The sequence below is a fragment of the Corvus hawaiiensis genome, chromosome 25, assembly GCF_020740725.1.
Source record: "Corvus hawaiiensis isolate bCorHaw1 chromosome 25, bCorHaw1.pri.cur, whole genome shotgun sequence".
NCBI lineage: Eukaryota > Metazoa > Chordata > Aves > Passeriformes > Corvidae > Corvus > Corvus hawaiiensis.
In genome coordinates, this window is record NC_063237.1 from 19,094 (window position 1) to 89,057 (window position 69,964).

Below are 69,964 nucleotides of genomic sequence, written 5' to 3' on the forward strand. Positions count from 1 at the left end.
GGGTGACAAAAAACCCCCAAAAAACCCCCAAACTCCCCCCTAAAATACTCACAAAACACGCTAAAACACCCCTAAAAAACCCCCAAAGTAACTCCAAAAGTAACCCCTAAAAAACCCAAAAAACTCCCCCCAATAACATCCCCAAAAAACGCCCAAAAAACCCCCAAAACCTCTAAAAAAACCCCCCAAAATAGCCCAAAAATAACCCCAAAAAAATCCCCCCAAAACCGCCAACCACCCCCACTCAAAAAAAACCCAAAACCCCTGAAAAACCACCCAAAATCACCCAAAAAACACCCCCAAAATGGGCAAAACCAGCCCAAAATGGCGGACGGACACTCGGGGAGGGGCCGGTGACAAAAAAACCCCAAAAAGCCCCCCAAAAACCCCCCCAAAATAACCCCAAAAAACTCCCCCCAAAACCCCCCAAAAATACCACCAAAATAGCACCAAAATACCCCACAAAACCCCCCCCAAAATACCCCCAAGATAACCCCACACCCCCAAAAAAACCCTCAAAAATCCTCAAAAAAACCCCCAAAATGGGCAAAACCCACCCAAAATGGCGGACGGACACTGAGGGAGGGGCCGAGGAGGGGCCGGGTGACAAAACAACCCCAAAAATACCCTAAAAAACCCCCCCAAAACACCAAAAAAGCCCCAAACCCCCAAAATCCCCCCCAAAACCCCCCAAATCCCCGGCGGTGGGCGGGGCCTCACCTGTCTGCAGCAGCCCCGAGCTGCTGTCGCCGATGCCAAAATAATCCTCGACCTGGGGGGGGGCACCCCTGGGGGCGGGGCCAGGGCTGGGCCACGCCCACAGCGCCCCAAGCCCCGCCCATCCGATCACAGGCCACGCCCACGCGTCCCGTTAGCCCCGCCCACCCTGCAGCTAAGCCCCGCCCACGCGTCCATTTGGCCACGCCCACGCCCGTGTAAGCCACGCCCACCCTGCGCCTAAGCCACGCCCACACCGCCCTAAAGCCCCGCCCACACCTGTCTAAGCCAAGGCCATCCTGCCCCAAGCCACGCCCACTCTGGGCCTAAGACACGCCCCGCGTCGCTAAGCCACGCCCACCCCGCCCTAAAGCCACGCCCATGCCCGCCGAAGCCCCGCCTGCACCCCCATAAGCCACGCCCACCCCGACTCAACCACGCCCATATAGTCCAAAGCCACGCCCACCCTGCGCCGAAGCCCCGCCCACAGGCCCCTTTAGCCCCGCCCACCCCGCGTGAAGCCACGCCCGCTCTGCACCTAAGCCACGCCCACAAATGGGCCAAACTAGCCCAGAACTGCTGATGAACACTGGGGGAGGGGCGGGGAGGTTAAAAACACCCCCAAAACACCCAAAACAACCCCAAAATACCCAAAAATCCCCCCCAAAACAACCCAAAAACAACCTCAAAACCCCCAAAAAATACTCCCAGAAAAACCCAGGAAAACCCCCCAAAAAACCCCCAAAAAATCCCCCAAACCCCCACAAATAAAAACCAAAAAAGACCCAAAAGATACCAACAAAATAACCCAAAAATACCCCCCAAAAACCACCCCAAAAACCCCAAAAAAAAGACCCCCAAGACCCCCTCCAAAAACCACCCCCAAAAAAACCCCAAAAAATCCAAAAATACCCCCAAAGAAACCCCAAAAATAACCCAAAACCCCCCAAAAAACACCAAAAAAACCACCCCAAAATAACCTCCCGCAAAAAACACCAAAAAACCCACCAAAAAACCCCCCAAATAAACCCCCCCCAAAAAAAATCCCCCCAAACCCCAAAAATACCCCAAAAAATCACCCAAAAAAACCACCCCAAAAAATGGGCAAAACCTGCCCAAAATGGCGGACGGACACTGGGGGAGGGGCCGGGTGACAAAAAACCCCCAAAAAACCCCCAAACTCCCCCCTAAAATACTCACAAAACACGCTAAAACACCCCTAAAAAACCCCCAAAGTAACTCCAAAAGTAACCCCTAAAAACCCCAAAAAACTCCCCCCAATAACACCCCCAAACAACGCCCAAAACAACCCCCAAAACCTCTAAAAAAACCCCCCAAAATAGCCCAAAAATAACCCCAAAAAAATCCCCCCAAAACTGCCAACCCCCCCACCCAAAAAAAACCCAAAACCCCGGAAAAACCCCGCAAAATCACCCAAAAAAACACCCCCAAAATGGGCAAAACCAGCCCAAAATGGCGGACGGACACTGGGGGAGGGGCCGGGTGACAAAAAACCCCCAAAAAAACCCCCAAACTCCCCCCTAAAATACTCACAAAAACACCCTAAAACACCCCCTAAAAACCCCCAAAGTAACTCCAAAAAAAACCCCAAAAAACTCCCCCCAATAACACCCCCAAAAAACGCCCAAAACAACCCCCAAAACCTCTAAAAAAACCCCCCAAAATAGCCCAAAAATAACCCCAAAAAAATCCCCCCAAAACCGCCAACCCCCCCACCCAAAAAAAACCCCAAAACCCCTGAAAAACCCCCCAAAATCACCAAAAAAAACACCCCAAAAATGGGCAAAACCTGCCCAAAATGGCGGACGGACACTTGGGGAGGGGCCGGGTGACAAAAAAAACCCCCAAAAAAACCCCAACCCCACCCCCAAAATACTCACAAAACGCGCTAAAACACCCCTAAAAAACCCCCAAAGTAACTCCAAAAGTAACCCCTAAAAAACCCAAAAAACTCCCCCCAATAACATCCCCAAAAAACGCCCAAAAAACCCCCAAAACCTCTAAAAAAACCCCCCAAAATAGCCCAAAAATAACCCCAAAAAAATCCCCCCAAAACCGCCAACCACCCCCACTCAAAAAAAACCCAAAACCCCTGAAAAACCACCCAAAATCACCCAAAAAACACCCCCAAAATGGGCAAAACCAGCCCAAAATGGCGGACGGACACTGGGGGAGGGGCTGGTGACAAAAAAACCCCAAAAAGCCTCCCAAAAACCCCCCCAAAATAACCCCAAAAAACTCCCCCCAAAACCCCCCAAAAATACCACCAAAATAGCACCAAAATACCCCACAAAACCCCCCCCAAAATACCCCCAAGATAACCCCACACCCCCAAAAAAACCCTCAAAAATCCTCAAAAAAACCCCCAAAATGGGCAAAACCCACCCAAAATGGCGGACGGACACTGAGGGAGGGGCCGAGGAGGGGCCGGGTGACAAAACAACCCCAAAAATACCCTAAAAAACCCCCCCAAAACACCAAAAAAGCCCCAAACCCCCAAAATCCCCCCCAAAACCCCCCAAATCCCCGGCGGTGGGCGGGGCCTCACCTGTCTGCAGCAGCCCCGAGCTGCTGTCGCCGATGCCAAAATAATCCTCGACCTGGGGGGGGCACCCCTGGGGGCGGGGCCAGGGCTGGGCCACGCCCACAGCGCACCAAGCCCCGCCCATCCGGTCACAGGCCACGCCCACGCGTCCCGTTAGCCCCGCCCACCCCGTCTAAACCCCGCCCACCCCGCAGCTAAGCCCCGCCCACGCGTCCATTTGGCCACGCCCACGCCCGCCTAAGCCACGCCCACCCTGCGCCTAAGCCACGCCCACACCGCCCTAAAGCCCCGCCCACACCTGTCTAAGCCAAGGCCATCCTGCCCCAAGCCACGCCCACTCTGGGCCTAAGACACGCCCCGCGTCGCTAAGCCACGCCCACCCCGCCCTAAAGCCACGCCCATGCCCGCCGAAGCCCCGCCTACACCCCCATAAGCCACGCCCACCCCGACTCAACCACGCCCATATAGTCCAAAGCCACGCCCACCCTGCGCCGAAGCCCCGCCCACAGGCCCCTTTAGCCCCGCCCACCCCGCGTGAAGCCACGCCCGCTCTGCACCTAAGCCACGCCCACAAATGGGCCAAACTAGCCCAGAACTGCTGATGAACACTGGGGGAGGGGCGGGGAGGTTAAAAACACCCCCAAAACACCCAAAACAACCCCAAAATACCCAAAAATCCCCCCCAAAACAACCCAAAAACAACCCCAAAACCCCCAAAAAATACTCCCAGAAAAACCCAGGAAAACCCCCCAAAAAACCCCCAAAAAATCCCCCAAACCCCCACAAATAAAAACCAAAAAAGACCCAAAAGATACCAACAAAATAACCCAAAAATACCCCCCAAAAACCACCCCAAAAACCCCAAAAAAAGACCCCCAAGACCCCCTCCAAAAACCACCCCCAAAAAAACCCCAAAAAATCCAAAAATACCCCCAAAAAAACCCCAAAAATAACCCAAAACCCCCCAAAAAACACCAAAAAAACCACCCCAAAATAACCTCCCGCAAAAAACACCAAAAAACCCACCAAAACCCCCCCAAATAAACCCCCCCCAAAAAAATCCCCCCAAACCCCAAAAATACCCCAAAAAATCACCCAAAAAACCACCCCCAAAATGGGCAAAACCTGCCCAAAATGGCGGACGGACACTGGGGGAGGGGCCGGGTGACAAAAAAAACCCCAAAAAACCCCAAACCCCCCCCCAAAATACTCACAAAACACCCTAAAACACCCCCTAAAAAAACCCCAAAGTAACTCCAAAAAAAAACCCTAAAAAACCCAAAAAACTCCCCCCAATAACACCCCCAAAAAACGCCCAAAAAACCCCCAAAACCTCTAAAAAAACCCCCCAAAATAGCCCAAAAATAACCCCAAAAAAATCCCCCCAAAACCGCCAACCCCGCCCACCTAAAAAAACCCCAAAACCCCTGAAAAACCCCCAAAATCACCCAAAAAAACACCCCCAAAATGGGCAAAACCAGCCCAAAATGGCGGACGGACACTGGGGGAGGGGCTGGGTGACAAAAAACCCCCAAAAAACCCCCCAAACTCCCCCCTAAAATACTCACAAAACACGCTAAAACACCCCTAAAAAACCCCCAAAGTAACTCCAAAAGTAACCCCTAAAAAACCAAAAACACTCCCCCCAATAACACCCCCAAAAAACGCCCAAAAACCCCCCAAAACCTCTAAAAAAACCCCCCAAAATAGCCCAAAAATAACCCCAAAAAAATCCCCCCAAAACCGCCAACCACCCCCACTCAAAAAAACCCCAAAACCCCTGAAAAACCCCCCAAAATCACCCAAAAAACACCCCCAAAATGGGCAAAACCAGCCCAAAATGGCGGACGGACACTCGGGGAGGGGCCGGTGACAAAAAAACCCCAAAAAGCCCCCCAAAAACCCCCCCAAAATAACCCCAAAAAACTCCCCCCAAAACCCCCCAAAAATACCACCAAAATAGCACCAAAATACCCCACAAAACCCCCCCCAAAATACCCCCAAGATAACCCCACACCCCCAAAAAAAACCCTCAAAAATCCTCAAAAAAACCCCCAAAATGGGCAAAACCCACCCAAAATGGCGGACGGACACTGAGGGAGGGGCCGAGGAGGGGCCGGGTGACAAAACAACCCCAAAAATACCCTAAAAAACCCCCCCAAAACACCAAAAAAGCCCCAAACCCCCAAAATCCCCCCCAAAACCCCCCAAATCCCCGGCGGTGGGCGGGGCCTCACCTGTCTGCAGCAGCCCCGAGCTGCTGTCGCCGATGCCAAAATAATCCTCGACCTGGGGGGGGCACCCCTGGGGGCGGGGCCAGGGCTGGGCCACGCCCACAGCGACCCAAGCAGGGCAGGTGCGATGGTTCCCCCGCGGCTGCAGGGGGCGCTCCGGAGCGAGCTCGGGAAACACGCAGCACCGGTGCCCTGGGATCCCGGGAAGGGATGGAACAAAGGCTTCACAAATCCCTGGGCAGCCGATCCCGGACTCTCAGGAACAGCAGGCTGGAACGGCAGGCTGGAACGGCAGGCTGGAACGGCAGGGACGAGCACAAATCCCGGGTGGCAGGCGAGATGTATCCAGATGGGAGAACCCCACGGAGGCCCAGGCAGGCAGGGCGAGCAGGGCTACAGCGTAGCGAAAGCTCGAAGCAGCAGCGGGGCAGGGCAGCCACAGCCCGGTCTCCAGCAGGGCAGGGAAAGCGGCTTTTGGGGTCCCGGCGTTGCTTTCCAGCAGGAAGAAAGAACGGCCAAAAAGAAAGAAGCAGCAGCTCCTTTCTCTGCAGCTTCTCTCTCCGGACGCTCAGAGCAAACTGCACCCACACCCAGGTGTAGACAAAGGAGTAGCCAGGCCCGCCCCACCCCCCTTTTTGTCTTTCTTAAGTACAGCTATTTGTCCCCTAGCAACATGCATATGGGAAAAAATTCCTTTAACAGGAAAAAAACTAAGACTAAACTGAAACCCCAACACCATCCACCCCGAATTTTTCCCATACTAACATGTTGCATGAAACTTAACTTTTTTTAACCATATAAATCTATGCATCACCCAGATTATATACAAATATACATGCTGATACTGATACAAGTACAGAGCCATGGGTAGTTCACCCTAAAACAAGGTCCCCTTGAGGTAAGCATCAGGTCTCTCCATCCTTTTGCATCACCCACCAGGTGCAACCTGGTCCCTGAGCAAAAACGACCCCACGGATGGGTTTGTCTTTGCTCAAGGCAGACTTTACCCAAACAGTTTTTCCAAGCATACCTCTCATGTGCACCACTGGAACCTTATCCCCGTCTGTTGTTTGTAGGGGTTCGGATTGGGCAGGGCCTGCTCGGCTGGTGGAGCCTCGGGTGTTAACTAACCAGGTGGCTCTTGCTAAATGCATCTCCCAGTTTTTGAAAGTCCCCCCACCCAGTGCCTTCAAGGTGGTTTTAAGTAGTCCATTACACCGCTCAACCTTCCCAGCTGCTGGTGCATGGTAAGGGATGTGGGACACCCACTCTATGCCATGTTCTCTAGCCCAGGTGTTTATAAGGCTGTTCTTGAAATGAGTCCCATTGTCAGACTCGATTCTCTCAGGGGTGCCATGCCTCCAAAGGACTTGCTTTTCCAGGCCCAGGATGGTGTTCCGGGCAGTAGCGTGAGGCACAGGGTAGGTCTCCAGCCACCCAGTGGTGGCTTCTACCATTGTGAGCACATAGCGCTTGCCTTGGCGGGTTTGAGGCAGTGTGATGTAATCAATCTGCCAGGCCTCCCCATACTTGTATTTGGACCATCGCCCACCATACCACAGAGGCCTCACCCTCTTGGCCTGCTTGATCGCAGTGCATGTCTCACAATCATGGATAACCTGGGAGATACTGTCCATGGTTAGATCCACCCCTCGGTCTTGTGCCCACTTATAGGTGGCATCTCTGCCCTGATGACCTGAGGCATCATGGGCCCATCAAGCTAGGAACAGCTCTCCTTTATGTTGCCAATCCAAGTCTATCTGGGACACCTCTATTTTCGCAGCCTTATCTACCTCTTTGTTGTTATGATGTTCTTCATTAGCCCGGCTCTTGGGGATGTGAGCATCTACATGACGGACCTTCACGGATAGCTTCTCTACCCGAGTGGCAATGTCTTTCCACTCCTCAGCAGCCCAGATTGGTTTTCCTCTGCGCTGCCAGTTTGCCTTATTCCACCTTTCCAGCCAACCCCACAGAGCATTGGCTACCATCCATGAATCAGTGTAGAGGTAGAGCTTTGGCCACTTTTCTCTTTCAGCTACGTCCAGAGCTAATTGGACAGCTTTGAGCTCAGCAAATTGGCTTGATCCACCTTCTCCTTCAGTAGCCTGTGCAACTTGTCGTGTGGGGCTCCATACAGCGGCTTTCCATTTCCGGCTAGTGCCTACAATTCGGCAGGAACCATCAGTGAAGAGGGCATATTGTCTTTCACTCTCTGGTAGCTCGTTATACGGTGGGGCTTCTTCGGCACGTGTCACCTGCTCCTCTTCTTCTTCAGAAGATAACCCAAAAGTCTTACCTTCCGGCCAGTTTGTAATTATTTCCAAGATCCCAGGGCGACTTGGGTTTCCAATTCGGGCGCGCTGCGTGATGAGGGCGATCCATTTGCTCCAAGTAGCGTCGGTGGCGTGATGGGTGGAAGGAACCTTTCCTTTGAACATCCACCCCAGCACTAGTAGTCGGGGTGCCAGGAGGAGTTGTGCCTCAGTGCCGATTACTTCTGAGGCAGCCTGGACTCCTTCGTAAGCTGCCAAGATTTCCTTCTCTGTGGGAGTGCAGTTGGCTTCAGATCCTCTGTAGCTTCGGCTCCAGAATCCCAGTGGTCGGCCCCGAGTCTCACCAGGCACCTTCTGCCAGAGGCTCCAGGACAGACCATTGTTCCCGGCTGCAGAGTAGAGCACGTTCTTCACCTCTGGTCCTGTCCTGACTGGGCCAAGGGCTACGGCGTGAGCAATTTCCTGTTTGATCTGGGCGAAGGCTTGCTGCTGTTCAGGGCCCCAGTGGAAATCATTCTTCTTGTGGGTAACCAGGTAGGGAGGACTCACGATCTGGCTGTACTCAGGAATGTGCATCCTCCAGAAACCTATAGCACCTAGGAAAGCTTGTGTTTCCTTCTTGTTGGTCGGTGGAGACATTGCTGTGATCTTATTGATGACCTCAGTGGGAATCTGACGTCGTCCATCTTGCCACTTTACTCCCAGGAACTGGATCTCTTGGGCAGGTCCCTTGACTTTGCTCTTCTTGATGGCAAAACCAGCTTGCAGGAGAATTTGAATTATTCTCTCTCCTTTCTCAAACACTTCGGTTGCGGTGTTCCCCCACACAATGATGTCATCAATGTACTGCAGATGTTCTGGAGCCTCACCCTTTTCTAGTGCAGTCTGAATCAGTCCATGACAGATGGTGGGACTGTGCTTCCACCCCTGGGGCAGTCGGTTCCAGGTGTACTGCACGCCCCTCCAGGTGAAGACAAACTGGGGCCTGCACTCTGCTGCCAGAGGAATGGAGAAAAATGCATTGGCAATGTCAATAGTGGCGTACCACTTCGCTGCTTTGGACTCCAGCTCGTACTGGAGCTCCAACATGTCCAGCACGGCAGCGCTCAGCGGTGGAGTCACTTCATTCAGGGCACGATAGTCCACAGTCAATCTCCATTCCCCATCAGACTTGCGCACAGGCCAGATGGGGCTGTTGAAGGGTGAGTGGGTCTTGCTCACCACCTCTTGACTCTCCAGCTCGCGGATCATCTTGTGGATGGGGATCACAGCATCTCGATTTGTCCGATACTGCCGGCGGTGCACTGTCGAGGTGGCAATTGGCACTCGTTGCTCTTCCACTTTCAGGAGCCCAACTGCAGAAGGATTCTCAGATAGTCCAGGCAGGGTATTCAATTGCCTAATGCCCTCTCCCTCCACAGCAGCAATCCCAAATGCCCACCTGAGTCCTTTTGGGTCTTTGTAATAGCCATTCCGGAGGAAGTCTATGCCCAGAATACAGGGGGCCTCTGGACCGGTCACAATTGGATGCTTTTGCCACTCCTTCCCAGTCAGGCTCACCTCAGCTTCCAAAAGGGTCAACTGCTGTGATCCCCCGGTCACCCCAGCGATGGATACAGGTTCTGCCCCCACATGTCCCGATGGCATTAAAGTACACTGTGCCCCAGTATCAACCAATGCATCATATTTTTGTGGCTCTGATGTGCCAGGCCATTGGATCCACACCGTCCAGAAAACTCGGTTTTCCCGTGCCTCTTCCTGGCTAGAGGCAGGGCCCCTCTAGCCCTGGTTATCATTCTTTCCCTCGGCGTACATGCTCGAGGTACCTTTAAGGGGATCCGACATATCATCCTCCCTTCTGTAATACCTGGCAGCTCGGTCACGGGAGGCTGAGGCTACCTTCACCTTAGCGGAACCCCCTCGGTTAGTGCCTCCCTCCTTGAGTTCACGCACCCGCGCTGCCAGGGCAGAGGTGGGTTTCCCATCCCACTTTCTCATGTCTTCCCCATGCTCACACAGGAAAAACCACAACTCAGCTCATGGGATGTACCCTCTCTCTCTAGCAGGGGGACGACGGGCTCTGACTTGGGGGCCTGTGACTCGCACTGGTGCCACACTGACCCTCCTCATCTCCTCCCTCATCTCCTCCCTCATCTCCTTCATCTCCTCTTTGAGGTCCTGGACCACAGCAGAGACATGAGCTTTCAGCGGGCCATTGATCATGCTGTCATAATTCCTGAGCTTGTTGGCAACAGAGCCCACTGTTTCTCGGGTATTGTCAGCATCAATCGTTGCAATGAAGGTGGTGTATTGCGATGGCCCTAGCCTTGCCAGGTTCCACATCATCTGTCCTGTGCACCTGACCTTATCGGGGTCATTATCATGCTGTCCATCCTTCCCAAAGAGTACCTCTAATATTGCCACCTCTCTTAGCTGTTGGATCCCTTGCTCGAGTGTCTTCCACTGCATTCTGTGATGATACTCCTGCATTCTTTCTTTGTGAATGAACCTTTCTCTCACACTCGTTAAGAGCCGCTCCCAGAGAGAGAGGGGCCCTGGCTCCCTCACAAATATCTGGTCCACACCTGGGTCCTGGGTCAACGATCCCAAATACCTTGCCTCACCACTACCCAGTTGCACACTTGTGCCCATAAGGTCCCAAACCCGAAGCAGCCAGGTGATATAAGGCTCACACCCCCTTCGCGCAATGTCGTTTCGCATAGCGCGGAGACTGTCGTACGACAGGGACTCAGTGATGATTTCTGGCTCTGGCTCTCCTGCTGGTTGTGAGGGCCCTGGTTGCCCATCATCATTAACTGATTTGGTCTTACACTTCCTCCTTTGCACAGGGGCGACTGCTGCTGGCTGTGGTTGTCCTTGTGGTTCAGCTGAAGCCTGGACGGTTGTAACATCCGTGGGTTCCACTGCTGCACCATCGGACTCACCCTCTTTGGGGCAGGGAGAGGGTTTTTCACTAGCTGAGGAGGTGTATTCCCTTAGCAATTGGCATATCTCCTGGCGCACCTGGCCCATCTCCTGGCATATCTCCTGGCGCACCTGGCCCATCTCCTGGCACATCTCCTGGCGCACCTGGCCCATCTCTTGGCACATCTCCTGCATCCCTTTTGCCAGTACCCCCACCCAGTTTGGGTAGTCCATTTCTGAGGTGGACTGTTGGGCAGTATCAGTCTGTGGGGCGGCATCTCTAGTGTCTGGGCCTGTGTCAGGCTCTGGGGTAGGATCTCTAGTGTCTGGGGCCGTGTCAGGTTCTGGGGCAGGATAGGGCTCTGGGGTAGGATCTCTAGTGTCTGGGGCCGTGTCAGGTTCTGGGGCAGGATCAGGCTCTGGGGTAGGAACTCTACTCTCTGGGGCCATGTCAGGTTCTGGGGCAGGATCTCTAGTCTCTGGGGCTGGTGTCCGGGTAGATATCCAAGCCAATCTCAACTTATCCTTGAGTGCTAAATAGAGTAGGCCTACCAGCAGCAGATGGTTAGTATTCCGAGGGAATTTAAACCCTTCGAAAATTGATGGGGTGGGCCCAAAGAACTGGTTGAGGGGTTGGGGGAAAACTTCCCCTGGTGTCATTTCCTCACAGAAGGTACCATTGTTAACATAACCCCAGAAACATGTGCTCAGTGTGCGATAGCCGTTTATCCATGTGCCCACATTCCGGAGGAAGTTAAAAACCCATGAATTCCTCATCTTCTCGACCCATAACGCAAGCTGGATAACAGCAATGGTAGCCTTAGTCAGAGGACCCATATTCAAGTAAGGAGCTGCAAAGGGGAAGAATATAGCCACGGCCACATGCCACCCGAACCAGGGTAAACTAGACCACATAGTGCTGCCTAGCAAGGTTCCTATATCTGGCACACAAAATAAAGTTATCCAGGAACTGTTATTCCTTTTTCACCTCTCTCTCTTAATGCCCTCGAGCCCCACATTGGGCGCCAAGATCTGTCTCGGTTTTGAAAGACAAGTGTCTGCTAAGGAAGGCAGAAGCCCCCCCTTGAAGTGGCAGATATAACCCCTTTTCCCTCTAAGTTATTATATTTTGAAATCAAGGGCCTTTAGGCAAAGATGTGGGAAATAGGAATAACAGTTCTTTACTATATGTATATATATATATGTATATAACCAGTCAAACAAAACAACAACAACTATGGCAGTAACAGCAATCACAAACCCAGTCCCAGCCTTCTCGGCTGTCAGGCTATTTCCCCTCGGGTGCAGTTCCGCTTGCAGCCGGCAGGGGCGCTGGCGGCTCCCGGTGAGCAGGGCAGGTGCGATGGTTCCCCCGCGGCTGCAGGGGGCGCTCCGGAGCGAGCTCGGGGAGCATGTGGCATTGGTGCCCTGGGATCCCGGGAGGGATGGAACAAAGGCTTCACAAACCCCTGGGCAGCCGATCCCGGACTCTCAGGAACAGCAGGCTGGAACGGCAGGCTGGAATGGCAGGCTGGAACGGCAGGGACGAGCACAAATCCCGGGTGGCAGGCGAGATGTATCCAGATGGGAGAACCCCACGGAGGCCCAGGCAGGCAGGGCGAGCAGGGCTACAGCGTAGCGAAAGCTCGAAGCAGCAGCGGGGCAGGGCAGCCACAGCCCGGTCTCCAGCAGGGCAGGGAAAGCGGCTTTTGGGGTCCCGGCGTTGTTTCCAGCAGGAAGAAAGAACGGCCGAAAGAAAGAAGCAGCAGCTCCTTTTTCTGCAGCTTCTCTCTCCAGACACTCAGAGCGAACTGCCCCCACACCCAGGTGTAGACAAAGGAGTAGCCAGGCCCCCCCCAACCCCCTTTTTGTCTTTCTTAAGTACAGCTATTTGTCCCCTAGCAACATGCATATGGGAGAAAATTCCTTTAACAGGAAAAAAAACTAAGACTAAACTGAAACCCCAACAACCAGACAACACAGCACAAGCGCAACGTGGATGTAAATGACTTTTGGGTTCATTGTAATACGAAGCGAGGCTGGGCGGAGCCAGGCAATGAATATGTACAGGTGTATTGGGAAACTTAATGAATATGGAACTTGTAACCCAATAAATGCCAAGCTGAATGCAGCTGTCGGCGTGCATGGCTTTGGAGGAGCTATTGCCCATGTGTCCCAGCACTGGAATAAACACACCTACTTTGCTACTTATTCTGGTAGTGGAGTCTTTTCCGCTCATCAGGTGGCTGGTTGGTTGGGTTGGGGTTGGGGTTTTTTGGGGTACCGGTGAGGGGGTTGTTTTTTGTAAGATGTGCTACGGGGTTTGAAGGTGCTGTGGGTGCCCGCAGCGCTGGCACAGCCCCGGCACGGGCAGGGCGGCCCCGGCCAGGCTGAGGGAACCGGGAGCGGCTGCCCGAGGCTGGAGCGGGGGCGCAGGAGCCGAAGGGCCGCTCTTCAGGAGGAGCGGCCGCGCTGCCCCGGAGCCGAGCTGGGCACAGCGATGGCCTCGGGGCGCTGTCAAGTGCAGCGATTCCCGATGCTGCCACAGCGCTTGGCGGGCGGCTTCCAGGAGTATTCCCGGGGAGTGCCGGGCTGTGGTAAGAGTGTGGCTGCCTCGGGGCTCGGGGGCTGCGAGGGCTCTGCCGGGCGGGCAGGGGTGTGGAGCGGGGCCGGGCGGGCTGGACGGGCTGGGGCCGCGGCCGAGCGCCGCCACCTTTGGCCGGGAGCCTCCCGGGCAGAGCTCTGTGCTCGCTGCCGAGGCCCGGGCGGCCCGGGGAGAGCTCGGCGGCCCCTGGGCTCTGGCGCAGGGGGGTCCGTGTGGCTGGGCCGGCGCCGTGTCCCCAGCGCGGCCCGAGGGGAACGGCCCTTTTAGGCCTGGGGCTGCTCGGCGGGATGGGCTGAGCTGGGCTCAGCGGGAAGTGGCTGAGGGAGAGTGGCTGAAGCCTTCTCACAGCTCCAGTGGGAAACTCTTTACAGCACCATGTGCTGTATGGTGTGTTACAGACGGTGTCCAGTAGAAGGGGAATTCCTTCAAGACACTTGAATTAAGAGTTGATTTAAACTTTTTGTGGGCCTGTAGAAAGCTTTTGTTGCAGTGCAGCTCCCAGACAGCCCCTGGTGCCCGGCTGGGCTGTGTCTCTGGGGCACAAACACCTGCGGAAGGAGCTGGGCCCTCGGGGCTGCTGGTGCTGCTCGCGGAGCCTCCTTGCAAAGGGGATCCAGGGACATCCACAGGCAGAGGCACCTCAGCTCCACACTGTGGCTCTCTGGGGCTTGTTCTGGATAAATGACCTTCTGGGAACTCAGAGTTCACTGTAACTAGTGGAAGGGATTAACTACTGCAGCATTGTAAGGCTTCTTGCCTCCAATTAAGAGGATTTGTTGAAGTTTTCTAAAGGCTGTGTTGTGACTCTATGATCTGTGGAGAGCGTCTTTGTGCATTAGTGCACGTCTGCCCATCACAGATGATCATTGCCACTGGGTGTCACAAAACCTCTCCTGATAAAACCAACTCCATGGCAAAAGAAGTTTCCAAAGAGCATGTTTAAGGATGTTTAAACATGCATGTCCTGCATGTTTAAGGAGCTCAGATTTTCGCAAAAAGGTTTCTTTCTACTTCTTGAACAATGAACAAAGGAGCACCAAGAGTTTTGCCAGTTCTTTCTTAGTTTTCCAAACTCTTTTCTAAGAGCCTGCCAAAATGGTATCTGGCAGCTGAGAATCTGTGGGATAGAGACCCTTGTCTGTGATAAAAGATGATGGGAATTAAGTGCCTCAATACCTTTGAGGCCCTGGACTTTTCATTCCGTCCTTGGCCTGGGGCTGGATTTTCCCTTTCTTTCAGTCTTTTTGTTTTAAACTTCCCCTTGAATCAGAAAATGCCGTGACCTGATGTGGTTTCTGTAAGGATGAGTGAGGTTCTTCCCTTGCAAAGCAAAGGCAGTGGCCAGAAGGCAGCTGAGGCTCAGCAGGGACCGCGCCCATGAGCTGGAGCCGCCGGTGGAGCATCAGCTGCTCGGGTGGTCTCTGGGGAGAAGCAGGGCTGTCCTCTGCTCCCGCTGACAGCTCCGGCGGCTCTGGGAACCTGCGTGCCCGGGCAGCCCCAGCGGTGCCAGATGTGCCCCCGGGACAGGCGCTGCCGAGGGAGGGCGAGACGTGGGGCTGAGCCCTGAGCCCGAGAGGGGCTCTGGAGGAGGCAGGGGCAGCTCCGCTCCTCCCTGCAGGGTTTGTGCCCTGCTCGGAACCAGTTCCCATCCAGTGGGGGAAAATACCGCCCCTGGGGCACGCAGGAGAACAAAGGGCTTCCCACCCTTAATCCCGGCCCAGCAGCTGGGCTCCGTTTCGCTTTCGCCCGTTGCCCTGCTGTTGTGTTTCTGCCCTCGCAGCTTCCGCCGCCTCCAGGGCCCGGCTGCCGCTTTTCCCCTTGGGAGCGTCCCGGCGGCTGCAGGGAAGGCAAGGGAGGCTCCGTTCGCCCGGCTGAGGGTGCGGGATCCCTGTGTCCAGAGCTGCTCGGGCAGGATGTGACAGAGCTTGGACACAGGATACGCTCAGAGCAGAAGGTTGGTGTTGCTTACAATGTTAGAGTAAATACAGTGTAGTAAAATTGACCACAACTGAATGGAATTTAAATTGAAATTCCTACAACTCACATTTTATACCATAAAGTACAATTTAATACAACTGACATTTAAACAAATACAGCTTAAAAGTTTGCAACGTTAAATACAATTGAAATTGAAATTCATACAACTTTAATACAAGTAAATCCAATTTAATGCAATGTAAACCTTATTTCATATCTAACAGTTAATGCAAGTAAATACTATTTAACGTCATTTAAATTTAAACTGATACAACTTAGTTTTATGCAACGGATAAATAAATAATTTAGTACAATTTAAATTCATACAACTAAAGTTAATGCAAGTAAATACTATTTGATACCATTTAAATTAGTATAACTTAAATTTATGCACCTAAATACAGTTAAATACAAGTTTAGATTCATACAATTTGAATACAAGTAAATACAAATGAATGCAATCTGAATTTAAATTCATACAACTTAATGCAAGGAAATACTATTTAATACCACTTACATTTAAACTAATACAACTTAAATTTATACAGTTAAATACAGTTTAATACAATATGTTTAAATTCATACAACTTAAAATTAATAAAAGTAAATACAAATGAATGCAATCTGAATTTAATACAACTTCAAGTCAATGCAAGTAAATACTACTTAATACCACTTTAATTTAAATTAATACAAGTTCAATTTATATAGTTAAATACAATTGAATATAATTTAAATTAATAATAATTGAATATATATAATATATAAAATATAATATGTCATATGTAATATATAATATATAATACATATATAATAAATAATAAATATAATTTAAATTAATACAACTTCAACGGTTTTTCAAGTTAATATAATTTAAAATAAGATTAACATCTATCAAATTGATATCAATAGCTACAAAATACCTACAAAATCAACTTTTTGCAAAAGCTATGCGTCTTTTTTTTGGCCCTGTGGCCAAGCTTCGTGGGTTGGGAATGAACATGTTTGTATTTTTCAGTCTCAAATATCCCTGTCCCCTTGGAGTCCAGTTCATGTTTTCCATTCCAGGTATTTGCATGTGTGGGGTCCTTAAGTAATGCTCTTCTCCTTCCCTCAAGTACTCTTCAATTAGTGCCACCTGCAATTAGAAAGAAGTGGTGTCACAAGCAACTCCATTCGCCTCTATAAAAACTTTAAAAGCTTCTGCAATTAGTTTATTTCAAAACTAATAGTCATTAGAAACAGAAACACATGAAGCCTCCTCTTGGGCAACTGGCTGCAGCAGTGGTACCTGACTTTGTCATTATTTTTGTTTTCTCCATTTCTGTTTGGATTCAGTTACTTCATTGCTGTGGAATAGACTCCCTTCACACGGAGCTCCACTCAAGATGCAAACCCTGCATCATGGGAGAATCTAAAGAATCAATCTGCCCATTGCATTTTAAGCTGAAATAATTAAAAAAAAAACAAAACAAACTCCTGCTCGGCCGTGCTGACAGGCATCCAGTGCAGTGTGCCTTCTTCAGGCACAGCACAGAAGAACGGACTGGGAATTAATCCAAGCATGGCTTCCTCTTGTATTGATCCGTGTCCTGAGCTGTCCCTAAAGTGCTCCTCAGCCCTGGCCTTGGATTGGAGCTGTGCCACACGCTCTGGCCATGGTTTGGTTTGGGTCGGTGAGGGTCGGTGTTTTTGAGAGAGGCAAGCAGGAAAGTTGATGCACAATTCCATCTGCCGCCCTGGGGTGCTGAGGGCACAGGGAGTCTGGCAGAGAAGCTCTGCCTCCTCCTCATGCCCACAGGGCTGGCAAAGGGGACCTGTTCAGGGGATGGGCTGCACATAGCACCGTGCATGATGCCATGGAAAAGAGTTTTCTGCAGTGCTGCTGAAGCTTGATGGGCACTCGTGCCTGGGCTGTGGCTCCTTTGCTGCCAAGAGATCCATGGCCACAGGTGCACAGGAAGCTTTGGGCTCTCCAAAGAACCTCAGGGATTGCCTTTGCTGTCATGTGCTTGGCATAAAAACATGCAGAGGATCAGAGAGAGGATTCCTGGTGCCAGCCTCATTTTGAACAAGTGGAAGTAAAAGCCTAGGAAATCGTGCACTGGCCAAAAGCATATGGGAAGTCTGGGGAAGACTGATCCCGTAATAGAAAGGTCCAGTGCAGGGCTTGGCGCTATTAACCATAACCACTGAGCCCCCAGGACTCTTCAGCCAGAGACCAAATTAAAATGTCTGCGCAACATTCCTCTGCCTGTTCTATTTTGGGGGTAGTGTTGGTGTCTGGGTGAGCACAAAGGGCAGAAAGAGGAAGGAAAACGTGTCCCAGGCGATGGGTGGGGTGTGGAGTGAGGGCAAAGGGGACACTGGAACAGCAGCAGGATTTACAGCAGCTCCTTTAGGACCATCCAGCAGTGTCTGCCCTGCTGGGGATGCCACCCGGAAGCAGCAGAGGAATGATGTTCCTACCTGGAACTGTGGTTTGGCATGGTCTGCCTGTGCTTTTCATATTTATAGAATAGGTGTTGGCTCCAGCCCCCCAAATAAGAACTAATCTGGCACATCAGTTGCTGACATCAGTGCCTGACACTGCACTGACACCAGTGCCTGGTGCAGCTGAACAGCTGGGATGCTGTTTGCACAGCAGGGATGCACTCAGACCCTCGCTGACTCCCAAGCCTGAGCATGGACAGAGGTCAAGGCACGGGATCAGGTTTCACCCGGCACATCCTCTCTTTTCTGCCTTTTGAACAGACCAGAGTTAGGGACATTTCCTGCCCAAGAAACAATCTGCTCTCCTGCACTTTGCTGCAGGCTGTTACCTTCTGTATTTTAGTCCACACACGCTCTCCAGTTCTTCCTGCGAGGATGTCCACAGCATCTGCCATCAGTGACTGCAGCTGTGGCACCGAGATACAAACAATTGGTGTGGAATTCACAGAGAAATCATTTCTCTGCATACACAAATTATATCCCAATTAAAATCATTTGCACGCTGATGATTTTGTGACTCATCTTTCACACAGTGAGCACAGCCAACTCATCTTTGCTTCAGCCCTTGCACTGCGTCCTTGTGGATCTAAAATACTCCCCACAGTCCCCTTCCAGGGTAGTCCTGGCATTGCCTCACCCTGCAGCCTTCCCAACTCCTGGAAGATGGTTCAGATACTCTTAATTCAGACACAGAGAGGCAAGGATTGGATCCAGGGAGTCCTGCCCTTAGCATCAGTGTTTAGGAACAAACTGGGAAAAGCTGGTACTTGAGACCTGTGCTATTGCTGCACTCTTTTAAAAAATTCTCTTCCAAAATGTTGAGTTAGTTAAAGTGAATCCAAACAAAAGGTTTTGGAGTCTCTTCCCAAGCATTTTACTCATGACAAGGAATTAAGATCTACTGGGACTATGTCTGTAGATATCAACATTCCCGGGTGTGCTCCAACACAGTTGGAGGCACAAGGCTTCCCCAAAGGCGTCCCTTTGGGGGAGGAAGAGAGACACCATCTGCCACTGATGCAGAGCAAGAAGGAGATGTTCCCCCCCCTCTTTTTTCCCCAACCCCCTTGGATACCATCACTTTTGGCCTCGTTGGCTCCAGCCATCACCCCACTGCTGACCCTTGCTGGAGCTGGGTTGGCTCAGCCAAGGGCCCAGTCCATGTTTCTCATGCGTTCTTCACTGTCTTGGGGCACCTCTGCAGCAAGTCTGACAAGTTACCATGAGCAGGCAGACAGGTTTGTTCTGAGACAGGGAGTATGTGGTGCATGGACCCAGCACAGAAAATCAATTTTCCCTCCTTTCCCCCTCTCCTTCTCAGCTCTAGCCGGATTCAGGCTGTTTTGCTGCAGGTGCCTTCTGAGGTCAGAGATGTCAAGGCAGCATGATCTGAATCATTGCAATCATTTTTCCAGACTGATCTGGGGAGGTTCTGGGGGCAGAGAAGGGATTTTCCATAGATACTGACAGGTGAGTCCTGGTGGCTCTATCAATCACCCTTGCAGGTGATCAGCACCTCCTCTGTCAAAGCACTGAAGGAGGATTTGAGAACTCTTTCAGGTCCCCACATTGGACAAACGACTTCCAGAGCACAGGGTGGAAATACAGAACTCTGCCCTGGCCCTTCCTGCTCTGTCTCCCAGCTCGCAGAGGCCAAAACAAGTGTTGGAAATCCAAACCTACCAGCTTGTCATCCTCCTGAGAGACTCTCTGCAGGTAGGGAGCAGTCGCCAGCTCAGCCATTGCCTGGGTCATCACCTGGGCCTGTTCCTCCCGTCTCTGCAGGCGGCTGAGCAGGCTGGCGTGGTGGAACTGCTCGATGGCCCGTGCACATGGGCCACGCTCATCCTGTTTGCCCGGGAAAAGAGAGGAGGTGAGAGGAGAGGCACAGGGAGCACCCTGATCCTTGGACTCCTGTGCCTCAAGGCTTCTCATCAGTGTTTGTGCTGGTCCTGCTCTCAGCAGTGTGCCATCCAGCACCTTTCAGGCCACGCTGCTGGGACGGGCTTTAGAGAGGGAACAAAAAGACTTTCTTGCTATAACCTCTCTAGTAGGACTAGGAAAACAAAGATGTCATCATGATACATGGGAAGGGGAGACAATAGGTGACAAAGACGAATGCAGTTTTCTCCTTTGGAAAGGGCTTTTCCATCACCCCCTCCACTGAACATCACCTGACTTTCCTGGATGGCTTTTCCAGTCTCAGGAAGGAGGCTGAGGAAAGGGTGCAGGGTGTCAGCTCATGGTTTGGGCACAGACAGGCCAATCTATGGTTTCAAAGACAGACCCTGGAGGAACTAAAACCTACAGAGGTGGTCTCTGACCTCCAGGCAGCCAGGAACATGTCAGGCTTGAAGCATGTTCAGGCTTTCCCTTCACATCTGAGCCAGAGCAGTGTGTGTATAAATGACGTAGTGAACTGAACTCCAGGCTGTGTGGCTGCAAAACCGAGGGAGCAGAATTGACTTCTCTTAACTGTTGCCATGGTTTAATGAGCTTGGCTTTAGCACTGAGATGGTTTGGTCAAAACCAACCTGAGCAGAACAAGAAGTTGGATTGCACGTTTGCATCCGCAAAAGAGGAAGAGGGCGGCAGAAAGAAACGTTTGTTCTGTTAAATCCCAAATATATTATTTTTTCCTCTCCAAGTAAGTTGTAATGCTTGAGTCTGTAGCTGAAGTTTGGCCGTTTTTAATTTAGCTTACGTGTGATGGAAATAAAACAGCATCATGTTTGTAGCTTGAAGACAATTGTGGAATACATTAAAGAAAACAAAAGTGGCCCAGTCTCTGTCAGTGCCATAAAGAGAGATGAGTCCCCAGCAGCAGAGCAGCTCTGGCTTTGTGCCCATCTCTCTTCCCAGGTAGAACTGGCACTGCCATCTGCTCCTTGAGTCAGAGGTTCGGTCTCGCTGGGATCACTGAACGCTCTGTAAACTGAAGGGGAAGGGAATATGTTTCCCCTGATGATGGATGTGGACCTGGCAGCTGTTCCAACTCAGTGACTCTCTCTTCTTTCCTGGGGCTTTCCTCCTCTCCATGGCAGGTCCCACACCGACCTCTGGGACTGGTTATGAACCTGCAGGCCCATGTTTCAGCCCAGTTCCCTGTCCTTCCTGCTGTGGAGGTGGCACCAGGGTAGCCCTTGCCTAAACCACGGGGCTGCTGTGCCAGCCTCCTTGAGAAAAAAAGTCACTTGGCTGCTGCCTTCAGTGGTGCTGGAGTTTTACCCTGGCTTTTCTGGGAATGCACTTGTGTTTCAGCAAGAATATTTAAATGTAAAGGTGTAAAGCTCATAGAAAATACTGGTGTGTGGCAGCAGTGTAAATGCCTACAGTGGGGACTGGCTTGGGCAGTCCTAAGGCAGCACCCTGTTCTCATCTCTGACAGGATGAATTTCTTTTCCCTGTGCCCTGGAAACCAGACCTCACTGCTTATCTCCGCTTGAACTGTGTGTTCCTGTTCCTCCAAATTAATTTACAGAAGAGGGGAGTCATGAGGAGTGCAAAACCTGCCTGATTTCAAAGTTTTTTCTCTTCCTGTTACTCTTTTGAGGCTGCAGTAGTTGCAATAGACAAATCTCAGCTCCAAAAGCAAAGAGAGAAGTGGGGGGTCAAAAAAAAATTTAAAAGCCCCAGTTTTTCTGGGGCTTTCAGAAAGACCAGGATTTTATTGTGTATCCAGTATCCAACCCACACTCTGTTTGTAGTTGTAACTTCTCCAAGTGCATCGAAGGGAATGCCCCCAGCAGGAACAGATCCTCCCCTTTCCCAAAGCTGCCACTTGCATTACTCTGCACATTGGGAACTGGGGCTTTTGGTCATCCAAAGCCAAGAGCAAAGGGCTTCAGGAAAGCACTGGAAAGAAGCAGCTGTGTTTCCTCAGGGACATCTGCCCTCCATCCACTCCACTTCCCTCACCCCAGCGTGGATGCTTTTGGCCAAGCCCCGCACACCTTTCCCTCTGCTGAGTGCCTGAGTTCCGGTGCTTGCTGCTGCTCCAGCAACTGCCCTCTAGGAGGAGAGAAGTCAGAGCCTCCCCAGATCTCTAGCTCATGTTTCTTTTTTCAGGAGAATAATTTAAGAATTGCATGAAAACAGTCTCGTCTATGTGCAAATTTGATTGTGGACCTTTGTGCTAATTGTCAGCCAGGGTGCTAAAAGCTGTGTCCATTATGGCAGAAAGGATGGAGCAGAGGTAACTACCATCACCTGGCTTATGGTTGTAACAGATGGGAGGATTATTTCACATCCTTCATTCCACAGAGATCCAGATCTCAATCACGAGAAGTGTTTCAAGTAGCAATGATTAACTCTTGATGGAGCTCTGGGTGGGAGGTGCAGTCTACTATGGGTATGAAACAGAGTGAGTAACTGTGGTTATGTGAAGTAGGGATATAATATCATAGGCCATAAAGATTGGCAAAAATTGCATGTGGAGGGATTCTCAAGTGGTCACTGTTAAGTCATTAGGACTCCTTTTCAAAAGTGTCTAAAGCCACTGGAGCTCTGTTCCTAATGCAATTCACGGAGCATTTGTGGACACTGGAGGAGCATGTGCAGCAGGAATTACCCCCCAACAGCACACGTCCTTCCCACACACCACATACCAGAAAGGGAATGGGATACTCACCTTTATTTTAGTGCTTCCTATAAAAGCCATGGCTGCCATGATCCTTTTCCCAGTGTTCTGCCAAAATGTTTCTTCTTCTTCCTCCATGCTGGGACTGAAAGCTCTTTTCCGGCCTATGAAGCGAAATTACAGAACCACAGAGGCTGTTTATTCATCTCCCTTTTCTTTAGGGCATCTGGCAGGATGCTGGGTGAACTGGAGGAGGAGTGGAGGGGATGGGAAGAGCTGGGCCATCAAGGCGGCTGGCATGGAGAAATGGGTCCTGAGACACCTCTCACCCTCTCATTTAGTAAGGATTGTGGGGGTCACCCCTGAGCCAGGCCAGTTCTTAAGCAAGTTGGCATACCTCGAAAGACTGGCAGTTTTCGAGTTACAGACATTTCCACGGTTTTTCCAATCTCTTTGTTTCTGAAGCCCAGAGTCAGTAAGTACTGCTGGTCAGGGTGAGATTCAGCCCTCTCTGGCAACAGGTGAATTCCATGAGGATCTGCATAGGGAAAGGAAAATAATTTCCACTGTCCTATTTCTTTTCAGCTGTAAGAGAAGTTACTTTTTTGGAGAAAAATAAGGGAAGTCAAAGAAGGAGTGAAACGGTCTCCAGAAACCTTGCAAAACACAGATGACAAAACCAACACATCCAGCTCTCACTGGGCTTTGAATCTTAGGGCTCTGCAGCCTTTTGCATCAACTGCTTTCATTTTTCTGATGCCTGAGATAAAGCATATTCTGCCCAATACCCCACAGTGTCTGGAGCCCAAGCAGCTCAAACTTTCCAACTGTCTCCGACTCTTTTGAATTCAGCCACACAAACAGAGTCCACAGTGCTTAAGGGCAGCTGAAAACTGCTGTTACCTGTAAATATGTGCTGCACGTAATCAGGGTGCTTCTCAGCAAAGCTTTTGTTGGCCTCCTTTATTTTGTCAGTCTTGTTCTCTTTCTCAAAAGGTGTGTACAGAACAGAAAAAGAGACTTCTCCACTAAGGGCTTCTTGAGTCATAGCCTAGAAAAGGGCAAAAAAATTAGACACTTAGTGAAAAAAACCCAAACAAAACAACCAGGTCGTTTGGATGGAGACTCCATGAGCCAGGAGTTGGTCTCAGTGGTCCTTGGGGGTCCCTCCCAGCCTGGCATATCCTGTGATTCCTTCCCAGGCTGTCAGTTGTTACCTGCCAGTACAGCTGGATGAGGTCACTGGTCTCCAGCCCAGCTCCTTCAGCCAAGACGTACAGATACTGCGCGACCATGGCGCTCCTGAGGACAAAAGCAGCAGAGGAGTGTGCAGGCAGAGAAGGGGATCTGTGGCCAGACTGAAAGGAGGTCCTATTCACAGAGTGTCACGTGAGGTTGATACCAAAGGTTACACAGAACTCCCAAGTCCTTGTCCAACTTTTAGAAAAGTACCAGCAAACACATTTTTAGCTCGCTAAACTCTTGCCAGCAAATAGCCCTGGATGTCATTTAGGGCCGCAAGTGGGATTATTCACGTTAACATGAACTGGGAAGACTGGAGCTCTGCTGCCCCTGAGATCACACACACAAAGCCAGTGCAAAGTTCCGACGGATTTTGGAAAAGCCTGGCTCTCGGAGGATGTGTCACTGCCGAGAGCTGCAAGGAAAGGGATGCAGAGGAGCCCTGTGGAAGCCCGAGCAGCAGAAGTACCTTGCAGCCTCCGAGTATCTGTGCAGGCACCGAAAGCAAGCGGCTTGGCGCAGGTGACTGCGGAAGTGAGAGGGGTTCTGAATGATGCTCCTTGGAGACAGAAGAGGAATGGACAAGCTTAGACTGAGGTTTCTTACGTCATTAAAGCTTCTAAGAATCAAACGGTGACTGAGGCAGACATTGTGTGCACTTCTGCTCTACAACTCCATGCTACATCTCCAATGTCAGGTGAACTCTCTCTCCCTCTCCCTCTCCCTCTCCCTCTCTCTCCAGCTGTGGTCGATGAAGAAAATAGTACTAAAAATATTACTTAAAGGTTAATTTCATTGTGGTTTTATCCTAAATGCAATTTCATTAGGGGTTTGTGTATTCTAGAAGAAATGTTTCAGGGGCAATATTCTCTCTTGCCTTCGGCGTGTAGGTAGCATAAGTAAAACTGCTACAGCACAAGTTCTTGTTAACCCCCAGCTCCCCAGGCAGGAGCAGCAGGTGTCTGGCCCATCTCCCTGGAAACATTGTGCATCTGGAATGTTTCAGAAGGTGAACCTGAGTTATTTTGAAATACTCTTTGTACAAGGCATAGGTGCAATGTGGGTGAACCTTGGCCCGTGTATTAGACCCTTCACTTCAACAGATGCCATTCGTCCAATCGAAACACCAGTGCCCCATGTAAGGTGTGTTTTCCTGATCCTTCTTTTCTCACCATTAGACTGGTTCTTCCTGCACTGCAGTTATTCCTAGTCTTTGTTTCATGGTGGATTTCAGTCTTAGCAGTGACTCTAATCCATATTTTCTCTCACCTGTGTGAATGTTGCAGAGCAAGGTCAGGCTGCCCCAGTTTTAAGTAGCAGATGACGAGCTTTGACTCAATCCAACTGGCAAGCCTGGAAATATCATCTGGAGAGGACTTCAAGGGGTCCTCTGTAGCAAAGCCTTTACTGCAAAGCTGCACATGAAACAAAACCATGATTTCCAATTATTAGAATACACCATGTGCTGCTAGGTGGAAATACTTTTTGTGACTGATCAGTGGAGAAAACTCAAGTCTCATAGACTGTGGCTCTAACTAAAGTCAGCATTACAAAAATCAGTACAGAGGACAGAAAGGTCTTTCAGGGATGTTTTGGTTTTTGCTTCTGGGGAAAGCTGGATTAAGAGACTGCTGAGAAGCCCCAGCCCTACAATTCTGTGATGTCCCAATCACTCTGTCCGCAATCCCAGGGATTCATTTCTTCATCCCTTTTCCTGGTATGTCCATTCACCAGCCTTTCCTCTTAGGAGGAGACAAGCCCTCCTTTCCTCTTAAGTGACCCGTGGTGCTGTCCCTACCACAGCTCATTTCAGAATATAGGGGGCAACAAAGCACTTAAAAATGACGATACTTTATCATTTTACTCACTAGCTGCTGTAATATTTATCACTTAAAAAAAATTACTTCAGTATTGTAGAAAAAGCCAGTTAGGGATAGGATATTTGAGGATAGGATAGTTGCTTGTGAACTGGAAAGCCCCTAGTATTTGACAAATGCTTTTGAATGAAGTTTGGCAGAACAGTGCTAAAAGAAGTGCAGGCGGTCCCTTTCTCAGGGTTTCAAGTGCCTGGCTGAAGAGATTGGAGTCAGAGTGGAGAGAAAACATTATCTAGGGCAGAGTGAAAACTCCCAGGTATTGAGAGGGCATTTGTTGCTGATTAAACAATGCTGGGATTAAAAAGAGGAGCATTTTTTTCATGCTATGGGACTTCCATTTCCTCTACACGTTAATACAGTTCAGAACTTGGAGAAAAATACAAAATTACCTGAGATTCTCTGGTTCAGTCCAACACTTCCCCCCTTCTGCGGTTTATTTAGAACTCCTAATTTTCACATCTCAGGTGAAATTGCATCTCGGGATTTCTCTTCAACCCTAAGCATTCCAGCTTGGTGCTCCTGGTTCCCTTTGCTATTCCTGCCCCAGGGAGCGCCGGGACAGCCCCGCCGTGGCTTTACCGGGGGGTCACACCCCTTTAGCCCCGTACCTCCAGTGCCGTGGAGAACTTGGCCGCGGCTGCTGCGAAATCGCGCTGCGTGTACCGAGCGCTGCCGTCCCGCAGGGCGGCCTGGAGCGCAGCGCCAGCGCGGTGCCACACGCTGTCCCCTGCGGCTGGGGCAGGAGCCTGGCCCGCTGCTGCTGCCGCTGCAGACATCAGCGGCTCGCCAGGCTCCGCCTCAGTGTCCGCCTCATCAGCGCCGATCAGCTCCGCTTCTATTTCCCTGAGTCTGGAGAGAGGAATGGGAAGCGGAGGGCCCGGGAATGTCCCTGTGCCGCTCTCTGCTGGCGTTTCTGCGTTTGTCCCGGACAGATTTCCATGGCTTTCTGCTTTATCTGCGCCACTCTGCGGTCGTTGTTTGTGCTCTTCTGCCTCCTGCAAGAGAAGGAGCAGGAGGTGAGAGGAGAAGCGTGGGATTTAAAGTCATTTCAGAGAACCCCAGCATGGTTTGGGTTGGAAGGGACCTCCAGGATCATCTCATTCCACCCCCCTGCCATGGGCAGGGTCACCTTCCACTATCCCAGGTCACTCCAAGCCCCGTCCAGCCTGGCCTTGGACACTTACAGGGATGGGGCAGCCACTGCTTCTCTGGACAGCCTGTGCCAGGGCCTCAGCACCCTCACAGCCAAGAGTTTCTTCCTAAAATCCAATCTAAATCTCTTTCACCTTAAAGCCATTCCCCTTTGTCACAACTTGCCTTTGCAAAATGTCCCAGGAAAGCTTTGTTTTGTTTCCAGAAGTGATTTCGGAAAATACTTTACCATGGATTTTAGCACCAAATAGGGTGACATGAAGGGGCAATATGTTAAAATTAGTTGCCTTTCATTCTTTTAACTTTACTGGATGCATTGGGATAAATAGATTTGGAACATATTATTGAATTAAATTGAATGAAGAAAAGAAAACAGAATGAAATAAAATGCAAGTATCTGGGGAAAAAATGTCTTTTCATAGTCCTGAGTGGAGATCTAATGTTCCTTCTCTGCCTTATCCTGCTAAAAGGAGGGCAGGTATTCCGTCCTGTGAATCGCTCCAAACCGAGCCTAGGGACACTTGTGAGACGGCGTCCAAGAGCAGGCGTTTGCTTTATTCGGTGCCGGCTGTGCGGGGATCGCTCCTCCTAGCACACACCCACCCCAGGCACACGGCAGATTACCATGTACGGTTACATTTTATGTATATTCATTATTTGCTTTAGAAAAGGTGTGGTTATGCAAACTATTTTTTGGAACTCATCATTATCATTAGCACACGCAGAGCACAGGGCTCCCTGGTGGTTGTGCTGAGGAAGGCTTCAAGTCTTCCTCAGGGGGTGTCTTGATGAAGGCCGTGTGTCTTCTCCACTGTGCGCTTTTCACCTTTCTCCTCTAGGCATGCACAGTCTCTGCTGTTTCAGCAGTTTCTTCACTGGTTTTAGCAAGCTTTGTCCTTCATTCTTGCAAGTTTTGTCTTGCCAAGTTACATTCCGTGTCTTAAGCTTATGGCTAACATTTGCTAACTTTTAACACCGTATCTTATGTTTTCATAATGCTTTCACAAGTACCGTGATCTTAACCCTTTCACCTATTCCAAAGTACCACCTGAGATGCCTCTTCTGATCCCAACAAGAATGGGTGTTCCCTGATGGAGAACCAATTTCAAAATCTACTTAAACCTATGAAATCTATTTCTGCACTGAGCACATTGAATATGCTTAGGACATGGATTCCTGTGACCACAGCAGAATTAAACAGTGCCATCTGAGATCAGATTCCTCTTATAGTTGTACATGTTCACTGTCAAAGACGTTGTTAAACTGACCAAGCAGAGGAAAGAAGTCTCCTCTGAGGTACAGTGGGGATCCAGAAGTCAGGCACGGAGAAATGAACCCCACTCAGGGACAGGAGAGCCACGGCTGAGCAGCTTCCCCTTTGCAGGGTTCCTGCAGTTCCTTTCCCTTAAGTCCCATTGCAAAACGGTCCTGAGTCAGCTCAGCAGAGTTGTACTCACCTCAGAGGCTGTTGAGGAAGATCCCTGTTGAGAAGACATGTGAGAAGGGAACTGCTGGCTCACTCCAAGCTCCTGGACCACCTGGAAGAATACGGGGATGAGCACACTCACGTTTGCATGGCTGTCCCTGAGGCAGTTGGTCCTAAATGTTTTCCCAGCCTTCCTCAGCTCAGGAATTCCAGCTTAGCTCTTCCTCCCCTCCTTAGGAATCCTTTCAGCCCCAGAGCTGGAAAATGAAACAACCTGCAGGAACTGTCTTACCTGATTAGAACACCAGAAGGCAAGTTGTTCAGAGCCCCATCCAGCCTGACCTTGAATATTTCCAGGGTGACCCCTGTTTGCTGTGGGCAACCTGTGCCAGGGCCTTTCCACCTTCCTCACCATTCCTCCTCCAGGGAGGAATTTCTTCTCACTATCCAACTGAACCCTGCCCTTTGTCAGTTGGAAGCCATTCCCCCTTGTGCTGTCCCTGCAGGTCCTTGCAAAGTCCCTCCCGGGCTCTTCCTGAGTCCCTTCAGGTGCTGGAAGGAGCTCTAAGGTCTCTCCCAAGCCTTCTTCAGGCAGAGTGGTCCCAGCTGTCCCAGCCTTTCCCATAGCAGAAGTGCTCCAGCCCCCTGAGCACCCTCTGATCCTTCCTGTGGGCTCCTCTGGGCCGCAAGGAATCATCTGGGAGGGGACTGGGAGAAAGCCATTGCAGCCTCTGGCAGGTGCTGAGGCTGGCTGTAAACTGGGGTGCTGGCAATGCAGTGAAAAGCTGCTCCCTCGTTAGTGGCCGTGGTGATGGGAGGAGGAGATGTGGGTGTGCCCTGGCATGGCCAGGAGTCCCCGTTCCCTGCCAGGCCTGTCCCCAGGCCAGCACCAAAGCTGCCGCCAGCTCTGGAACAGCCCCCCGGGAATGCCCTGTTGTTCCCAAAGGGAACTGTTCCCCGTGGGACAGCCCAGGCCCACGCAGAGCCCCTCTGGGCCTGGCCCAGGGAGAGCTGCCCCTTCCCCACTCACCTGCTGGGGCTCCATCAGCCGTTCTGGCAGTTGCTGGGCTCCAGTTCCACATCCAGGGCGGTTGGAGAGTCCCCGCCCCAGCCCAACTGCTCCCTGCCCCAGCACCTGCCCCCCCAGCCCTTCCCCAGCCCCCCAGGCCCCACGGCCTGGCCACCCCAAACACGATGGGGCACATCGGGCACCGCTCCTGCTCCGCAGCTGCTGCTCGGCAAGGGGGGAACGGCTCCAGGCCCAGGTCCACTGAGGGCAGTCAGGAGCTCCCAAATCAATCCCTCCTTCCCCTCCTGGGCTTCACCTGCAGCTGGGCAGGGGCTGACACTGCGCTGGGCTTGTGCTTGTGCTTGTGCTTAAAATGATCCCGAAGACCATTTTCCTGTGGGGGAGCAGCTGTCACTGTGCAATTGGTGGCTGAAAGGGATGTGACCCAGGTGCAGACATGTCTCTGTCACTTCAGACAGCGTGTCTCTGGTTTTCAGAGCCGCTGAACACAACTCTGCTGAAGTTAAACACAGGCTTTGCTGTCAATCACTTTGAAAACCAAACTCAGAATTTGTAACAGCTCTCCTCTTGTCTCCGCCTGCTGTTGTCCATAATTAGATTGAAGATTTTTTTAGATTTTCATGTGAAAGGGCGTTTCAATGTGTTCTTCCTGCAAGTATTGCAGGCAAGTGACCACTTTTACTTGTGCCTTACTTTCAAGCCTGGGAGTATCTGCCTTTCATTAAAGTCATTTTTAAATGCACCTCAAAGCTTAAATAACTCAAAGCATCTTTCTTCCCAGCAAGAATATAATAGGTCTTTGGTTCAATCTGCCTTAAAAAAAATTGACGATGACCATGAAAAATATCTTAGAAAATATGAATTTTTTTGTTCCTAATCTGAATGTCCAACTGGACAAACCCTCCTGTGGTTTGGTGCAGAAATGCAAGTCAGATTTCTTTTGTACCTCTGAACTTGCAGGATAATTTGATTGCTTTTTTCAGCAGCCTAATGACAGTAAAAAAAAAATGAGGTTTGTCTTTTTGGTATGGTGGGAGTCTTTTATTATTTATTTATTTTTATTTTTCAAGACTCTCAAATCTTGCACTTTATTAATAGTGGCTACAGTAAAATTAAAATAAGGCCTTCATTGCAATGGAGAAGTTACAAATTTTGCAGCTGCTTGCCCTGCCCTGTTCTATGTCATTGCTGTGTGTGAAGCCTCTGGGCTTCTGCTTCTGGGGTTCCCTCTTTCACTGGTTTTGGAAATTTGATGGCAGTGCTCACATTTTCGAAAGAAGACTTCATTCCAATTAAATTTATTGCCTGAGCTCTTCCAGTCCAGGTGCTTGAAGCTTGTTTTCTAATGTTGTTGGTTTTCTCAGCTTCTGTTAGTATTTGTGATTTTATAACAAAATGTTCTTGGATGTCATTTTACAAGATTCTGTAATCAGCCTGCTATTTTGCTCTTGGATTTCTTAGTGCTGGCTCAGAACTGAACGCAGCATTTTGGGAGGGAACCCGTCAGTCTGAGATAGGATTCTCTCAGCAGCAGCTGTTTTGCACATCTGAACTAAGGTAACAGGAAGCCACGAACTGAATATCCCGCCCATTGCAGAACCCCCAGTGCTCAGTGTGGAGCCAGCTGGTGACATCTCTGCCGTCCCCAGGCCCCGCTGTCTCTGTATCCCTGTGGCTAGTGGGCAGCGGGAGCTGGTGCGATGGGCACGTGGAGATCCTGCAGTGCTGGACATGGGGCAGAGTCCTGGACGAGCAGGGGGACGGGCAGGGCCAGCGTGGTGTGCCGGCAGCTGCGGGACGGCGAGGCAGAGACAGCCGACACTCCCCGAAACCTCAGCGGGACCGGGAGCCGTGGGGCTGTGAGGGGGCCCTGGGCAGGGCACCAGGCCGACCTGGCCCTGTGCAGCACCTCCCTGCCCGAGCGGGCACCGTCTGCAGAGGTCGTGGAGGATGTGGGACTCATTTATTGTGTTTTACTGTTTATCGTGTTTCACCTCCGGAGTTTGGTGGGGCTTTTGGTTTGTGGTTGTTTGTTTACTTATTTTATTGCTGGTGGGTTTAGTTTGGAGTTTTGGGAGGGGTAGAGGGGAGGTGGTTCTTTTGTTATTATTTTTAATTAATATCTTTTCAGGTTTTTAATTAGCAGAAACCCTTCCCTGCCTGTTTGCAGCCAGATCTAGGGTGAAAGGAGGTGGAAGTTGGTGCAAAGGAGCTGTGACTTCACTACAGAATTCAGAAGTCTCATGTGACAGAAAGTGAGGCAGGTCCCAGGCAGCCACTGGGAGAAAGGGCTGGGGGCTGGAGGTGATGGGCACAGCTGTCCATCCTGTGTTGGGCCACGAGGAACTGTTTCTCCATTGGTCATGATCTCCTTAGGAAACCCTGGATCAAGGTCAGCTGCACAGTGCTGCTATCATGTCTTCAAAGGGGTCATTGGAATCTTTCTCTCTAATCCTCCAATGTCTAATTAGCTGTATAATCCTTGAGGACTTGACAAAGGGGGTGGGTGGGAAGGCAGCGACTCATTAGGCCTTTCTTCATTTTAATGAGCCCTGCAGTGTATTTGGTGTTCTGAGTCCAGGATCCTCAGGTCCTGAGAGGAGATAGCAGCAGTCCCTCAAGAAATCCAAGTCAGAAGAGAAACCCCAAGTGTCTTGGAGCATTCAGAGTTGCCACTGAAAGCCCTTTCTGATGGAGCCTCCCCAGGGCCTCCTTTGAGCCAGTCACTGGAGGCTGTGATTGCAGGCAGGCAGAGGCACTGGGCAGGTGGCTCTGGTGCTGAGCAAAGCCTTTGTTTGATGGAGCAGAAGGACCAAGGCCTGAATCCCGGCCTCTGGGACGGGAGATCCTGTCCCTCTCAGAGCCCAGGGCTCTCCCTGGAGGCAGCCTGGGCTGTGAAGGGCAGTGCCCAGGGAAGGACAGCAGTGTAACGGTGCCCAGCGTCCCCAGGGCTGCCTGGACACAGCCCCAGTGCCACGAGGACAACTTGTCTCCTCACAGACCTCACTGGTGCAGACAACTGCCATGGCCAAGGGCACCAAGAGCTCAGGCCCTTGCAGGCAGCTTCAAAGCTCTTGGGGAAGGACCCTCTGGGAAGGCCAGGACGGGGAGTCCTCTTTCCTCATCAGCCTCGTCGCAATGACCGCCACTGACCACTGCCCAGGCTAGCTCCTGCGGTGTGCGACAGGAGTGGGGAGCAGCTGGAGGCTCTCGGCTTTAAAGCTGCTCCTCAGGAGCTCAGCTCTGCCCACCGGAGCTGAAGCTCCAGGCACAGTGGCTGTCAGCAGTCCCGACGAGGGAGAGGATAAAAAGTAGCAAGGAGGCTTGCCACACGGGATAATCCAAGTTTATTGCAGGCAACTCCCAGGAGACAAGCCTCCAGCAGCTCCAGGGAACCCCTTATAAAGGGAGGTGGTACAATGGGGATGGCTTAACTGGGGACCAATAGAAATCTCTAAGGGAGGGATGTGGACGAGGATAGACATTGCCTTGGGCCAATAGCCCCTAGGGGAGGAGGGGCAAGGGATCACATGCCCCAATGGGGCATCGAGGTTTAGGGGATTTCCAAAGGGGGAGGTGTCTAGAGGGGTAGGGTCTCGGGGGATTGATGGGGACCATATAAGGGTAAATTGGGAGGTTTCACATGATGGACCCTGGACCTTGGGGAACAACAGGAGGGGTTTGGGTGATTGATAGGGAAAGAGCTAGAACAAGGGGAGGAGAACAACCATGTAGGGAGCAGCAGGGGAGAGGCTTGGGTCTGGGGGAAACCAACTGGAAATAGGAGTGGGGAAGGTAGGGATGAACCATTGGGGTACAGAAAACTTACATAAAACTACAATAAAGGTATCGCATCACCACAAGCCTCATCCTCTCTCAAGCACTCAGCCCAGTCCTGTTTGCTCTTTTACCACCACCCCAGGTTTGGATTCCTTTGCACCAGCTGCTGCCTTTCTGAGCCATGGTAATTCTGCCCAGGCCAGCAGTGCCATGAAATGAGTCTCTTCCTTCCATGAGCTCTGCTGGCCTGCTGCTCCTCACACTGTCATCCAAGAGATCCCACCATGAGGAAGAGATTTTTTACACAGAGGGTGGTGACAGCAAGGAACAGGCTGCCCAGGGAGGTGTTGGGTGCCTCATCCTTGGGAACATCCAGAGCCACGTTGGACAGGGCTTTGAGCAGCTTGCTCTGCTTGAAGATGTCCCTGCCCATGGCAGCTGGTTGGACTAGATGGCCTTTAAAGGCCCTTTCCAACCAGGCCCATCCTATGATTCCATCATTCCATGATCCCGTGAGCGACTGCGCTTCAGGATGAGCCATCCTCACCCATCCCTGGGCAGCTGGCACAAGGGACCTTGAGTGCAGAGGGACCTTGACATGCTCAGGGATTTGGCCAATGTAAACATCCTGTTGATTTTCCCTAATCCCTCAACTCTTAAGCTGAGACTTCAGGAATGTAGTCAAAATGAAGAGGTTTCAACCTAAAGAGACAAATTCAACCACATGGGTTTTGGAGACCCAATTCTGCATTCATGCCAACGTATTTAGCTCCTCAGCCTGTCTTCAAGTAGATTCTGCAGAGTCTAGAGCCACGTGCATGGACAGGCACAGTCCCTCCCAGAGGAAGGGTGTATGACCATCTCCTAGGCTGACATGCACATAGGAGGCCACCAGCCCCAGTGCCCACTTGTGCCAGGCCTCCAGGATGGGTGCGACTCATTCAGCAGGACCCTCTATTCCTGCAACAGCTCCTTGGGCTTCCTCTACCCTTCCCAGCGGCTCCCAAAATGCTGGGAGCTTTGCTTTTGGCTTTATCCGTACATCCTGGGGCAAGGTTTGCTAAATTCCTGCTTTGCAACTTGCCCTGTTTCCATGTCCTGTTTGCTGCCTCTTTGTGCTGGAGTTCTGTCTGTTCAGCCAGCAGAGAAGGATGCTTATTTCACGGGAACGTGGAGAAATCCTTCTTGTCCTGGCAGGAAGCTTTCCTGCAAGGCCTGTAAGATCTCCTGAGCTCCTTCAGCCTTCAGAGCTGCCTTTACCATGGCACCTCTTGGATCAGTCTCCCAGTACATCAAATTCTTCTCCTCTGGAGTGCCCTGGCCCACGCCCTGCTGCTGCCCTTGCTCCCTGCCCTTTGGCATGTGAGACGCCCCGATTTCATTGTCACGTCAGCCAAGGTGGACACTGCTGACCCCATTCCTGAGCAGCTTCTCCTGTTGGTCAGCTCCAAGTCCCAGTGAGTATCACCTTTCTTAGCCCACCTGGCAGCCCATGCAAGGAGCTGTCCAAAACTCCTTCAGGGCTGTTGGCACCCCATTGCTTTGCCTGGCCAGGGAATGCCAGGACAATTCTAGTCCTCCATAGGAACCTGCTCCTTTTCCTGGAGATGTGGGACCACCTCTGGCATTTGTGCCTGACCTCTGACCAGCTCACTCCTGCCTTCTGTCTGCATCAATTGCAATTACGGGAGTTGAGAGAAGACACTCACACCCAGGTGTCTATTCCGTGCACACATGTACAGAGGCAAGAAGAAACTCACCTGCTGTGGCTTAGTGGAAGGTGTGGGATGGGAACTGGGTGTCCCTCAAATGCTGGGAACCCAAACCCAGGATGAGATGCCTCCACTGGCCCGTCTGGATCCCTTCCCTCAGCAGGGGTAAAGGAGATCCCATCCTGGGGAGATCACTGCCTGGGTGTCCTGTGCAATAACAAGATGAAAAAGGATATTGAGTTGCAACTTCACCTCTGAGAGGAGGAATGATGCCTCTGGAAATAAGTTAGTCTCCCCAGTGCAGGCAGTGAGACCTCAGTGCTCGCTTCAGGCCGTTTGACAGCAGGTTCCCCTGGAGCCCCAGGGACACCTGGCGGGAGCCTCGAAGGTGAGGGGAAAGTGCTGCCTGGGGCTGTTGCTGCGCTGCTGAGCTGGGCTGGGCTCGGGGCTGGAGGCAGCTCCTGGCAAGAGCAGCGCCACAGAGAGACAGCTCTGCCCAGGAGCAGCTGCTCTGCACAGCCCAGCAGGGCTGGGGTACAGCCGGCAGGCACCCAGGGCACGGGAGGGAGGCACAGAGAGGGGAAGGGCAGGCTGGGCTGGGAGTACAGAGAAGAGCTCCCTTGGAGCCAAGGCTTTGCAGCCCCTGCCAGGGTCAGTGTCTGGCTGCAGGGCAGTGCAGCTGCCTGGAATGCTATCCCAGAGCTGGCACAGCCCCCAGCCTTCGGCTTCGCTGCTGCACTGCCAGAGGCACAGGGCGTGTGGGCTCCCTGGCGTGGGCACGGCTGCAGGCTGTGGAGCTTCGTGTGCTGCCAGCGGTGCCCAGGCAGGAGAGGGGGCTTCTGCTTTCAGGAGGTCTTCTCCCAGCTCTACATCACCCCCAGGACATTGCTGAGGGCACTTTGCAAGGGAAAGGTCAAGGGAGGGATTACTATAAAGATAAGGAGCTTCCCTGAGTCTGTGATTTCAGTTTCATATTCTTGGGGAATTGGGGATGGAAAATACAAAAGGGGCTCTCCTTCTGGAACAAGTCACTGAGAGCCCTGAGCTGTAACTTTGAGTGACCAGTAGGTCTGATTGAAGCCTCTGAAAGTGCCTTCAGCCATTCCTCTGCTGATAGAAGCACAGGCATCACCTCTGCTGGGCCCATCAGGTTGCTGTGTCCTGCCCTTTCCCACCTGCAAACGGGAAGACGTGTCCAGCCAGCGCCCTGCCAACACGCAGGTTTCTGGAGGGCCACGGTGAGTGCAGGGATCTTGTGCTGGGTTCTCCGAATGCTGACAGGGGAAAAAAAGCTTCCCTGGAGGAAAAACCCCAGGCAGCAGAGATCATGGAGTGAGGGGAAACTATAACCAGAAATGCTGTGTAGGGGAGACTTCAGAGAACTCTGTGTGACCCACTCCAATGCCGAGCCCTTCCTCTGAGCAAGCCTCCTTTGCCTCCTCCTCTTGCACCCAGCCAAGCCTCTGCCCTCAATACCGTGGGGCCAAGGCCAAGATCCCCCTCCTGGGCAGGCAGAGCTGCAGCAGAGCCATGGGGCAGCTCTGCAGCCCCGGGCCCAGTTCCTTCTGCAGAGCACGGGGCTGGGAGCAGCCGCCCAGCACCGGTGGTGGCACAGCTGGGTGAGGCTTTTGCTGCCCTCACTGCCCGGCTGCCCCTGCCCTGGCCTCTCTCAGCCACAACCTCTCTTTGTGTTTCCTTGCTCCTCCACTATTACTGTATCCCACAGCCGTAGGAAGGAGAGGAGAGAGATCCAGCAGGCAGGAATTGTGCAGCAAGATTGATTTATTTAATTATTTTACAAACTCTTTTATAGACTTTTCTTCATTGTCTAATTGGACAAAGGATCAGCCACCCCTTGGGGGTGATTGGCTAAAATCCTAAAACATCCGTTGTCAAAATATTTTTCTACTGTACCATAAACAAGGCTTTTGCAAGGTCACAGGTGTTCATAGTTTATAGAACTCTGCTACTGTCTTCTGTGAGAGAGAAAAGTCTCTCACGGGCTTAGAAAATAGCAAGAAAAATTCTTGCTAGCAGCATTTTTGTATCCACACAACCTCTCTTTGTGTTTCCTTGCTCGTCCACCTGTCTGGATTTGCTGTTGTTATTGAGTTCTCGCTCCCATTCTCCTTGGGGTTGGGATTTTCAGCTGCACAGTCAGCTCTGATTCTTTCAGTCCTTTTCTACAGCCATGTCCATGGCAACAAGCTTCCCAACTTCCTTCTGCGCTGTGGGGCTGTAGGCAATCATTCTGTTTGTTGTTTGGGAATGAGCAATTCTCCCTTACTGAGATGCAATCCTGTACATCCTTCTTGGGTGTCCTTCCAAGCTCTGAACTGCCCTGCAAGGTGCAAACCTGTCTCAAGTATCTTTGTGTTCTCTGAAAGGCTCACGAAGAAGCAGAGCCGCTGTGATGGAGGAGGTGGTGGTGGGTTGGTGAATTGAGCCGGGTGTGTCCTTGGCTGGAAGTGGGGTGCTGAGACCTTGAGGAAGGGTGAGACATTTCCTGGTCTGCAGTGGACCTCTCTGCTCCCAGCAGTGTCTGGTGGCTTTTCAGTGTGGCATGGGAGCATAATCGCGCTCCATTTAAGAAAGGTGCAGCCGTGAGGCATCTGGGGATAGGACAGAGGGACAGAGCAGCTCTCACTGCGTGCTGAGCCTCAGGCAATAATGCTCTTGTCTTGCAGGACTCACTTTGTTCTTTGCACTAGAAATGCTGAGTGTTTCTGACATGCAAGGACACTCAGGTAGAGGGGGAAGAACTGCAGAAAAATCCAAATTTCCCATCCATCCCCTTTGCTTAGCATTGGGATTGCAGGTGCTGACCAGCCCTTCTGTGCTAGGAGCAGTTGCAAGTGCAAATGTGAAGCCAGAGCACTGTCTGCTATTCCCCAAATTCCCCTGAAGTCAGTGCTGCAGAGCTGGGCTGATTCCTCAGCAGCTGTGGGCAGAGGATCTGCTCCTCACAGGACACTCATCCAGCACCAAGCAGAGCTCCAGGCACAGAGCTGAAGGCAACAGTCCTACGAAGGGAAAGTGGGTCTGAGTAGCAGGGGGATGGTCTCTGAGAAATGCCTCTCATTTTCCTCAGAGAAATCTCTGGAACTTGTCCCTGTTTTTTCTCCTTCCTACCAAGAGGGACAAAAAGTTCAACAGCAGCTCCATCAGCCAGTTACTTGTCCTGGCATTGGCAGACACGCGGCAGCTGCAGCTCCTGCACTTCTGCCTCTTCCTGGGCATCTCCCTGGCTGCCCTCCTGGGCAGCGGCCTCATCATCAGCGCCGGAGCCTGCGGCCAGCACCTGCACAGCCCCGTGTTCTTCTTCCTGCTCAGCCTGGCCCTCCCCGACCTGGGCTCCATCTGCACCACTGTCCCCAAGGCCATGCACAATTCCCTCTGGGGCACCAGGCACATCTCCTACTCAGCATGTGCTGCTCAGGTGTTTCTGTTTGTCTTCTTCATGGGAGTAGAGGTTTCCCTCCTCACCATCATGTGCTACAACCGCTACGTGTCCATCTGCAAAGCCCTGCACTACGGGACCCTCCTGGGCAGCAGAGCTTGTGCCCACATGGCAGCAGCTGCCTGGGCCAGTGCCTTTCTCTACGCTCTCATGCACACGGCCAATACATTTTCCCTGCCCCTGGGCCAGGGCAATGCCCTGGGCCAGCTCTTCTGTGAAATCCCACACATCTTCAAGCTCTCCTGCTCACACTCACATTACCTGTGGGAAGTTTGGCTTATTGTGGTTAGTGCCTGTTTAGACTTTGGCTGTTTTGTGTTCACTGTGGTGTCCATGTGCAGATCTTCAGGGCTGTGCTGAGGGTCCTCTCTGAGCAGGAGCCTCTTCCATGTGCATCCCTCGTGTGGCCGTGGTCTCTCTGTTTGTCAGCACTACTGTGTCTGCCCATCTGAAGCTCCCCTGCATCTCCTCGCCATGCCTGGATCTGCTGGTGGCAGTTCTGTACTCAGTGGTGCTTCCAGCACTGAACCCCCTCATCTACAGCCTGAGGAACCAGGAGTCAAGGAGGCAATTAGGAAACTGATTTTAGGAACCTCTTCTGGTAGCTTTTAATCTCTTTTCACAAATGACTCTCATAGTATTGCCCTGGAGACCTGAACCTCCTGGTTTGTTGGGTTTTTATTACTATTATCATTCACTGTATTGTTATTTGTGTTTATTATTTTCCTAAATGATTATTTAGATTTAGACTATTCAGATTTAGGATGAACCAGCTCTGCATCACCTGGAGCCTTTAGAGCGTGTCTAAAAGGGCCCAGAGCTGATGCTTTCATAGCATCTTGGGAATAAAGTGGGATCTCCCCAGTGCACTGACTGAAGGTTTGGCTCTTCTTCCAAGCTCATGTCAATTTAAGCCAAGAGAATTTCCCCACCTCAAGGGTCTGTAGCTCCATGGATTTTGGAGAGGGAAAGTGCCCACATCAGTAGCTGCTAAAGCCCAAGAATTTGATTTGGACAAACCCACTGTTGTATGGTGACAGTGGAGATGGTGACAGGTCACTGAGGAACATACCCAAGACTGTCCCCCATGGCACAGGGCACAGAATGTTCTCCAGGACAAGAAAACTGGAGCTGCCTGGACAGCCCAGAGTATCTGCAGGCCTGTGTGAGCCTGGGCTGGGCAGTGACTGGAGCCCCACCAAGGCACAGATCAGCCAAGGTATTGACCCCCAGAGGGAAAGCACTAAATCCCTGCATCTGCAGGGAAACACAGATGGACACAGCAAACCATACCCAGAGCAGCTCCAACAGGGAAAGGAACCTTGACAGCCACCGCACACCTGCAGATCACCCCCCACAAACCCAGGAGCAACACTAATGGCCCCCTCCTGTTCCCTCTGCGGCTGCTCTGGTGTGCAGGTCACAAGTGCTGCAGGTGTCTCCTGCAGCACAGACCCGCGGGCACACACACACGGGCTCTGTCCAGTCTGGGACAGGCATTTGGGGCTGCCCAGGTGCCCTGCCCAGACTTGGGGCTGTTGCCATGAGTGGCTGTGCTGGAAGGGGCTGCTTCAGGCTGGTTCCAGCTGGGTCTGGGCATGGGAGTCTTCATGGCAATGGCCTGCGCTGGCTGATGTGGGGCCTCAGGGTGCGCAGGGAGCACTGTGACACTGCGGGGCCCCATGGAACCAAGGGGACATTGTGACCTCTGGGCCCTGCCCTGCCCCTGGGGTGTTTCAGGAGCCCCGGGGCACCCAGGGCAGCAGAGCAGAGCCCCTGGCTCAGGAGGCAGCAGCTCCCCAGGCAGGCGGGTGAGGGGCGTGCTAGCCAGGTAACAAGAAGCCCAGAGGTCTGGCTGCATCCTCTGTGTCCGCAGCTCCAAGGAAGAGAGGGAGCTCCTCACCCAAAGGAGCTTGTCCTGGGCAAGCTGTCGGGTTGCACCAGCAGAGGCAGAGAAGGAAGGAGGGGACTCTTCGTATAGGTTCCGCGTGCAGGTTTATTCACAGGTGAAGGGACTAGGGACGAAGAGCCGATTTTTGAAGAGGGTCCAGGGATTTTATACTCGGGGAAGGTGTACTAGTTTGAAAAGAAACTAGTGGGAGACACCAAGTCAGAAGAACAATTTAATGGGGAAATTAAAGAAAAGGAAAAAAACCGAACAAAAATAAAGGCAGAAAACACTGGGTTAAACTGACAGAGTCAGAATACAACCAGACACCCTGTTAATCAGGGTGGTGGTAGCAGTGTGGTAGAATGGTGGCTGCAGTCCTCCTGAAGTGGTGATCCTGTAGAAAAAAGGGGCTGCTCTTCCTCAGAAGGTCACGTGGTGGCTGTGTAGCTCCTGTCCACTGGAAATCCAGTGGAAGGGTTGTCTCTGGTGTTCAGAATCTCAGCTTATATCCACGATGGGATGCTTGGTTCTTCCTTCTGGGTGGAGCATCTCACAATGGGGTAATGAGTCATGAGGCCAAGTGTTGATTAGGCTCATTAACAGAAGATAGTCCGGAGGGAGTTATCTCTGAGTCATGCGGCAGGACAATGATGGGCCATTAACAGAAAGATAGTCTGGGGGCAGGAGGCAAGGAAACACTGCCCCACCTGATTTCAACAGCTCACGAGGATGGTAATAGAAAACCCTGCAACCCAGGACAGCAGGAAAGGCGGGGATAAGGGATACCGCCAATAGGGTACGGCTAAGGAGGCAGGATTAACAATGAAGTAGGCAATGGGAAGAACTCAGAGGAGGGACTACAGGGGACAGCCAATGGGGTATCGAGTAACATAGAAACTTCTAGAGCTGATACATATTTAACTAAGGGAAATTAGTATTTACAGACTTATACATAAAACAGGGAGGGGAGAACAAGAACCAACCAATTTAGAACATGTAAATAACCGCACCAAGGGGTGATGGCATCTCACCCTAACCAGATAGTCTTTATACATTGGTGCCTGACCACCAAACAGTGGGTTCTAGTGTTTCATCTGGGGTTGGGGTGGCTGCAGCCACTTGCACTGCCACAAGGGGGGGGGCAGGAGGTGCCCATGGAGAAGAGGAAGGCCAAGGCCCAGCGCCCCAAGGGCAGCACCAGCTGAGGGCCGGGCAGGGAGGGAGAGGCCGGTGCTGGGATGGCGCCAGGGCTGCCCAGCAGTGTGCCAAGGCCGTGCCTCCATCCCACACCTCCTGCTCTTGGTCAGCCTGCAGCAGCAGCAGCCTCGGGGCAACCAGGGCCAGGCCTTGTCCTTCCAGCAGCAGTGGGAGCCATCGTGGCCTGGCCCGGGGGCCCTGGCGGGGACAAGGGCCGCAGTGGGGCAGCTGCTGTCCTGGCCGGCCCTTGCAGCCGGGCACCCCGGCCGGCGCCACAGCCCCAGCCAGCCCTGCCCGGCGCTCGGCAGCAGCAGGGGCACTGCCCAGCCCTGCGCCCGCCCCGCACCAGGAGGCCAAGGCGGCCTCTGTGTCCGGCAGCAGCCCGCACACAGAGCCTGCAGCCAGAGGCACATTCAGCTGCTCCTCAGCGTGCCCAGCGGGGCACACGGACGCAGCCCCGGCACAAGAGGAGGCACATTCAGCTGCTCCTCAGGCAGCACAGCGCGGCTGCCCCTGGACTCCTCCAGGCCTGCACAGCTCCCTCTTTCCTGGCACAAAAGCCCTTCAGGCTGATACCCAGGATTTCAGTTCCTTAGTCCTCCTTGTGGCAAATGACTCCAAGAGATGCCTGGGAAGTCTCAGGGAGATTCTGGAAGATGCAGGTTCACTGCAAAAGTAAAGATGTATCAATGTCAGCTTCCCTGGAACAATCTGGGGCTGCCAGACAGGATTTTTTGTTCTGAACTTGGAGGTCGAGATTCTCAGAGGTGTCTGGGAACAATGTCAGGTAGATCCGGAAGATCCAGGAACCATGAAAAGAGAAAAATCAGCTCTGGTACTTGCCTTGGAGGAGTCTAAGGGTTCTACCCAGGATTTCAAGTGCCTAAACCAGAGATGAAAAGACCCTGGCAGATGCCAGGAGGAGTCTCCAGTGGATCCCGGTCTAGAGAAAACTTCCAAATGAGCAAAAACATCTTGGGAATCTTCCCTGGAGAAATCTGGCGCTGCTTCCTGGAGCTTCTTCAAGGAGATGTGAAGACTCTGGGACCTACCTGGGAGAAGTCTTGGGTGGATTTCTCCAAAGGAGAAAAAACGTATTGGAAACCTTCCCTGGAAGATTGTGGGCCCGTGGTTATAAACTCAGGTCTCAAAATTAAAGATCGAAAGACTCCAAGAGAATCCTGGGAGGAATGTCAGGTGAACCCAGAAGGATGTAGTTTCTTGCAAGGGGGAAGAAAGCACCTGAGGCAGCTCTGCTGGGGCTTCTGCCTGGGATCTCAGCTCCTTAGAACGGATATGAAAAGACTCCAGGAGGTGCCTGGGGGGGGGACTCACATGGATCCTGGAAGATTCAGGATGCACAAGAAAAGAAAAGAAAAATCACCTTGTGTAATTCCCTTGGGTGAATCTGGAGCTGCTCTTGGGATCTCAGCTCCCTTGAGGAGAAGGGAATACGCTCCAGTGAATCAGGGGGATGGGAAGCAGGAGAATTAGTTTGTCAGGAACAATGCATCCAGCTTGGCCAGCATACCAGGGCAGGAAGAAAAGATAAGAGACCTCTGATAAAACCAGGGGGAGTCTCAGACAGATATCCTGCGAACTAGCTCAAACCAGTCTCAAAGGCCAGGGGTACAAAAGAGCATGCGCGGGGGAGAAAGGTGAAAAGTTCAGGACGAGGAAGACCTTCGGCCTTCATCAAAAAGACCCTCGGAGACCCCTACCAAAAAACACCAAACAACACTGCGCAAGCGCAACGCGGATGTAAATGACTTTTGGGTTCATTATAATACGAAGCGAGGCTGGGCGGGGCTAGGTGATGAATATGTATAGGCGTGTTGGGAAACTTAATGAATATGGAACTTGTAACCGGATAAATACCGAGCTGAATGCAGCTGTCGGCACACACGATTTTGGAGGAGCGATCCCCCGTGCGTCCCAGCGCTGGAAATAAACGTACCTACTTTACTACTTCTTTAGTAGTGGAGTTCTGGCCGCTCTTCATTTGGCGAGCAGCCAGGAGAAACTCTGTCCGGCTGCAGGATCGGCTGAGGAGCGGACATCCTTGGCGCGTCCCAGGGCTTTCCTGGAGGATCTCCGCCCCTCGGCTCGCTCACTGCGGCGGACAGACAACGACCTGGAACTGCGGATAAACGGTATGTTTTGCATTTAGGTTGCCTATAAGTCGTACGCGTGGCCAGGGCTGCTGGTAAGCCGCGAGGAGACGTCCCGCGTTCAGCGCAGTCCCTGTGAGGGTAAAGGTGGGACTTGCAAGCAACCGGCTACCGGAGCCGGCAAGGGGGAATCGCCGACCGATAGGGCGGCCGCTAGCGATCCTGGGAGCGGATCGGGTGATTCCAGGGGGGTCCCACCGGAACTTGTTACCGTGTCGGAAAATATAAGTGGGACCCTGAAACTATTACAAGCGAGTGTTGCGAACATTTTTGCTACTAGTAGCTGGTTTGAATGTTGTTGTGTTGCTTCTATGTCTGTGTGGATATTGGTTGTTGTCGGACTGCTTTTATGTGTGTAGATGTGTATTAGGTCGCCTATTCGTTTGTAAAACAGGAGCGTGCGTGTTGCCGTGTGTCGTTTGAGAGTGTGATATTGAGACATTTGTTTGGGGGGGAGTGCTTGCTTGTTGAATTTGGAATCGTGGCTGGGAGAACCTCTGCAGAAAGATTAGTGGCAGAGAATTTAGAGTTTGAAAGAGTACGTGGAATAACTTGTTTTTGTGGATGTATCAGAACCTTTTATTCAACGGGAGGATGGCAGGTTGCATGGGTATTAATACAGTGTAAAGTTTGTACGAGGAAGTGATACTGCTCTTCTGCCAGACGGCAGAGCCTGTGTTCTCAGTGCTATTAGAGGTACTCTGAAGCTGATTTTGAGCCTGAGATTTTAAGGATTGTGTGTGGGAAGTCGCATTTGGTACCTGAGATTTGGGAGGTTTGGGAAGAAAATTGGGAAAGAACTGTGAGAGAGTGTGAGAAAAAAAAAAAAAATTTTTTTTTTTGGGTGGAATCGAGATAAAACTAGGGGACAGAGGTAGAAACAGCAGCAGCAAAGCAGGCTTGGCAGAAGGCACAAGAGAACTTATAAAGAGTGACCTATACACTATACAGGTGGCCTGAAGGGGGTGGCACAGTATTTGAGTGAACTCCAACTCTGAATAGGATGGGAACCAGACAAAGTAAGGAAATCCCCAGAGCAAGCCCGCTCGGCTGTATTCTGGCACATTGGAAGGAGATAGTAGGAGCTGGAGGCACAGAAAATAAAAGAACCCTTATAAAATACTGTACCCAGTGGTGGCCACTGTATAAATTAGGAAATGAAGCCAAATGGCCATCTAATGGAACTTTAGATTATAATACCTTGCTTCAGTTAATGCTGTTTCTGAGGCGGGAAGGTAAATGGGAAGAAGTTTCCTACGCTGACGCATTTTTTTCTCTCCGAAAACACCCTGAATGGCAGAGAGATTGTGGAATCAAACCCCCCAGTGATCCTATGGTGTTAGCTCTGGAAAAAGAAAATAATAAGGGCCAAAGAAGAATTAAACAATGCTGCTCGTCATGCAGTATAGGTCAGAGATGTACAAGGTCAGACAAAGTCTATCAAGCAGCAGCCCAGGGACAAGATGATGATGAATTAACCAATTTGCTTAAGCCTCCCCTTAGGAGACAGGAAGAGGATGCGGACTCGGAAGGAGCACCAACGCCAACCTCCTCTCCCCCGGGCAGTCCTGTCTCGTCCCGAACCAGGAAACAGGTACTGATGGCACCCCTGAGAGAGGCAGTGGCACCTGATGGGGATACAATGTTAATTAGAGTACCTTTCTCTACTGCTGACCTAGATGCATGGCATAACGTTGCCAAAAATTACCAAAGGGATCCAGCAGGCACTGCTGAGCGCTTGCGACTTATAATCAAACAGCATAATCCAGATTGGGCTGATATACAATTATTAGTGGGTGGACTAACAGAGACAGAAAGACAGTTAGTTTTGAAAACAGCTCGAGACTTGGCAGAGGACTATTACAAAACACAACAATTAGATGTAAAAGATTACTTCCCACTCCAGGAACCACACTGGAATCCAAATAGAACAGCTGAATTCAAGAAATTAAAAGGTTATCAAGAATGGATAGCAAAAGGGGTGGAAAGGGCTATTCCCAAGACCCTAAACTGGTCAGCTTTGTACGCAATAAGACAGGGTCCTTCCGAGTCACCATCCGAATTCCTGGATCGTCTGACGGATGCAATGCGCCGTAACACATCGCTGGATCCTGAGACCGAGGTAGGGCTACAAGAGCTGGTATCTTTGTTTCTAGGACAATCCACAGGAGATAGCAGACGTAAATTGCAGAAACTTCCGGGGCCAGAAGGGAGGAACCTGAGGCTCAGCAGGGACCGCGCCCATGAGCTGGAGCCGCCGGTGGAGCATCAGCTGCTCGGGCGGTCTCTGGGGAGAAGCAGGGCTGTCCTCTGCTCCCGCTGACAGCTCCGGCGGCTCTGGGAACCTGCGTGCCCGGGCAGCCCCAGCGGTGCCAGATGTGCCCCCGGGACAGGCGCTGCCGAGGGAGGGCGAGACGTGGGGCTGAGTCCTGAGCCCGAGAGGGGCTCTGGAGGAGGCAGGGGCAGCTCCGCTCCTCCCTGCAGGGTTTGTGCCCTGCTCGGAACCAGTTCCCATCCAGTGGGGGAAAATACCACCCCTGGGGCACGCAGGAGAACAAAGGGCTTCCCACCCTTAATCCCGGCCCAGCAGCTGGGCTCCGTTTTGCTTTCGCCCGTTGCCCTGCTGTTGTGTTTCTGCCCTCGCAGCTTCCGCCGCCTCCAGGGCCCGGCTGCCGCTTTTCCCCTTGGGAGCGTCCCAGCGGCTGCAGGGAAGGCAAGGGAGGCTCCGTTCGCCCGGCTGAGGGTGCGGGATCCCTGTGTCCAGAGCTGCTCGGGCAGGATGTGACAGAGCTTGGACACAGGATACGCTCAGAGCAGAAGGTTAGTGTTGCTTACAATGTTAGAGTAAATACAGTGTAGTAAAATTGATCACAACTGAATGGAATTTAAATTGAAATTCCTACAACTCACATTTTATACCATAAAGTACAATTTAATACAACTGACATTTAAACAAATACAGCTTAAAAGTTTGCAACGTTAAATACAATTGAAATTGAAATTCATACAACTTTAATACAAGTAAATCCAATTTAATGCAATGTAAACCTTATTTCATATCTAACAGTTAATGCAAGTAAATACTATTTAACGTCATTTAAATTTAAACTGATACAACTTAGTTTTATGCAACGGATAAATAAATAATTTAGTACAATTTAAATTCATACAACTAAAGTTAATGCAAGTAAATACTATTTGATACCATTTAAATTAGTATAACTTAAATTTATGCACCTAAATACAGTTAAATACAAGTTTAGATTCATACAATTTGAATACAAGTAAATACAAATGAATGCAATCTGAATTTAAATTCATACAACTTAATGCAAGGAAATACTATTTAATACCACTTACATTTAAACTAATACAACTTAAATTTATACAGTTAAATACAGTTTAATACAATATGTTTAAATTCATACAACTTAAAATTAATAAAAGTAAATACAAATGAATGCAATCTGAATTTAATACAACTTCAAGTTAATGCAAGTAAATACTACTTAATACCACTTTAATTTAAATTAATACAAGTTCAATTTATATAGTTAAATACAATTGAATATAATTTAAATTAATAATAATTGAATATATATAATATATAAAATATATAATATATAATATGTAATATGTCATATGGAATATATAATATATAATATATAACACATATAATAAATAATAAATATAATTTAAATTAATACAACTTCAACGGTTTTTCAAGTTAATATAATTTAAAATAAGATTAACATCTATCAAATTGATATCAATAGCTACAAAATACCTACAAAATCAACTTTTTGCAAAAGCTATGCGTCTTTTTTTTGGCCCTGTGGCCAAGCTTCGTGGGTTGGGAATGAACATGTTTGTATTTTTCAGTCTCAAATATCCCTGTCCCCTTGGAGTCCAGTTCATGTTTTCCATTCCAGGTATTTGCATGTGTGGGGTCCTTAAGTAATGCTCTTCTCCTTCCCTCAAGTACTCTTCAATTAGTGCCACCTGCAATTAGAAAGAAGTGGTGTCACAAGCAACTCCATTCGCCTCTATAAAAACTTTAAAAGCTTCTGCAATTAGTTTATTTCAAAACTAATAGTCATTAGAAACAGAAACACATGAAGCCTCCTCTTGGGCAACTGGCTGCAGCAGTGGTACCTGACTTTGTCATTATTTTTGTTTTCTCCATTTCTGTTTGGATTCAGTTACTTCATTGCTGTGGAATAGACTCCCTTCACACGGAGCTCCACTCAAGATGCAAACCCTGCATCATGGGAGAATCTAAAGAATCAATCTGCCCATTGCATTTTAAGCTGAAATAATTAAAAAAAAAACAAAACAAACTCCTGCTCGGCCGTGCTGACAGGCATCCAGTGCAGTGTGCCTTCTTCAGGCACAGCACAGAAGAATGGACTGGGAATTAATCCAAGCATGGCTTCCTCTTGTATTGATCCGTGTCCTGAGTTGTCCCTAAAGTGCTCCTCAGCCCTGGCCTTGGATTGGAGCTGTGCCACACACTCTGGCCATGGTTTGGTTTGGGTCGGTGAGGGGGATGTGTTTTTGAGAGAGGCAAGCAGGAAAGTTGATGCACAATTCCATCTGCTGCCCTGGGGTGCTGAGGGCACAAGGAGTCTGGCAGAGAAGCTCTGCCTCCTCCTCATCCCACAGGGCTGGCAAAGGGGACCTGTTCAGGGGATGGGCTGCACATAGCACCGTGCATGATGCCATGGAAAAGAGTTTTCTGCAGTGCTGCTGAAGCTTGATGGGCACTCGTGCCTGGGCTGTGGCTCCTTTGCTGCCAAGAGATCCATGGCCACAGGTGCACAGGAAGCTTTGGGCTCTCCAAAGAACCTCAGGGATTGCCTTTGCTGTCATGTGCTTGGCATAAAAACATGCAGAGGATCAGAGAGAGGATTCCTGGTGCCAGCCTCATTTTGAACAAGTGGAAGTAAAAGCCTAGGAAATCGTGCACTGGCCAAAAGCATATGGGAAGTCTGGGGAAGACTGATCCCGTAATAGAAAGGTCCAGTGCAGGGCTTGGCGCTATTAACCATAACCACTGAGCCCCCAGGACTCTTCAGCCAGAGACCAAATTAAAATGTCTGCGCAACATTCCTCTGCCTGTTCTATTTTGGGGGTAGTGTTGGTGTCTGGGTGAGCACAAAGGGCAGAAAGAGGAAGGAAAACGTGTCCCAGGCGATGGGTGGGGTGTGGAGTGAGGGCAAAGGGGACACTGGAACAGCAGCAGGATTTACAGCAGCTCCTTTAGGACCATCCAGCAGTGTCTGCCCTGCTGGGGATGCCACCCGGAAGCAGCAGAGGAATGATGTTCCTACCTGGAACTGTGGTTTGGCATGGTCTGCCTGTGCTTTTCATATTTATAGAATAGGTGTTGGCTCCAGCCCCCCAAATAAGAACTAATCTGGCACATCAGTTGCTGACATCAGTGCCTGACACTGCACTGACACCAGTGCCTGGTGCAGCTGAACAGCTGGGATGCTGTTTGCACAGCAGGGATGCACTCAGACCCTCGCTGACTCCCAAGCCTGAGCATGGACAGAGGTCAAGGCACGGGATCAGGTTTCACCCGGCACATCCTCTCTTTTCTGCCTTTTGAACAGACCAGAGTTAGGGACATTTCCTGCCCAAGGAACAATCTGCTCTCCTGCCCTTTGCTGCAGGCTGTTACCTTCTGTATTTTAGTCCACACACGCTCTCCAGTTCTTCCTGCGAGGATGTCCACAGCATCTGCCATCAGTGACTGCAGCTGTGGCACCGAGATACAAACAATTGGTGTGGAATTCACAGAGAAATCATTTCTCTGCATACACAAATTATATCCTAATTAAAATCATTTGCACGCTGATGATTTTGTGACTCATCTTTCACACAGTGAGCACAGCCAACTCATCTTTGCTTCAGCCCTTGCACTGCGTCCTTGTGGATCTAAAATACTCCCCACAGTCCCCTTCCAGGGTAGTCCTGGCATTGCCTCACCCTGCAGCCTTCCCAACTCCTGGAAGATGGTTCAGATACTCTTAATTCAGACACAGAGAGGCAAGGATTGGATCCAGGGAGTCCTGCCCTTAGCATCAGTGTTTAGGAACAAACTGGGAAAAGCTGGTACTTGAGACCTGTGCTATTGCTGCACTCTTTTAAAAAATTCTCTTCCAAAATGTTGAGTTAGTTAAAGTGAATCCAAACAAAAGGTTTTGGAGTCTCTTCCCAAGCATTTTACTCATGACAAGGAATTAAGATCTACTGGGACTATGTCTGTAGATATCAACATTCCCGGGTGTGCTCCAACACAGTTGGAGGCACAAGGCTTCCCCAAAGGCGTCCCTTTGGGGGAGGAAGAGAGACACCATCTGCCACTGATGCAGAGCAAGAAGGAGATGTTCCCCCCCCCTCTTTTTTCCCCAACCCCCTTGGATACCATCACTTTTGGCCTCGTTGGCTCCAGCCATCACCCCACTGCTGACCCTTGCTGGAGCTGGGTTGGCTCAGCCAAGGGCCCAGTCCATGTTTCTCATGCGTTCTTCACTGTCTTGGGGCACCTCTGCAGCAAGTCTGACAAGTTACCATGAGCAGGCAGACAGGTTTGTTCTGAGACAGGGAGTATGTGGTGCATGGACCCAGCACAGAAAATCAATTTTCCCTCCTTTCCCCCTCTCCTTCTCAGCTCTAGCCGGATTCAGGCTGTTTTGCTGCAGGTGCCTTCTGAGGTCAGAGATGTCAAGGCAGCATGATCTGAATCATTGCAATCATTTTTCCAGACTGATCTGGGGAGGTTCTGGGGGCAGAGAAGGGATTTTCCATAGATACTGACAGGTGAGTCCTGGTGGCTCTATCAATCACCCTTGCAGGTGATCAGCACCTCCTCTGTCAAAGCACTGAAGGAGGATTTGAGAACTCTTTCAGGTCCCCACATTGGACAAACGACTTCCAGAGCACAGGGTGGAAATACAGAACTCTGCCCTGGCCCTTCCTGCTCTGTCTCCCAGCTCGCAGAGGCCAAAACAAGTGTTGGAAATCCAAACCTACCAGCTTGTCATCCTCCTGAGAGACTCTCTGCAGGTAGGGAGCAGTCGCCAGCTCAGCCATTGCCTGGGTCATCACCTGGGCCTGTTCCTCCCGTCTCTGCAGGCGGCTGAGCAGGCTGGCGTGGTGGAACTGCTCGATGGCCCGTGCACATGGGCCACGCTCATCCTGTTTGCCCGGGAAAAGAGAGGAGGTGAGAGGAGAGGCACAGGGAGCACCCTGATCCTTGGACTCCTGTGCCTCAAGGCTTCTCATCAGTGTTTGTGCTGGTCCTGCTCTCAGCAGTGTGCCATCCAGCACCTTTCAGGCCACGCTGCTGGGACGGGCTTTAGAGAGGGAACAAAAAGACTTTCTTGCTATAACCTCTCTAGTAGGACTAGGAAAACAAAGATGTCATCATGATACATGGGAAGGGGAGACAATAGGTGACAAAGACGAATGCAGTTTTCTCCTTTGGAAAGGGCTTTTCCATCACCCCCTCCACTGAACATCACCTGACTTTCCTGGATGGCTTTTCCAGTCTCAGGAAGGAGGCTGAGGAAAGGGTGCAGGGTGTCAGCTCATGGTTTGGGCACAGACAGGCCAATCTATGGTTTCAAAGACAGACCCTGGAGGAACTAAAACCTACAGAGGTGGTCTCTGACCTCCAGGCAGCCAGGAACATGTCAGGCTTGAAGCATGTTCAGGCTTTCCCTTCACATCTGAGCCAGAGCAGTGTGTGTATAAATGACGTAGTGAACTGAACTCCAGGCTGTGTGGCTGCAAAACCGAGGGAGCAGAATTGACTTCTCTTAACTGTTGCCATGGTTTAATGAGCTTGGCTTTAGCACTGAGATGGTTTGGTCAAAACCAACCTGAGCAGAACAAGAAGTTGGATTGCACGTTTGCATCCGCAAAAGAGGAAGAGGGCGGCAGAAAGAAACGTTTGTTCTGTTAAATCCCAAATATATTATTTTTTCCTCTCCAAGTAAGTTGTAATGCTTGAGTCTGTAGCTGAAGTTTGGCCGTTTTTAATTTAGCTTACGTGTGATGGAAATAAAACAGCATCATGTTTGTAGCTTGAAGACAATTGTGGAATACATTAAAGAAAACAAAAGTGGCCCAGTCTCTGTCAGTGCCATAAAGAGAGATGAGTCCCCAGCAGCAGAGCAGCTCTGGCTTTGTGCCCATCTCTCTTCCCAGGTAGAACTGGCACTGCCATCTGCTCCTTGAGTCAGAGGTTCGGTCTCGCTGGGATCACTGAACGCTCTGTAAACTGAAGGGGAAGGGAATATGTTTCCCCTGATGATGGATGTGGACCTGGCAGCTGTTCCAACTCAGTGACTCTCTCTTCTTTCCTGGGGCTTTCCTCCTCTCCATGGCAGGTCCCACACCGACCTCTGGGACTGGTTATGAACCTGCAGGCCCATGTTTCAGCCCAGTTCCCTGTCCTTCCTGCTGTGGAGGTGGCACCAGGGTAGCCCTTGCCTAAACCACGGGGCTGCTGTGCCAGCCTCCTTGAGAAAAAAAGTCACTTGGCTGCTGCCTTCAGTGGTGCTGGAGTTTTACCCTGGCTTTTCTGGGAATGCACTTGTGTTTCAGCAAGAATATTTAAATGTAAAGGTGTAAAGCTCATAGAAAATACTGGTGTGTGGCAGCAGTGTAAATGCCTACAGTGGGGACTGGCTTGGGCAGTCCTAAGGCAGCACCCTGTTCTCATCTCTGACAGGATGAATTTCTTTTCCCTGTGCCCTGGAAACCAGACCTCACTGCTTATCTCCGCTTGAACTGTGTGTTCCTGTTCCTCCAAATTAATTTACAGAAGAGGGGAGTCATGAGGAGTGCAAAACCTGCCTGATTTCAAAGTTTTTTCTCTTCCTGTTACTCTTTTGAGGCTGCAGTAGTTGCAATAGACAAATCTCAGCTCCAAAAGCAAAGAGAGAAGTGGGGGGTCAAAAAAAAATTTAAAAGCCCCAGTTTTTCTGGGGCTTTCAGAAAGACCAGGATTTTATTGTGTATCCAGTATCCAACCCACACTCTGTTTGTAGTTGTAACTTCTCCAAGTGCATCGAAGGGAATGCCCCCAGCAGGAACAGATCCTCCCCTTTCCCAAAGCTGCCACTTGCATTACTCTGCACATTGGGAACTGGGGCTTTTGGTCATCCAAAGCCAAGAGCAAAGGGCTTCAGGAAAGCACTGGAAAGAAGCAGCTGTGTTTCCTCAGGGACATCTGCCCTCCATCCACTCCACTTCCCTCACCCCAGCGTGGATGCTTTTGGCCAAGCCCCGCACACCTTTCCCTCTGCTGAGTGCCTGAGTTCCGGTGCTTGCTGCTGCTCCAGCAACTGCCCTCTAGGAGGAGAGAAGTCAGAGCCTCCCCAGATCTCTAGCTCATGTTTCTTTTTTCAGGAGAATAATTTAAGAATTGCATGAAAACAGTCTCGTCTATGTGCAAATTTGATTGTGGACCTTTGTGCTAATTGTCAGCCAGGGTGCTAAAAGCTGTGTCCATTATGGCAGAAAGGATGGAGCAGAGGTAACTACCATCACCTGGCTTATGGTTGTAACAGATGGGAGGATTATTTCACATCCTTCATTCCACAGAGATCCAGATCTCAATCACGAGAAGTGTTTCAAGTAGCAATGATTAACTCTTGATGGAGCTCTGGGTGGGAGGTGCAGTCTACTATGGGTATGAAACAGAGTGAGTAACTGTGGTTATGTGAAGTAGGGATATAATATCATAGGCCATAAAGATTGGCAAAAATTGCATGTGGAGGGATTCTCAAGTGGTCACTGTTAAGTCATTAGGACTCCTTTTCAAAAGTGTCTAAAGCCACTGGAGCTCTGTTCCTAATGCAATTCACGGAGCATTTGTGGACACTGGAGGAGCATGTGCAGCAGGAATTACCCCCCAACAGCACACGTCCTTCCCACACACCACATACCAGAAAGGGAATGGGATACTCACCTTTATTTTAGTGCTTCCTATAAAAGCCATGGCTGCCATGATCCTTTTCCCAGTGTTCTGCCAAAATGTTTCTTCTTCTTCCTCCATGCTGGGACTGAAAGCTCTTTTCCGGCCTATGAAGCGAAATTACAGAACCACAGAGGCTGTTTATTCATCTCCCTTTTCTTTAGGGCATCTGGCAGGATGCTGGGTGAACTGGAGGAGGAGTGGAGGGGATGGGAAGAGCTGGGCCATCAAGGCGGCTGGCATGGAGAAATGGGTCCTGAGACACCTCTCACCCTCTCATTTAGTAAGGATTGTGGGGGTCACCCCTGAGCCAGGCCAGTTCTTAAGCAAGTTGGCATACCTCGAAAGACTGGCAGTTTTCGAGTTACAGACATTTCCACGGTTTTTCCAATCTCTTTGTTTCTGAAGCCCAGAGTCAGTAAGTACTGCTGGTCAGGGTGAGATTCAGCCCTCTCTGGCAACAGGTGAATTCCATGAGGATCTGCATAGGGAAAGGAAAATAATTTCCACTGTCCTATTTCTTTTCAGCTGTAAGAGAAGTTACTTTTTTGGAGAAAAATAAGGGAAGTCAAAGAAGGAGTGAAACGGTCTCCAGAAACCTTGCAAAACACAGATGACAAAACCAACACATCCAGCTCTCACTGGGCTTTGAATCTTAGGGCTCTGCAGCCTTTTGCATCAACTGCTTTCATTTTTCTGATGCCTGAGATAAAGCATATTCTGCCCAATACCCCACAGTGTCTGGAGCCCAAGCAGCTCAAACTTTCCAACTGTCTCCGACTCTTTTGAATTCAGCCACACAAACAGAGTCCACAGTGCTTAAGGGCAGCTGAAAACTGCTGTTACCTGTAAATATGTGCTGCACGTAATCAGGGTGCTTCTCAGCAAAGCTTTTGTTGGCCTCCTTTATTTTGTCAGTCTTGTTCTCTTTCTCAAAAGGTGTGTACAGAACAGAAAAAGAGACTTCTCCACTAAGGGCTTCTTGAGTCATAGCCTAGAAAAGGGCAAAAAAATTAGACACTTAGTGAAAAAAACCCAAACAAAACAACCAGGTCGTTTGGATGGAGACTCCATGAGCCAGGAGTTGGTCTCAGTGGTCCTTGGGGGTCCCTCCCAGCCTGGCATATCCTGTGATTCCTTCCCAGGCTGTCAGTTGTTACCTGCCAGTACAGCTGGATGAGGTCACTGGTCTCCAGCCCAGCTCCTTCAGCCAAGACGTACAGATACTGCGCGACCATGGCGCTCCTGAGGACAAAAGCAGCAGAGGAGTGTGCAGGCAGAGAAGGGGATCTGTGGCCAGACTGAAAGGAGGTCCTATTCACAGAGTGTCACGTGAGGTTGATACCAAAGGTTACACAGAACTCCCAAGTCCTTGTCCAACTTTTAGAAAAGTACCAGCAAACACATTTTTAGCTCGCTAAACTCTTGCCAGCAAATAGCCCTGGATGTCATTTAGGGCCGCAAGTGGGATTATTCACGTTAACATGAACTGGGAAGACTGGAGCTCTGCTGCCCCTGAGATCACACACACAAAGCCAGTGCAAAGTTCCGACGGATTTTGGAAAAGCCTGGCTCTCGGAGGATGTGTCACTGCCGAGAGCTGCAAGGAAAGGGATGCAGAGGAGCCCTGTGGAAGCCCGAGCAGCAGAAGTACCTTGCAGCCTCCGAGTATCTGTGCAGGCACCGAAAGCAAGCGGCTTGGCGCAGGTGACTGCGGAAGTGAGAGGGGTTCTGAATGATGCTCCTTGGAGACAGAAGAGGAATGGACAAGCTTAGACTGAGGTTTCTTACGTCATTAAAGCTTCTAAGAATCAAACGGTGACTGAGGCAGACACTGTGTGCACTTCTGCTCTACAACTCCATGCTACATCTCCAATGTCAGGTGAACTCTCTCTCCCTCTCCCTCTCCCTCTCTCTCCAGCTGTGGTCGATGAAGAAAATAGTACTAAAAATATTACTTAAAGGTTAATTTCATTGTGGTTTTATCCTAAATGCAATTTCATTAGGGGTTTGTGTATTCTAGAAGAAATGTTTCAGGGGCAATATTCTCTCTTGCCTTCGGCGTGTAGGTAGCATAAGTAAAACTGCTACAGCACAAGTTCTTGTTAACCCCCAGCTCCCCAGGCAGGAGCAGCAGGTGTCTGGCCCATCTCCCTGGAAACATTGTGCATCTGGAATGTTTCAGAAGGTGAACCTGAGTTATTTTGAAATACTCTTTGTACAAGGCATAGGTGCAATGTGGGTGAACCTTGGCCCGTGTATTAGACCCTTCACTTCAACAGATGCCATTCGTCCAATCGAAACACCAGTGCCCCATGTAAGGTGTGTTTTCCTGATCCTTCTTTTCTCACCATTAGACTGGTTCTTCCTGCACTGCAGTTATTCCTAGTCTTTGTTTCATGGTGGATTTCAGTCTTAGCAGTGACTCTAATCCATATTTTCTCTCACCTGTGTGAATGTTGCAGAGCAAGGTCAGGCTGCCCCAGTTTTAAGTAGCAGATGACGAGCTTTGACTCAATCCAACTGGCAAGCCTGGAAATATCATCTGGAGAGGACTTCAAGGGGTCCTCTGTAGCAAAGCCTTTACTGCAAAGCTGCACATGAAACAAAACCATGATTTCCAATTATTAGAATACACCATGTGCTGCTAGGTGGAAATACTTTTTGTGACTGATCAGTGGAGAAAACTCAAGTCTCATAGACTGTGGCTCTAACTAAAGTCAGCATTACAAAAATCAGTACAGAGGACAGAAAGGTCTTTCAGGGATGTTTTGGTTTTTGCTTCTGGGGAAAGCTGGATTAAGAGACTGCTGAGAAGCCCCAGCCCTACAATTCTGTGATGTCCCAATCACTCTGTCCGCAATCCCAGGGATTCATTTCTTCATCCCTTTTCCTGGTATGTCCATTCACCAGCCTTTCCTCTTAGGAGGAGACAAGCCCTCCTTTCCTCTTAAGTGACCCGTGGTGCTGTCCCTACCACAGCTCATTTCAGAATATAGGGGGCAACAAAGCACTTAAAAATGACGATACTTTATCATTTTACTCACTAGCTGCTGTAATATTTATCACTTAAAAAAAATTACTTCAGTATTGTAGAAAAAGCCAGTTAGGGATAGGATATTTGAGGATAGGATAGTTGCTTGTGAACTGGAAAGCCCCTAGTATTTGACAAATGCTTTTGAATGAAGTTTGGCAGAACAGTGCTAAAAGAAGTGCAGGCGGTCGCTTTCTCAGGGTTTCAAGTGCCTGGCTGAAGAGATTGGAGTCAGAGTGGAGAGAAAACATTATCTAGGGCAGAGTGAAAACTCCCAAGTATTGAGAGGGCATTTGTTGCTGATTAAACAATGCTGGGATTAAAAAGAGGAGCATTTTTTTCATGCTATGGGACTTCCATTTCCTCTACACGTTAATACAGTTCAGAACTTGGAGAAAAATACAAAATTACCTGAGATTCTCTGGTTCAGTCCAACACTTCCCCCCTTCTGCGGTTTATTTAGAACTCCTAATTTTCACATCTCAGGTGAAATTGCATCTCGGGATTTCTCTTCAACCCTAAGCATTCCAGCTTGGTGCTCCTGGTTCCCTTTGCTATTCCTGCCCCAGGGAGTGCCGGGACAGCCCCGCCGTGGCTTTACCGGGGGGTCACACCCCTTTAGCCCCGTACCTCCAGTGCCGTGGAGAACTTGGCCGCGGCTGCTGCGAAATCGCGCTGCGTGTACCGAGCGCTGCCGTCCCGCAGGGCGGCCTGGAGCGCAGCGCCAGCGCGGTGCCACACGCTGTCCCCTGCGGCTGGGGCAGGAGCCTGGCCCGCTGCTGCTGCCACTGCAGACATCAGCGGCTCGCCAGGCTCCGCCTCAGTGTCCGCCTCATCAGCGCCGATCAGCTCCGCTTCTATTTCCCTGAGTCTGGAGAGAGGAATGGGAAGCGGAGGGCCCGGGAATGTCCCTGTGCCGCTCTCTGCTGGCGTTTCTGCGTTTGTCCCGGACAGATTTCCATGGCTTTCTGCTTTATCTGCGCCACTCTGCGGTCGTTGTTTGTGCTCTTCTGCCTCCTGCAAGAGAAGGAGCAGGAGGTGAGAGGAGAAGCGTGGGATTTAAAGTCATTTCAGAGAACCCCAGCATGGTTTGGGTTGGAAGGGACCTCCAGGATCATCTCATTCCACCCCCCTGCCATGGGCAGGGTCACCTTCCACTATCCCAGGTCACTCCAAGCCCCGTCCAGCCTGGCCTTGGACACTTACAGGGATGGGGCAGCCACTGCTTCTCTGGACAGCCTGTGCCAGGGCCTCAGCACCCTCACAGCCAAGAGTTTCTTCCTAAAATCCAATCCAAATCTCTTTCACCTTAAAGCCATTCCCCTTTGTCACAACTTGCCTTTGCAAAATGTCCCAGGAAAGCTTTGTTTTGTTTCCAGAAGTGATTTCGGAAAATACTTTACCATGGATTTTAGCACCAAATAGGGTGACATGAAGGGGCAATATGTTAAAATTAGTTGCCTTTCATTCTTTTAACTTTACTGGATGCATTGGGATAAATAGATTTGGAACATATTATTGAATTAAATTGAATGAAGAAAAGAAAACAGAATGAAATAAAATGCAAGTATCTGGGGAAAAAATGTCTTTTCATAGTCCTGAGTGGAGATCTAATGTTCCTTCTCTGCCTTATCCTGCTAAAAGGAGGGCAGGTATTCCGTCCTGTGAATCGCTCCAAACCGAGCCTAGGGACACTTGTGAGACGGCGTCCAAGAGCAGGCGTTTGCTTTATTCGGTGCCGGCTGTGCGGGGATCGCTCCTCCTAGCACACACCCACCCCAGGCACACGGCAGATTACCATGTACGGTTACATTTTATGTATATTCATTATTTGCTTTAGAAAAGGTGTGGTTATGCAAACTATTTTTTGGAACTCATCATTATCATTAGCACACGCAGAGCACAGGGCTCCCTGGTGGTTGTGCTGAGGAAGGCTTCAAGTCTTCCTCAGGGGGTGTCTTGATGAAGGCCGTGTGTCTTCTCCACTGTGCGCTTTTCACCTTTCTCCTCTAGGCATGCACAGTCTCTGCTGTTTCAGCAGTTTCTTCACTGGTTTTAGCAAGCTTTGTCCTTCATTCTTGCAAGTTTTGTCTTGCCAAGTTACATTCCGTGTCTTAAGCTTATGGCTAACATTTGCTAACTTTTAACACCGTATCTTATGTTTTCATAATGCTTTCACAAGTACCGTGATCTTAACCCTTTCACCTATTCCAAAGTACCACCTGAGATGCCTCTTCTGATCCCAACAAGAATGGGTGTTCCCTGATGGAGAACCAATTTCAAAATCTACTTAAACCTATGAAATCTATTTCTGCACTGAGCACATTGAATATGCTTAGGACATGGATTCCTGTGACCACAGCAGAATTAAACAGTGCCATCTGAGATCAGATTCCTCTTATAGTTGTACATGTTCACTGTCAAAGACGTTGTTAAACTGACCAAGCAGAGGAAAGAAGTCTCCTCTGAGGTACAGTGGGGATCCAGAAGTCAGGCACGGAGAAATGAACCCCACTCAGGGACAGGAGAGCCACGGCTGAGCAGCTTCCCCTTTGCAGGGTTCCTGCAGTTCCTTTCCCTTAAGTCCCATTGCAAAACGGTCCTGAGTCAGCTCAGCAGAGTTGTACTCACCTCAGAGGCTGTTGAGGAAGATCCCTGTTGAGAAGACATGTGAGAAGGGAACTGCTGGCTCACTCCAAGCTCCTGGACCACCTGGAAGAATACGGGGATGAGCACACTCACGTTTGCATGGCTGTCCCTGAGGCAGTTGGTCCTAAATGTTTTCCCAGCCTTCCTCAGCTCAGGAATTCCAGCTTAGCTCTTCCTCCCCTCCTTAGGAATCCTTTCAGCCCCAGAGCTGGAAAATGAAACAACCTGCAGGAACTGTCTTACCTGATTAGAACACCAGAAGGCAAGTTGTTCAGAGCCCCATCCAGCCTGACCTTGAATATTTCCAGGGTGACCCCTGTTTGCTGTGGGCAACCTGTGCCAGGGCCTTTCCACCTTCCTCACCATTCCTCCTCCAGGGAGGAATTTCTTCTCACTATCCAACTGAACCCTGCCCTTTGTCAGTTGGAAGCCATTTCCCCTTGTGCTGTCCCTGCAGGTCCTTGCAAAGTCCCTCCCGGGCTCTTCCTGAGTCCCTTCAGGTGCTGGAAGGAGCTCTAAGGTCTCTCCCAAGCCTTCTTCAGGCAGAGTGGTCCCAGCTGTCCCAGCCTTTCCCATAGCAGAAGTGCTCCAGCCCCCTGAGCACCCTCTGATCCTTCCTGTGGGCTCCTCTGGGCCGCAAGGAATCATCTGGGAGGGGACTGGGAGAAAGCCATTGCAGCCTCTGGCAGGTGCTGAGGCTGGCTGTAAACTGGGGTGCTGGCAATGCAGTGAAAAGCTGCTCCCTCGTTAGTGGCCGTGGTGATGGGAGGAGGAGATGTGGGTGTGCCCTGGCATGGCCAGGAGTCCCCGTTCCCTGCCAGGCCTGTCCCCAGGCCAGCACCAAAGCTGCCGCCAGCTCTGGAACAGCCCCCCGGGAATGCCCTGTTGTTCCCAAAGGGAACTGTTCCCCGTGGGACAGCCCAGGCCCACGCAGAGCCCCTCTGGGCCTGGCCCAGGGAGAGCTGCCCCTTCCCCACTCACCTGCTGGGGCTCCATCAGCCGTTCTGGCAGTTGCTGGGCTCCAGTTCCACATCCAGGGCGGTTGGAGAGTCCCCGCCCCAGCCCAACTGCTCCCTGCCCCAGCACCTGCCCCCCCAGCCCTTCCCCAGCCCCCCAGGCCCCACGGCCTGGCCACCCCAAACACGATGGGGCACATCGGGCACCGCTCCTGCTCCGCAGCTGCTGCTCGGCAAGGGGGGAACGGCTCCAGGCCCAGGTCCACTGAGGGCAGTCAGGAGCTCCCAAATCAATCCCTCCTTCCCCTCCTGGGCTTCACCTGCAGCTGGGCAGGGGCTGACACTGCGCTGGGCTTGTGCTTGTGCTTGTGCTTAAAATGATCCCAAAGACCATTTTCCTGTGGGGGAGCAGCTGTCACTGTGCAATTGGTGGCTGAAAGGGATGTGACCCAGGTGCAGACATGTCTCTGTCACTTCAGACAGCGTGTCTCTGGTTTTCAGAGCCGCTGAACACAACTCTGCTGAAGTTAAACACAGGCTTTGCTGTCAATCACTTTGAAAACCAAACTCAGAATTTGTAACAGCTCTCCTCTTGTCTCCGCCTGCTGTTGTCCATAATTAGATTGAAGATTTTTTTAGATTTTCATGTGAAAGGGCGTTTCAATGTGTTCTTCCTGCAAGTATTGCAGGCAAGTGACCACTTTTACTTGTGCCTTACTTTCAAGCCTGGGAGTATCTGCCTTTCATTAAAGTCATTTTTAAATGCACCTCAAAGCTTAAATAACTCAAAGCATCTTTCTTCCCAGCAAGAATATAATAGGTCTTTGGTTCAATCTGCCTTAAAAAAAATTGACGATGACCATGAAAAATATCTTAGAAAATATGAATTTTTTTGTTCCTAATCTGAATGTCCAACTGGACAAACCCTCCTGTGGTTTGGTGCAGAAATGCAAGTCAGATTTCTTTTGTACCTCTGAACTTGCAGGATAATTTGATTGCTTTTTTCAGCAGCCTAATGACAGTAAAAAAAAAATGAGGTTTGTCTTTTTGGTATGGTGGGAGTCTTTTTATTATTTATTTATTTTTATTTTTCAAGACTCTCAAATCTTGCACTTTACTAATAGTGGCTACAGTAAAATTAAAATAAGGCCTTCATTGCAATGGAGAAGTTACAAATTTTGCAGCTGCTTGCCCTGCCCTGTTTTGTGTCATTGCTGTGTGTGAAGCCTCTGGGCTTCTGCTTCTGGGGTTCCCTCTTTCACTGGTTTTGGAAATTTGATGGCAGTGCTCACATTTTCGAAAGAAGACTTCATTCCAATTAAATTTATTGCCTGAGCTCTTCCAGTCCAGGTGCTTGAAGCTTGTTTTCTTTCTAATGTTGTTGGTTTTCTCAGCTTCTGTTAGTATTTGTGATTTTATAACAAAATGTTCTTGGATGTCATTTTACAAGATTCTGTAATCAGCCTGCTATTTTGCTCTTGGATTTCTTAGTGCTGGCTCAGAACTGAACGCAGCATTTTGGGAGGGAACCCGTCAGTCTGAGATAGGATTCTCTCAGCAGCAGCTGTTTTGCACATCTGAACTAAGGTAACAGGAAGCCACGAACTGAATATCCCGCCCATTGCAGAACCCCCAGTGCTCAGTGTGGAGCCAGCTGGTGACATCTCTGCCGTCCCCAGGCCCCGCTGTCTCTGTATCCCTGTGGCTAGTGGGCAGCGGGAGCTGGTGCGATGGGCACGTGGAGATCCTGCAGTGCTGGACATGGGGCAGAGTCCTGGACGAGCAGGGGGACGGGCAGGGCCAGCGTGGTGTGCCGGCAGCTGCGGGACGGCGAGGCAGAGACAGCCGACACTCCCCGAAACCTCAGTGGGACCGGGAGCCGTGGGGCTGTGAGGGGGCCCTGGGCAGGGCACCAGGCCGACCTGGCCCTGTGCAGCACCTCCCTGCCCGAGCGGGCACCGTCTGCAGAGGTCGTGGAGGATGTGGGACTCATTTATTGTGTTTTACTGTTTATCGTGTTTCACCTCCGGAGTTTGGTGGGGCTTTTGGTTTGTGGTTGTTTGTTTACTTATTTTATTGCTGGTGGGTTTAGTTTGGAGTTTTGGGAGGGGTAGAGGGGAGGTGGTTCTTTTGTTATTATTTTTAATTAATATCTTTTCAGGTTTTTAATTAGCAGAAACCCTTCCCTGCCTGTTTGCAGCCAGATCTAGGGTGAAAGGAGGTGGAAGTTGGTGCAAAGGAGCTGTGACTTCACTACAGAATTCAGAAGTCTCATGTGACAGAAAGTGAGGCAGGTCCCAGGCAGCCACTGGGAGAAAGGGCTGGGGGCTGGAGGTGATGGGCACAGCTGTCCATCCTGTGTTGGGCCACGAGGAACTGTTTCTCCATTGGTCATGATCTCCTTAGGAAACCCTGGATCAAGGTCAGCTGCACAGTGCTGCTATCATGTCTTCAAAGGGGTCATTGGAATCTTTCTCTCTAATCCTCCAATGTCTAATTAGCTGTATAATCCTTGAGGACTTGACAAAGGGAGTGGGTGGGAAGGCAACGACTCATTAGGCCTTTCTTCATTTTAATGAGCCCTGCAGTGTATTTGGTGTTCTGAGTCCAGGATCCTCAGGTCCTGAGAGGAGATAGCAGCAGTCCCTCAAGAAATCCAAGTCAGAAGAGAAACCCAAAGTGTCTTGGAGCATTCAGAGTTGCCACTGAAAGCCCTTTCTGATGGAGCCTCCCCAGGGCCTCCTTTGAGCCAGTCACTGGAGGCTGTGATTGCAGGCAGGCAGAGGCACTGGGCAGGTGGCTCTGGTGCTGAGCAAAGCCTTTGTTTGATGGAGCAGAAGGACCAAGGCCTGAATCCCGGCCTCTGGGACGGGAGATCCTGTCCCTCTCAGAGCCCAGGGCTCTCCCTGGAGGCAGCCTGGGCTGTGAAGGGCAGTGCCCAGGGAAGGACAGCAGTGTAACGGTGCCCAGCGTCCCCAGGGCTGCCTGGACACAGCCCCAGTGCCACGAGGACAACTTGTCTCCTCACAGACCTCACTGGTGCAGACAACTGCCATGGCCAAGGGCACCAAGAGCTCAGGCTCTTGCAGGCAGCTTCAAAGCTCTTGGGGAAGGACCCTCTGGGAAGGCCAGGACGGGGAGTCCTCTTTCCTCATCAGCCTCGTCGCAATGACCGCCACTGACCACTGCCCAGGCTAGCTCCTGCGGTGTGTGACAGGAGTGGGGAGCAGCTGGAGGCTCTCGGCTTTAAAGCTGCTCCTCAGGAGCTCAGCTCTGCCCACCGGAGCTGAAGCTCCAGGCACAGTGGCTGTCAGCAGTCCCGACGAGGGAGAGGATAAAAAGTAGCAAGGAGGCTTGCCACACGGGATAATCCAAGTTTATTGCAGGCAACTCCCAGGAGACAAGCCTCCAGCAGCTCCAGGGAACCCCTTATAAAGGGAGGTGGTACAATGGGGATGGCTTAACTGGGGACCAATAGGAATCTCTAAGGGAGGGATGTGGACGAGGATAGACATTGCCTTGGGCCAATAGCCCCAAGGGGAGGAGGGGAAAGGGATCACATGCCCCAATGGGGCATCGAGGTTTAGGGGATTTCCAAAGGGGGAGGTGTCTAGAGGGGTAGGGTCTCGGGGGATTGATGGGGACCATATAAGGGTAAATTGGGAGGTTTCACATGATGGACCCTGGACCTTGGGGAACAACAGGAGGGGTTTGGGTGATTGATAGGGAAAGAGCTAGAACAAGGGGAGGAGAACAACCATGTAGGGAGCAGCAGGGGAGAGGCTTGGGTCTGGGGGAAACCAACTGGAAATAGGAGTGGGGAAGGTAGGGATGAACCATTGGGGTACAGAAAACTTACATAAAACTACAATAAAGGTATCGCATCACCACAAGCCTCATCCTCTCTCAAGCACTCAGCCCAGTCCTGTTTGCTCTTTTACCACCACCCCAGGTTTGGATTCCTTTGCACCAGCTGCTGCCTTTCTGAGCCATGGTAATTCTGCCCAGGCCAGCAGTGCCATGAAATGAGTCTCTTCCTTCCATGAGCTCTGCTGGCCTGCTGCTCCTCACACTGTCATCCAAGAGATCCCACCATGAGGAAGAGATTTTTTACACAGAGGGTGGTGACAGCAAGGAACAGGCTGCCCAGGGAGGTGTTGGGTGCCTCATCCTTGGGAACATCCAGAGCCACGTTGGACAGGGCTTTGAGCAGCTTGCTCTGCTTGAAGATGTCCCTGCCCATGGCAGCTGGTTGGACTAGATGGCCTTTAAAGGCCCTTTCCAACCAGGCCCATCCTATGATTCCATCATTCCATGATCCCGTGAGCGACTGCGCTTCAGGATGAGCCATCCTCACCCATCCCTGGGCAGCTGGCACAAGGGACCTTGAGTGCAGAGGGACCTTGACATGCTCAGGGATTTGGCCAATGTAAACATCCTGTTGATTTTCCCTAATCCCTCAACTCTTAAGCTGAGACTTCAGGAATGTAGTCAAAATGAAGAGGTTTCAACCTAAAGAGACAAATTCAACCACATGGGTTTTGGAGACCCAATTCTGCATTCATGCCAACGTATTTAGCTCCTCAGCCTGTCTTCAAGTAGATTCTGCAGAGTCTAGAGCCACGTGCATGGACAGGCACAGTCCCTCCCAGAGGAAGGGTGTATGACCATCTCCTAGGCTGACATGCACATAGGAGGCCACCAGCCCCAGTGCCCACTTGTGCCAGGCCTCCAGGATGGGTGCGACTCATTCAGCAGGACCCTCTATTCCTGCAACAGCTCCTTGGGCTTCCTCTACCCTTCCCAGCGGCTCCCAAAATGCTGGGAGCTTTGCTTTTGGCTTTATCCGTACATCCTGGGGCAAGGTTTGCTAAATTCCTGCTTTGCAACTTGCCCTGTTTCCATGTCCTGTTTGCTGCCTCTTTGTGCTGGAGTTCTGTCTGTTCAGCCAGCAGAGAAGGATGCTTATTTCACGGGAACATGGAGAAATCCTTCTTGTCCTGGCAGGAAGCTTTCCTGCAAGGCCTGTAAGATCTCCTGAGCTCCTTCAGCCTTCAGAGCTGCCTTTACCATGGCACCTCTTGGATCAGTCCCCCAGTACATCGAATTCTTCTCCTCTGGAGTGCCCTGGCCCACGCCCTGCTGCTGCCCTTGCTCCCTGCCCTTTGGCATGTGAGACGCCCCGATTTCATTGTCACGTCAGCCAAGGTGGACACTGCTGACCCCATTCCTGAGCAGCTTCTCCTGTTGGTCAGCTCCAAGTCCCAGTGAGTATCACCTTTCTTAGCCCACCTGGCAGCCCATGCAAGGAGCTGTCCAAAACTCCTTCAGGGCTGTTGGCACCCCATTGCTTTGCCTGGCCAGGGAATGCCAGGACAATTCTAGTCCTCCATAGGAACCTGCTCCTTTTCCTGGAGATGTGGGACCACCTCTGGCATTTGTGCCTGACCTCTGACCAGCTCACTCCTGCCTTCTGTCTGCATCAATTGCAATTACGGGAGTTGAGAGAAGACACTCACACCCAGGTGTCTATTCCGTGCACACATGTACAGAGGCAAGAAGAAACTCACCTGCTGTGGCTTAGTGGAAGGTGTGGGATGGGAACTGGGTGTCCCTCAAATGCTGGGAACCCAAACCCAGGATGAGATGCCTCCACTGGCCCGTCTGGATCCCTTCCCTCAGCAGGGGTAAAGGAGATCCCATCCTGGGGAGATCACTGCCTGGGTGTCCTGTGCAATAACAAGATGAAAAAGGATATTGAGTTGCAACTTCACCTCTGAGAGGAGGAATGATGCCTCTGGAAATAAGTTAGTCTCCCCAGTGCAGGCAGTGAGACCTCAGTGCTCGCTTCAGGCCGTTTGACAGCAGGTTCCCCTGGAGCCCCAGGGACACCTGGCGGGAGCCTCGAAGGTGAGGGGAAAGTGCTGCCTGGGGCTGTTGCTGCGCTGCTGAGCTGGGCTGGGCTCGGGGCTGGAGGCAGCTCCTGGCAAGAGCAGCGCCACAGAGAGACAGCTCTGCCCAGGAGCAGCTGCTCTGCACAGCCCAGCAGGGCTGGGGTACAGCCGGCAGGCACCCAGGGCACGGGAGGGAGGCACAGAGAGGGGAAGGGCAGGCTGGGCTGGGAGTACAGAGAAGAGCTCCCTTGGAGCCAAGGCTTTGCAGCCCCTGCCAGGGTCAGTGTCTGGCTGCAGGGCAGTGCAGCTGCCTGGAATGCTATCCCAGAGCTGGCACAGCCCCCAGCCTTCGGCTTCGCTGCTGCACTGCCAGAGGCACAGGGCGTGTGGGCTCCCTGGCGTGGGCACGGCTGCAGGCTGTGGAGCTTCGTGTGCTGCCAGCGGTGCCCAGGCAGGAGAGGGGGCTTCTGCTTTCAGGAGGTCTTCTCCCAGCTCTACATCACCCCCAGGACATTGCTGAGGGCACTTTGCAAGGGAAAGGTCAAGGGAGGGATTACTATAAAGATAAGGAGCTTCCCTGAGTCTGTGATTTCAGTTTCATATTCTTGGGGAATTGGGGATGGAAAATACAAAAGGGGCTCTCCTTCTGGAACAAGTCACTGAGAGCCCTGAGCTGTAACTTTGAGTGACCAGTAGGTCTGATTGAAGCCTCTGAAAGTGCCTTCAGCCATTCCTCTGCTGATAGAAGCACAGGCATCACCTCTGCTGGGCCCATCAGGTTGCTGTGTCCTGCCCTTTCCCACCTGCAAACGGGAAGACGTGTCCAGCCAGCGCCCTGCCAACACGCAGGTTTCTGGAGGGCCACGGTGAGTGCAGGGATCTTGTGCTGGGTTCTCCGAATGCTGACAGGGGAAAAAAAGCTTCCCTGGAGGAAAAACCCCAGGCAGCAGAGATCATGGAGTGAGGGGAAACTATAACCAGAAATGCTGTGTAGGGGAGACTTCAGAGAACTCTGTGTGACCCACTCCAATGCCGAGCCCTTCCTCTGAGCAAGCCTCCTTTGCCTCCTCCTCTTGCACCCAGCCAAGCCTCTGCCCTCAATACCGTGGGGCCAAGGCCAAGATCCCCCTCCTGGGCAGGCAGAGCTGCAGCAGAGCCATGGGGCAGCTCTGCAGCCCCGGGCCCAGTTCCTTCTGCAGAGCACGGGGCTGGGAGCAGCCGCCCAGCACCGGTGGTGGCACAGCTGGGTGAGGCTTTTGCTGCCCTCACTGCCCGGCTGCCCCTGCCCTGGCCTCTCTCAGCCACAACCTCTCTTTGTGTTTCCTTGCTCCTCCACTATTACTGTATCCCACAGCCGTAGGAAGGAGAGGAGAGAGATCCAGCAGGCAGGAATTGTGCAGCAAGATTGATTTATTTAATTATTTTACAAACTCTTTTATAGACTTTTCTTCATTGTCTAATTGGACAAAGGATCAGCCACCCCTTGGGGGTGATTGGCTAAAATCCTAAAACATCCGTTGTCAAAATATTTTTCTACTGTACCATAAACAAGGCTTTTGCAAGGTCACAGGTGTTCATAGTTTATAGAACTCTGCTACTGTCTTCTGTGAGAGAGAAAAGTCTCTCACGGGCTTAGAAAATAGCAAGAAAAATTCTTGCTAGCAGCATTTTTGTATCCACACAACCTCTCTTTGTGTTTCCTTGCTCGTCCACCTGTCTGGATTTGCTGTTGTTATTGAGTTCTCGCTCCCATTCTCCTTGGGGTTGGGATTTTCAGCTGCACAGTCAACTCTGATTCTTTCAGTCCTTTTCTACAGCCATGTCCATGGCAACAAGCTTCCCAACTTCCTTCTGCGCTGTGGGGCTGTAGGCAATCATTCTGTTTGTTGTTTGGGAATGAGCAATTCTCCCTTACTGAGTTGCAATCCTGTACATCCTTCTTGGGTGTCCTTCCAAGCTCTGAACTGCCCTGCAAGGTGCAAACCTGTCTCAAGTATCTTTGTGTTCTCTGAAAGGCTCACGAAGAAGCAGAGCCGCTGTGATGGAGGAGGTGGTGGTGGGTTGGTGAATTGAGCCGGGTGTGTCCTTGGCTGGAAGTGGGGTGCTGAGACCTTGAGGAAGGGTGAGACATTTCCTGGTCTGCAGTGGACCTCTCTGCTCCCAGCAGTGTCTGGTGGCTTTTCAGTGTGGCATGGGAGCATAATCGCGCTCCATTTAAGAAAGGTGCAGCCGTGAGGCATCTGGGGATAGGACAGAGGGACAGAGCAGCTCTCACTGCGTGCTGAGCCTCAGGCAATAATGCTCTTGTCTTGCAGGACTCACTTTGTTCTTTGCACTAGAAATGCTGAGTGTTTCTGACATGCAAGGACACTCAGGTAGAGGGGGAAGAACTGCAGAAAAATCCAAATTTCCCATCCATCCCCTTTGCTTAGCATTGGGATTGCAGGTGCTGACCAGCCCTTCTGTGCTAGGAGCAGTTGCAAGTGCAAATGTGAAGCCAGAGCACTGTCTGCTATTCCCCAAATTCCCCTGAAGTCCGTGCTGCAGAGCTGGGCTGATTCCTCAGCAGCTGTGGGCAGAGGATCTGCTCCTCACAGGACACTCATCCAGCACCAAGCAGAGCTCCAGGCACAGAGCTGAAGGCAACAGTCCTACGAAGGGAAAGTGGGTCTGAGTAGCAGGGGGATGGTCTCTGAGAAATGCCTCTCATTTTCCTCAGAGAAATCTCTGGAACTTGTCCCTGTTTTTTCTCCTTCCTACCAAGAGGGACAAAAAGTTCAACAGCAGCTCCATCAGCCAGTTACTTGTCCTGGCATTGGCAGACACGCGGCAGCTGCAGCTCCTGCACTTCTGCCTCTTCCTGGGCATCTCCCTGGCTGCCCTCCTGGGCAGCGGCCTCATCATCAGCGCCGGAGCCTGCGGCCAGCACCTGCACAGCCCCGTGTTCTTCTTCCTGCTCAGCCTGGCCCTCCCCGACCTGGGCTCCATCTGCACCACTGTCCCCAAGGCCATGCACAATTCCCTCTGGGGCACCAGGCACATCTCCTACTCAGCATGTGCTGCTCAGGTGTTTCTGTTTGTCTTCTTCATGGGAGTAGAGGTTTCCCTCCTCACCATCATGTGCTACAACCGCTACGTGTCCATCTGCAAAGCCCTGCACTACGGGACCCTCCTGGGCAGCAGAGCTTGTGCCCACATGGCAGCAGCTGCCTGGGCCAGTGCCTTTCTCTACGCTCTCATGCACACGGCCAATACATTTTCCCTGCCCCTGGGCCAGGGCAATGCCCTGGGCCAGCTCTTCTGTGAAATCCCACACATCTTCAAGCTCTCCTGCTCACACTCACATTACCTGTGGGAAGTTTGGCTTATTGTGGTTAGTGCCTGTTTAGACTTTGGCTGTTTTGTGTTCACTGTGGTGTCCATGTGCAGATCTTCAGGGCTGTGCTGAGGGTCCTCTCTGAGCAGGAGCCTCTTCCATGTGCATCCCTCGTGTGGCCGTGGTCTCTCTGTTTGTCAGCACTACTGTGTCTGCCCATCTGAAGCTCCCCTGCATCTCCTCGCCATGCCTGGATCTGCTGGTGGCAGTTCTGTACTCAGTGGTGCTTCCAGCACTGAACCCCCTCATCTACAGCCTGAGGAACCAGGAGTCAAGGAGGCAATTAGGAAACTGATTTTAGGAACCTCTTCTGGTAGCTTTTAATCTCTTTTCACAAATGACTCTCATAGTATTGCCCTGGAGACCTGAACCTCCTGGTTTGTTGGGTTTTTATTACTATTATCATTCACTGTATTGTTATTTGTGTTTATTATTTTCCTAAATGATTATTTAGATTTAGACTATTCAGATTTAGGATGAACCAGCTCTGCATCACCTGGAGCCTTTAGAGCGTGTCTAAAAGGGCCCAGAGCTGATGCTTTCATAGCATCTTGGGAATAAAGTGGGATCTCCCCAGTGCACTGACTGAAGGTTTGGCTCTTCTTCCAAGCTCATGTCAATTTAAGCCAAGAGAATTTCCCCACCTCAAGGGTCTGTAGCTCCATGGATTTTGGAGAGGGAAAGTGCCCACATCAGTAGCTGCTAAAGCCCAAGAATTTGATTTGGACAAACCCACTGTTGTATGGTGACA

The 69,964-nt window shown here is 51.0% G+C and overlaps 2 protein-coding genes across 2 annotated transcripts; both read right to left on the reverse strand.

Annotated features, from left to right (window-relative positions):
- Positions 1-16,157: 16,157 nt before the first annotated feature.
- Positions 16,158-26,891, reverse strand: LOC125338391 (spermatogenesis-associated protein 16-like). Its single transcript, XM_048329080.1, has 11 exons — positions 26,873-26,891; positions 26,100-26,486; positions 24,884-25,029; positions 24,084-24,173; positions 23,590-23,674; positions 23,276-23,423; positions 22,770-22,910; positions 22,424-22,536; positions 19,477-19,641; positions 18,123-18,200; positions 16,158-16,438 (listed from the first exon to the last, which is right to left on the reverse strand). Exons 1-11 carry the CDS (start codon positions 26,873-26,875, stop codon positions 16,232-16,234), a joined length of 1,563 nt encoding a protein of 520 aa, XP_048185037.1. The 5' UTR covers positions 26,876-26,891; the 3' UTR covers positions 16,158-16,231.
- A 20,140-nt stretch (positions 26,892-47,031) lies between these two features.
- On the reverse strand, positions 47,032-57,760 carry LOC125338388 (spermatogenesis-associated protein 16-like). The gene is made up of 11 exons (XM_048329077.1): positions 57,742-57,760; positions 56,969-57,355; positions 55,753-55,898; positions 54,959-55,048; positions 54,465-54,549; positions 54,151-54,298; positions 53,645-53,785; positions 53,299-53,411; positions 50,352-50,516; positions 48,997-49,074; positions 47,032-47,312 (listed from the first exon to the last, which is right to left on the reverse strand). The coding sequence occupies exons 1-11, from the start codon at positions 57,742-57,744 to the stop codon at positions 47,106-47,108; spliced, it is 1,563 nt and encodes a 520-aa protein (XP_048185034.1). The 5' UTR covers positions 57,745-57,760; the 3' UTR covers positions 47,032-47,105.
- Between the last annotated feature and the right edge of the window lie 12,204 nt (positions 57,761-69,964).

Coding starts and splice junctions, on each gene's coding strand:
- LOC125338391 (XM_048329080.1), bottom strand. Junction 24,174..24,883: donor GCTCTGCAACATTCACACAG/GTGAGAGAAAAT, acceptor TCTGTCTCCAAG/GAGCATCATTCAGAACCCCT. Junction 18,201..19,476: donor CTCAGGAGGATGACAAGCTG/GTAGGTTTGGAT, acceptor TCGGTGCCACAG/CTGCAGTCACTGATGGCAGA.
- LOC125338388 (XM_048329077.1), bottom strand. Junction 53,786..54,150: donor CGTGCAGCACATATTTACAG/GTAACAGCAGTT, acceptor TTCCCTATGCAG/ATCCTCATGGAATTCACCTG. Junction 53,412..53,644: donor AAAACTGCCAGTCTTTCGAG/GTATGCCAACTT, acceptor TTCGCTTCATAG/GCCGGAAAAGAGCTTTCAGT.